Source organism: Pteronotus mesoamericanus, unplaced genomic scaffold (genome assembly GCF_021234165.1).
Source record: "Pteronotus mesoamericanus isolate MK-2021 breed Mesoamerican mustached bat unplaced genomic scaffold, CSHL_Meso_final contig_32, whole genome shotgun sequence".
Classification (NCBI taxonomy): domain Eukaryota; kingdom Metazoa; phylum Chordata; class Mammalia; order Chiroptera; family Mormoopidae; genus Pteronotus; species Pteronotus mesoamericanus.
In genome coordinates, this window is record NW_026555134.1 from 10999555 (window position 1) to 11071643 (window position 72089).

At 37.7% G+C, this 72089-nt stretch overlaps 1 protein-coding gene across 2 annotated transcripts; it reads right to left on the reverse strand.

Moving 5' to 3' along the window:
- Positions 1-2696: 2696 nt before the first annotated feature.
- Positions 2697-47929, reverse strand: GASK1B (golgi associated kinase 1B). Of its 2 annotated transcripts, none has more exons than XM_054576087.1 (5): positions 47797-47929; positions 45454-46597; positions 30378-30592; positions 8180-8406; positions 2697-5289 (listed from the first exon to the last, which is right to left on the reverse strand). In XM_054576087.1, exons 2-5 carry the CDS (start codon positions 46361-46363, stop codon positions 5082-5084), a joined length of 1560 nt encoding a protein of 519 aa, XP_054432062.1. In that variant the 5' UTR covers positions 46364-46597; positions 47797-47929; the 3' UTR covers positions 2697-5081. The 2 variants fall into 2 exon arrangements, with proteins under 2 accessions (XP_054432062.1, XP_054432063.1); XM_054576088.1 differs by lacking the exon at positions 47797-47929 and adding an exon at positions 47264-47369.
- Positions 47930-72089: the final 24160 nt, after the last annotated feature.

Below are 72089 nucleotides of genomic sequence, written 5' to 3' on the forward strand. Positions count from 1 at the left end.
TTAAGTTTAAATATTTTTTAAATTATTTAAGTAATTTTTCCAGAGCCCAAGATTTTACCTTTGTATGAAAACAAAAGTTTTGCTCTGGCTGGTGTGGCTCAGTGGATTGAGTGCCAGCCTGTGAATCAAGGGGTTGCTGGTTCGATTCCCAGTCCAGGCACATGGCTGGGTTGTAGGCCAGGTCCCCAGGGAGCAGGGTTGGGCACGTGAGTGGCAAACACACACTGATATTTCTCTCCCCTCTCTCTCCCTCCCTTCTCCTCTCTAAAAAAATAAATAAAATCTTTTTTTCTAAGTTATAAATTCATTAGATAAAGTCTCTGTAACGTGTACATTATTTCCCACATTCAGAATATACTGTAAATAAAGGTTCTTAACCTGGGAGATCATAGACTTGAAAGGAAAGAGTTCCATGAATGGCTGTCCAAGGGTCCAAAAGCCTGTTGAAATTATATGCAGAATTTTGTAGCCAGGCTGTACTTTTAATCAGCTCCTTGAAGTGATCCACAATTTACATGAGCTAGCACATTTTTGATTAATCGGGATATTCATTATGAGCATTTACTATCATACCATCATACTGGAACACAGTGATGTCCTGGGACATATTGAAATAAATAGGTCTATTTGTCCAGCCACAAAAATGACTCCAAATTGTCATTTTATGCAGTAAGAGTCAACAATAAATTAGAGCTATAGTAAAATCCTCTGTGAGTAAAAAATCTAAGTAAGAACTTATTTCTAGAAATTCCTCAAAGAATTTCTTCCCTCAACTTTTTCCACTAAAGCTATAAGTTAAAGTCTAGTTATAGGTCTCAACTTATGATTAACACATTAGAAGTTACTCATTAATTTGTACATCCACATTGCCCAGCACACAGCATGCATGACACATAATAAATTCTCAATCAACTGTGAAATGTGATAATCAAGAGTTTCATAGTATGAGAAGCCTCCTTGTTGATTTCACTCCTTGTCAGTTCACAAAAAATATGCCCTAAAATTATTAATACATGTATATATGCCTATGTAAGAATTGGTGTTTATTAAGCTAGTGTATCTTTGTAAGCTAGTGTATTTTATTTTGTAGATAATGAAATTTCTGAGAAAGTTTTAGTTCTCTAACTTTTTTAATTTGCTCCAACACTAAAGATTCTAAATCAATTATTTGGGTAAATTCAGGCAAGTAACTGCTTCTTTAAACCTCAGTTTCTTTATCTAGAAGATAAGAGTGATGGACAAGATAGAGATCACATGGTACCATTCAGATCTTAAATTATGTGACTATGTTTTGAAACTTTGTTAAAATAAAATTTTCAAAAATTTAAAATCATGACTCCCAAGCAAATAAAATTACATGAATCAGCAGTCAAATGTGTGTTTAAGAAAAATTGTTAAAATGGTAAATCTGTGACTCCTAGGCAATTGTAAAATGAATATATGTTAAAGATTTTATTCAAATAATTAATTAACAAGGGAACCAGTAAAGTGGTAAAATCATTTCAAAGAGTATTTCAAAAGCTAGTATTTACAGTCAATGTCAGGATAAGATTGCTTAACTAGATATAAAACTGGTTAATGTACAACAGGGTAATAAATTGTAAAACCTAGGGTTATTTTTTTTCACCAGACAGAAATTATTTGCATGTCTCTGGTATAAAAATCTATAAGTTAACCTCTGCCCTACACATTGTTAAGCAGCCTATTCAATACAAAATCAAATCCAGCACTGCACTGAAAAACACTCAAAAATCTCCTGTGGCTATTGACTTGGAGAGGTAACACACTATATAATATACAGATGATGTATTGTAGAAATGTATACATGAAACCTTTTTAATTTTATTAACCAACATCACTCCAAAAAATTCAATAAAAATAAATAAACTAAAGCTTTAAAAAACTTCTCTTCTTACTATTGCTAAGTGTCAGATAACTTTTCTGACAAATTGAATGATCTTTCATGAATGGAAGTTCTTAATTCTTGATGATAATGTTTAACTTTTAGAGAAAGGTCTTGATCACCTCTATTCAACCCATGCAGAATTTTCAAAACATATTTTCGGACTAGTGCCCTAAACATGCTTTACTTTGTTCTGTGCTGAAGTAAGCATTAGAATTTCATAAGACAGTGTTCAGGTTACTCTACATCTAAGATATTTTATTCATTAGGTATCATGTAATATATATTTAAAGGTACAATGGAAAAACAAGCTATTACACAAGTCCAGAGATTATAAATATTTTGAGCATCAGTCTAAGACATTTTATATTTCTAGAAGTTCCAGAGATGTTTAATAAACTTAATAAATATGTATGCTATGAAGGAAACTTGAAACATAATTGTAAGGCTCACCCAAAGCAAAGAAAGCCAAAAATTATTCTTATTGTTTATGATATCTGTTAAATAATTTGCATAGTACCTAAAACAATGCTTTATCTACACCAAGAGAAAGTATAATATCACTAATAATATCAAATATAGGTCTACACAAACACAATCTAATAAAATTCTGGGCTATTCAATTGTTTCTTTTATAATGGATAAAGGTAGCAAACATTCCTCTATATGTAACTTCTTAAAAGTAACCCACCTACAAAAGAAAATGAACACACCCACAAAAGAAAAAGCATGCATTTTTAATTTCTAATATTTTTATTACAGATTTTTAAGATAACATTTTTATATCAGCTTAAAGAAAATAAATCACACGAGAATAGCTTTTGTATGTCTGCCAAGGTAAATTATTCTATTTTAAGTTTATCAAGTTATAAATAAACCACATAATGTGCTTATGTGAACTAAACCACAGCACAATCTCAGTACATTTGAAAGGCACAGAGTTTTTCATTTTTTCAGGTACGAGAAATGAAGAGCATTATTTACTAGAATTAAAAGCCTGCTTTCAACTATCCATTATTCGAAAATAATACAGCATAAACTATTCACTGATTATAAAACAAAATACATTGTTTAAAAAAAAGCAATGGTGACTAAAACTAACATGTGTCCCTGGACTTTTATTTAATATTAAGCATTTTGGAATAACTGAAGGCAAATAAACAAAGCCAGACCCATATGAGAGGACCAAGCTGCCCAAAAGCTGGTAGCTTGAGGCACAAAATCAAAGCTCACTCCTAAGAAGCATGGAACTCTCACCACCAATATCACAAATTGGAATTAAGATGGTAGACTTCATCAAAAGCATATTAAAATGCAAATATGCCACCTTAAAAAGACAAGGTGTAAGGCAACTTGACAGAGTTATTTCAAGTTAGTGGCTCAAAGAAGTAAAACCTGGGTCCCCAAACTTCTATTAGGTCAATTTTTCATCAATCTAATAATTAATCAGAAGAGGGGGAAAAAAAGCAATCTTAAAAAGCCCAAATACAACAGGTAAAAGTGAAGACTCAAGAGAGCCAAAGAGTTCTCTGAACACGTGAAACCAGAGGGAGGCTATAGAGGGAAAATTGAACAGGGGGATGGTCTGCAGACCAACTCTCCGAAGCTTAGCCCAGCAAAGAAGGGTACTAATGGGTAGTACTTGACTCTGAGCTTAAAAAAGTTATAATTAGATAATGGAACAATTCCTTCCTCCTTGGTCTATTTTCTTTTGCACTTAACATGTTATTTTAACTTTTTGCCCCTATACTTTTATATAAATTAGAATCTAGAGATATATTTTCATTATTACTAAAAACATTCTTAAATTGTATTATTATTATTAAAAACATTCTTAAATTGTATTTTTAAACTTTCAGGGAAAGGAAACATCAGCATATCAGCTTTTAAATAAGGGGTGGGATGTATGGGGATGGGAGGTAATGATAATTTGTTCAAGATTTGAAATCTCTACATGAACACTGTTATACATGATGACATGAGTATCTTCCAAGGATATAAAGATCCAACACATGAACACTATATGTCCTCATCCTTCCACCTAATTAAAAAGTTGGAAGAGGGAGTTTGGAGAGAATTATTTAAAGCTTAATAACATCCGAATATGCTGTTTTGGTTCTAGTCATGTGCATTCCTTGAGGAAAAATGATCAGAGTCAAGTTTTAACTTATTTTGTTCATATTTCTCATATTGGAATAAGCTGAACAATATATTTCAACCCAGTCAATATCTGATCTTATTGTCAATATCTAGACAGTATCAGTTAAATCAGTTTAAATATAATAACACAGAACAAAGTTGAAGAAGCCCACTATTTTTAATGAAATATACAGAAATTATAGTATAACACTTGTGAAAGCGACGAAAAAATTTAAGAGCATTTTAAAAAATGCACTCTATAAGTACAGTTTCAAATAGGTAACTTTAAACCTTAATATTATTTCATTTCTAAGCAACTAGACATAAATTGATCTAAAATGAGAAGGCAAAACTACCTAATGTATAAATTGTCAGATTTAGACATTTCCTACACTGACAACAAAATAAATATCGAAAGAGAAATGGAAAATGTGATTCTCGCTGCTCAGAATCACAGAGATGGCTAATTATTTATAGATACACTAGAATATAAACTGGTAGTTTTGCAAACACCTCATAATTTCTGTGTAGAATTATTATAGGCAGTGACGTATTTCTAGATCACGTGCCTGTTTTCCAGTGCAGAGTCACATGAGTGAGGGCTGGGATGGCTCTGCTTTAAAAATTAGCAACAAAAAAAATTTAAGGCTCATTCCCACTAGTATTTGATCAGACCGGTGAAAATGGCATAAAACAATTTATTAAAGAAGTCAGTTTACACTATTCTACTAAACAACACGACCAATGTTTTACCAAAGCTAGCTGGAATAATAATTGCAATCATTCTGTAATCAGATGTTGAGATTCACATGACAATGGTAGCGAAATATATAAACAAATATTTTTTGAGGAGTATGTTTCTTAAAGCTTTATGAGCTGCTTATACTACTCAGGCCCATCATACACACTTGGTTAAATTCATTCTCTTTATGTATTCATCTACTCTGTCTCATTCCTGAAAGGAGTTGAGGTTTGTGTACTTGATTTGAAAACAAAAACACATAAATATATCTAGTACTCTAGCCAGAAAATCCGTTTGTTATTCATTCATAGGTAATACTTTGACCCCATGTGCATTGATGTATGTAAGAAAGATTTTGGCTCTTTGCTCTATTACATCGATAAGCTTTTCAATTCCTTGTCTACCTCCTTGACTCTCCCAGTAAACTTTATCAAGAAACAGAGATTGAAGGAGTTTCTGCCGTAAGTGCTGGCTCTTCAAAACAGAAACTGCAGATTCAGGAAACCTAAAAAGATAAAATATTTCATTCTTAATAATTACTTGGAAATACTATGCCTCACCCAACTTCTTTCCCTTTCATTAATCTGACATAAATCATACTATCAAACAGTATGTACCTTGAGAATCAAAACTTTGTCATTGTCAAGCAGACACATCTCTAATGTCTTAAAACAATATGTTGCAAGAGAACTGAATTTTCTATACCATTGAGTACTTGACATACTAACATTTAACTTAAGGTCATTATATGTAGGCAAAGGGAGGCACAGAATTAAGTTGTTAGTTGGGCAAAAATACTTTCCTCAATCTTAAACTTGATTTCACCTATGGAAACCACTTTAACCCATCAAGTAGAATAGTATTCTCCTAAGGGTCAATGTGTGGGGTTTGTGCAAGAAAATATGAGAAGCAATATGCTGACAATTACAGTTCAGTTCTCTTCCAGAATAGAAGTTGCATGGCTGACTTCAATGAGAAATAATCCAAAATATATGTATTAGGAAGAGAAAGGAATCATTCCAAAATGCCCAATTAAAGAAAGAATTGCCCTTGTTTCAGATTATACTTTAGGAACCCAGCATTTTATGGTACTGGAATACCAAACTGTTTTCAAGTAAATGCAGTGAAACAAGTGTTAGAGCCAGGGCACTCCACAATGGACCATCTCTCTGAAAAATCCGAGGCCCATTTAGAAGGGTCCTTGCTGAATTACCTTAAGAGAGTGCATTGTGTATTCTGCCCTTCATCCAGAACCTATAAAGCCAGGATATAACTCATACATTATCTAAAGGGCTTCAGAAAAGTTCTGGTTCAAAATCACTAAGTAATGTTTTGCTGAGTCACCAATTTGGCCTCTCCTGGTTTTCAGTAAAGTACAGTAAAAAATGTTAGGGTTAATGAGTAATTTTCAAGTACACTTAGTCATTCCCTAAAAATTAAAACAAGAACAAACATTTGTTTGAAGAGAACTGTTGGCCAGAAGTTTCAGGACTTCTAGACATCTTTTCCAAATGTCAGTGCAGCAAGTTGGGGATGATACTCGGGAGTAGAGAGGCATGAACGCAAGGGATACAGGTTCTCCTGCCCTTCAGATGCTGCAGAAAGATCAAAGGCCACAGAGCTGGATGTGCTTAATGAGTTTGAGCAAGTGTAGAATTAAATAATGCTGATAAGCTGCTCCCTGAAAACATGGACTATGTAATTTAGTGACCATAGTATAGTATTAAGCATTTTTGCTCTATGAAGTATTAACAATCCATGATTTTAGAAATTCCATGGCCCTTCAACTAATTCAGCTGTGGCAGAATATATAAGATAAAATTGTTAAAAACTATGGTTCTTTTCAGTGATGCATCTTTCTTATAAAGGAAAATCAAAAAATTACCTGTCTTCACATAACACTGATTAATAAGAATATTCTTTGCCTAAATCTGGGTTAGCAAAGACTTCATTTGTGATTTTCAGTGTGTGAATACACATTCAAAAAAGATTTAACTTTAAACTCATTGCTCTTCATAATGCATTTAAAGTTCAGTCTTTGAAAGCATAAATCAAACAGTATTCATACCTATATGAATGGATGGACTATATTCTCCATGCACTCTTAATTCTAAAAGAACATTTAGGAGTAAGGATTTAAGATGACCCATAATATCAACTCAGTAAATGATGCCTTAGGCTTGTAAATTCTCCCACATAAAATTTCCTTAGTTTAGACACTTAGAAGAATCTTTCATATATTCGTATTCTACCTTTAACCCACAAAGAAATGTGAAGAACAGGTATTAACACTTCACAAAACAGGGAAGAACAGGGAAACACTTCACAAAAACTCATAAAATTGGAGCTCATGAAACTCACAGGAAAAGTACTGTCTCTAGTGTTGAAAGTACACACACTTCACATTATCTAATTGTCAGTGCTAGGAAGAACTACTGAAATATGCTTCAGGGTATTATTTATAAGAAAAACAGTAAAAACATGCACATTGCAAGTTTTGCAGACAAATCATCGGACTTGAATTTGGAAGACCTAGGTTCTACCTCTCCAATTTTAGACTTGCTCATGTGTTTTCCAGCAGTCACTTAGCTTCACAGAGCTTTTTTTACTAATGCACCCCTTTATTTTCAAGTCTCAAGCATACCCCAATTGCTTAGTCACTCTAATTTCTAAAGATGGGAAGACAATGAAGAGTAGCTATAAGTGGAGCCTGAAATCTAGCCTCAATCTTCATAGTGGCTTGATTAGCTCAGACTCCATAGCAGGGTTTCTGCCACTGGTAAGTGCCTTAGTTTCCTTTATTTCCAATTAGAGGTAGGTTCAAAATACTCTTTTTCATAATCTATGTCTCCTAGAAGGATTTCCAAAGGATCAAAAATTTTCCAACCTCGTTAAATAGCTGCTGTCCTTTGATACTGTGTTCTAATTGGCAGATTGGCTCTAATTTTTCACCACATCCTTAAAGTCACTTGAGTTTATTGTGTCTTTGGACATCCTGCCATGTCAATATCTGCATGTTTCTCAGCTCCCCTGTTCCACGTCCTTATAATGGAGCCTCTGCCACCTGCTTATTCCTGTTCTGCCAGTTCCTATTCTAGAGATTCCTGCACACTTCCAACCTCATCTACGTGGATTTTCAGTGGGGCCAAACAACATGATGGGTGTAGGATATAACAGGAGCTTGTAGATTGCATTGGTTGGGAGAGTGACATCCTGGCTGCACTCTTGTCCTATTCCACTTGGGTTTGTTTCCGTTTTCTGGGCCTCCATTCCCCAGATTCCACAACCATATCTCATTTCAAGGGTTAAAATTGATCAGACATAGGAGGTAATTTTTCTCCACACCTGACTACTTATTTAACACAAATCTGATGTTACTACATTATAAAACTTACTCTTTGATGCCTTTTAACAATTTGAAGTTTAAGTTATCTTCACTTCTGTCAAAGAAACCCTTGTTGTCTATAAAGACCAAATGCCTTGGGTCATGCTTTCGCTGGATAATGTGGGCAAGGGCCACAGAATCTTGGTCGTCACATTTTGGCGTCAGTCCATTCTGTACACAGGCATCTTCCTTTCGAGGTCTGAATCCACAGCAATTTGTATCTAAGCGATTATAAATCTGAAAATGGAGAACAAAAACAAAATCCAAGATGCTGAGTAAAAACAAAACTTGGGAAAGTTAGATTGCCAAAGAACTGGTGCTTTCTAAATAGCTGACTGGCCAGAATCTAACAGGACCAGGCTCATTTAATTAAAGGCAACTGTCAGAATAAGAGCAAGGTTCATATCCTTCTGACTAAGCCATGGTTGTAAGCATTTCCAGCTTCTGCTAATAGCTCCACAGGCAGATCGTCCAAGTCAGGCCTCTCCACCCTTAATATTCAAAGTTCCCACTGACATCACATGTAGATGCACAGCCAGAAGAATCTCTGACTCTATTCACAACAGAAGACAGAAACTGCTGTATTTTACATATCTAGAAGACTATATCTTGTTTTCTTCCTCAAATGGGGTTATAGAAAACCTGAGTTATTTCAGTGGCTCTAAAAGTTTCTGTATACCTTAAATTCTCTGGGCTTCAGTATTACTGTAGCTACCCTGAAATAAGATAGAACAAATCTATTGAAAAGAAGTGACATCCAATACTGAGAACTAAGAATACTACCTGTATGGAGCACACAACTAGATGCTAAATAAGTGAGCAGAATGAACAAAACTATTGGGCCTACTGGGGTTTACTGTGGGGAATAGAGCTACTACCATACAGAAAAGGCTAAACAAAGATAGTAACTAGAAAAGGAAAAGTTGTCTAGTTTCCATTTCTTTAGAGCAGGGAAAGAACTAATATTTATTAATCAGAGTAAATTAAAGTCTGGGTTCATGTATTAGATACACTTAAAGTCCAATCTCTGCTCTCTTACTTGTTAGCTCTGCAGCCTTGCATAGATTCCTTTACATCACTGACTCTCAATTTAATTACCTGTATAGTGGGAATGATACTATTCATCATGCAAAGTTAGTGGGAAAATTCATGGAAATGTTTGTACACCCTCCAGCCCTGACCCAGGCATTTACAAGATGCTCAAGAAATAAAAACTGTTATTACTATTTTGAGATACATAGATATACACATATGAAGTAATTTACCTCAAAACAAGGCAAAGGGCTTCCAAGGCTAACGGTAATTTCTCCATTTTAATAAGGAAAACTGAGCCTCACAGGGGTTAAATCATCTGCTCTGGGTAAAGTATTAGTCAGTAGCAAAGTTAAGATTTAGACAGAGTTGCGTTTGTCTCCAAAATTCCATGATTTCTCTCTGATATGTCATGTTGAATAGTTTAAGGCTGGTTGAAGATTGTACATACACTCATGATTCAAAGGATGGCTAGACAGAGATCGTCATTCCTATTCTTTTGGCACTGAATCCCCATCCTTTCTCTTCCTCCTGTGTTTTTTGCGTATTGTGTAGGGCTGGCCATTTAGGACGCCAGTTGCTAAGAGATAAATGCAACAAGAGGAGTGCCAAAATGTAGCCTTCTTTGAAATGATCATTCAGTCATTCCTCCAACAAAAGACTATGAAAGCTCTTCAGTAGATATTTTAATCACTGGGCTAGGCACCAAGGCAAACGCTGGCCATGGCCAGCACCTTCTACCACCAAGACTTCCAGAGAACAATGGTCATTTAGTTTTGCCTCACTACCACAGCAAACTTTACCACAGCAAAGGACTGGGTAAATGGCCTTCCTCTCTCTTTTCTGCATGTACGTGGACTCGGTAGCAAATAGCATATTTTCAGTTATTATAAGAGAAGTTAGCCTAAGCAAATTTTCTATGAAGTTTACACAAAACCAGTCACGTGGGGCAGGGAGCCGCAAAGCATTCAGGCAGCTCCAAGGGCCCACTGCAGTTCGAGAAACAATATGTAGATAAGGTGGCCTCTGTCAGGGCTGGTTCCAGGCAGCTGATCCTCTGGAACCAGTCTAACCAAAGGTTTATGCAAAAGGCCGCAAGGCTGACTCCAGGAAACAGGAAGCTCCCACTGCTGATTTAAGTGCCTTTGTTGGACTGAAGATAGGAGAGTTTCCCAAAGGTGAGCAAGAGTGCCCCAAGGAAATCGCTATAGGTTAAAAGGAAAAACCATAACTTAGAAACTATTAGAAAAATGTATTGAGCCCTTTCTACTCCATTTTATTCATGTTATATAGTACCTTGACTGCCTTTGACTATAAGAAAAACCAAATGACATAAAAAGATTGAATCTGATGGCAAATTATTTTAAGATCAGGAGATCTAGGAGAACATGGAAAATAACTCTTCTAAAAGCTGCTTCTCATCCAATCTCCCTTTTAAAATATACATTCGTTACTAATTCTCAAAGAATTTCTATACCATTTCCCATAATTTTTATGTTTATATCCAGTTATAACGACATTACATGTCAGGGATGGGGTTAAATCTTATTTAATTTTGACTATAACATCAAGGTCTGTTATGTTGGATATAAATGTTTAGAACCTAACCTTTCAGGACAAATCTATAAACCCTTCTAGAGAAATAACTGCTCTAAACCCTAAAGTCTTCCTTCACTGTAGATTTCATAGTAGTGGAGAAAGGACTAACAGAGGTGTAGCTACATTTCTGCTGTTTCTACAACACAGTCATGTGAATCATATATATTAATGTTACGTAACAAGCACTTTAGAGTTTAAGGCCCTAACTTTCAGTACCTCTGTAAACATTATACATTTCTATTTTAAAACTACACAAAAAGCATTAAAAATTAGAGATGGAAAAGAATGATTTAGGTCATCTCTTCATTGCCTTCCCAACATTACATTGTTTCCTACAGGGTATTTTTAAAGTGCTTCATCTGATCTAATTTTGAATCACTCCACAGTCTGTGATGATTTCACCACTTCCTCAACCATTGTGCCTCTTAAGTCTAACAGACCTTATTATTGAAAGTGAATGTGTATGTTCGATTCAGCTCCTCTTCCAGAAAATGTTTACTACTTCTTTTATTCAGATCTGTGCATGTACTTGGTGGGTATGTTCACATGCATCTAGAGAAAGAGAGAGAGAGAGAGAGAGATAGTGTGTGTGTGTGTGTGTGTGTGTGTGTGTGTGTGTGTACCTAAAGACATAGAATTGAATTCAAATCTGGGATGTGCTTTGTTTTTCTTATCCCCCAACTATAGTGAATTATGTCTTTGTATTATTGCCTTTGTCAAGCAAAGGCTTAAATAGCTCTTAAATCTTGTTTGCTAGCTCTTCTCTGTATTTCATTTATAGCCTTCCTTTTGAATTCACATTCAATACACCAAAGATAATTTGACCACAAAACCGTAATCCACTCCCTTAAATTCAGTGCCATTTCCTTGGTATTTAATTTAGTTACACACTGAATATATTTCTTCTTACTTTTAAGAGAGTTTACCTACTTTTTAAAGCCTAATAAAGCATACTCTAGATAGCTATGAATCTATAATACGGGTTTAATGCACGTGTTTAGTGAACAAAAACAATCACTTCGTTTAACTATAGCATGATTAGCACTGTAGTTCACATCTATGTGTCTATATTCTTAGATAATTATCCTACAAAGATTATTTGAGGGTAAATTTTGTCAGTGAAGCGACTGTGGGTGTTGAGCATCATTATTGCAGTTCCTTCAAATTTACATCTGCTCACTCTTCGAAACAAAGAAAATCTTTTGCAACATTGACCTTCTGTATCTAAAGATTACTGCCAACTATCATTTTCCATAAAATTACTCTTAGCTCTTTTAGGAAAAAATATGTCTTTTCAATGTTTACCTAACTAAAATTATACTCAGAAAAATCCAGGTGTTCTAGCCAAATTTTTTGTTGGTGGGATATTTTTAGATACATTGCCTTCTCTAAAGTTTCTTTTTTTAATTCTATTTTTCTTTGGTAATGTTAGCTTTTCCCGAAGGAAAAAGCATCGTCTCAGTGACTTATGCAGTGCTCACAGTGCCTACACAGGAAGCCTCTGCTGTACTGACTATAGCTCTCCAAAGCCCCTGAGGAGCCTACAAATCCCTACATATTTGATGACTTTCCAGCCTTCTGCACACCACCCATTCGAACTGTGTCTTCAAGAAGCGGGTCTATCAAAGCACTTGTGGTAGTTGTTATTCATGTTTTTTTCTCAAAACAATGTGATTCAATGATTAGTTTCAGGCAATGCCTGTGCAAAGGCAATACAAAATTCCAGAAGAGCTGCTGATATTAATAATGAAAAACATACTAGGAGTTATTTATTGAGTGTTCAGTATATGCCAGGAACTGTACACTTAATGTTTTACATGTACTATTTCATGGAATCCTCATAGAAACCTTAAGGTGCTACCTTATGGGTACTGCCAATAGTCCCATTTGACAAATGAGGAAACTGAGGCACAAAAAAGGCTAATTGACTGACCCCAGCTTGAAAATGACAGAACTCAGGGTTCTAACCCTAATATATATGGCTTCAAAATCCATGCTCTTTTCAATCCTGATTATCTCTCTCAGGTGTGGCCTCCAAGATAGTACTGCAAAAAAGCAAGCATATTTACATAGAATGTTAAATGATGCTGCATTCAGTAAATACTGTTTATAAGGTTTCAGCAGATATAGAGAGAACTTCAGTGTAAGTGAAAAACTCATGAAGGAGAGGATATTATAGTTGGGTTTTAAGAGACAGGCAGTATTAGCTAAACAAAATAGGCAAAGGCATGAAGGTAGGTAGTCAAAAGACATATATAAAGAAACTGAGAATACATTAGATCCGTGCTTCTCAAACTGTCGTGAAAGATCAGGCGTTAGTTTGTTTTCTTCTTCTGGCCCCACAATCTGTGTTGATTGTTGCTTTGTTAAAATAAATAAACAAACAATACTTTACTGCTGGAGAAATAAAATATAAAATACCAATATTTTGTTAGGTTCAATAAACAAAATTGCCAAATTGCTATCAAAGTTTTTAACATGTTTACTTGCAAGTTTTGTGCTAATCGTGGACTGGTGAAGTGCCACGGGTCCTTGAATCACACTTGAAATTAGCACAGTGCAAGACGCCACCTGTGAGGGTAAGGGGAACGTTCAGGCAGGTAGTCAGAGCTGAAGTATTTCGTCTATAAGAGAAAACTTTAAAAAAAAAAAAAAAGAAGCTTACGTGTTCACAAATTTCCCTCTCATTTCCTCATGTAGAGTTGGAAGAAAGGTAATAAGCAAGGAAACAGGGTACCAGATGAAAATGTTAAAAGAGTAAAGACTGAAGGGAACTAGGGCCAAATGTAGTTGGAAGCTGAAGAGAGAATTAAATGATCTTTTTCTTAATGTAGGTTATAAACTGGCCTAAACCAAACATTTTCCTCATTCAATCATTTCAGTTAAACTACATCACCCTCTGTATTTTTCTACCTCTGTTTTTGTCATTTAAAAACTTCATATTCACCAAAAAAAAAATTCATTTGTACAGAGAGAGTTCAAATTATACAATAAAATACGTAATGAGTAGAACTTGACAATTCACCACAGTAACTCATCCAATGCCTGGCACACAGTAGGCATTTGATAAATGTTTATTATTGGAAAAACTCTACTCAAAGTTGATATTCACTTTGTATTTGGCTCTTTACAGAGCTCTTCCAAAACACTGTCTTTTACTGGGAATAGTCAAATAAACTGAATAATGGTGGTATATTAAGACATGGTTCTTTTTAAAGTAATGTCTAGTGAATGGAGTTGGAAAAATAAAAAAATAGGAAGGGAAAAAATAATGGAACAGCCTGTGCTTGTCATTTGCTCCTGGTTGACTTCTATTTGTGGGTTTAATTTCAGTAACCATTAATCATAAACTCATATCCCACAGAGACACCATAACACCTTGAAAATAACTGGCATTTGATAAATACCCAACAGATGTGATAGAAATAACAATAAGACATTTTTTTCTATAATTAGAATTTCTTCTGGAAGTTTCCTTTGGAACTTATCTCATAGGACATCTCATTTGTTTCAGAAAGTGCATGGAGAAAAAAAGTCATATTTTCAGCAATTACCTTATTTCAAAAAGGCAAAAAAAAAAAAATACAGAATCACTACCGTTATCGGCCTCATCCTAGGTACAGAGGAACACAAAAACATATGCATTTATTTATTTATCAGCTAACAATTCACATAGAAAAATTCTTCTACATGAATTTGTCTTGATTTAAACCACTGTATGGTTGCCATGTTATCAGGAGGACTGAACCTGGATCCCTGTAATCTAGTCAATGTGTGAAGGTAGACCAGATCACCGAGAAGGGCAACTTTCAGACAAGTCCCACAGCCTCCATGGAACTCATTAATACAGACCTAGCCTCTTACTTTGGGAGCTATACAAAACAAAGTGTATTCACCAGCCTGTACCTGTATCATCTGGGAACTCTCACCTCATAAAATAATAGATTTCATTTTTGTTCTGTGCTGCCATGGTAACAGGTCCCTGTTAAATTGGTATGCATGCAAATGTGACTAGCAGAGCAGTTGATGAAGGATGATAAAAGTAAAAATAGTTTGCAATACACACATCTAACAGTGAGTATAGGCTCCCTTGGGCTTCTGCCTCGGTATATAATAGCACTGATACTCTAGAATTCCACCTCTAAAAATAACTATTGATGTATGCCAATTCAATGAAGAATCTCTAGTTTCTTCCACATTACTGAATTATAAGTAAAAACATACCAGTATTTCTTATGTATAAGTACAAACATTTTAATGTTACAATATATTTAAATCTATTTCTATAGATGCAATGTTTAGAATCCATATACTGCACTTCTGAGTATCAGAAGTCAAACATCATTCAGCCATAGAAAGATTCTTTAGTCACCAGGCAAGTGACAATTACTTTTAGAGAAAGAAATTCACATTCTATAATTTGCACCAGCAGAGTTGCATGAAAATAGCCTTTGCCAAAGGCACACCCACCTTCCTATAAAGATTTATAAAAAGGACTCAGACTAAGAAAAACAATAATTTTTATATTTTATGAAACTCTGATTTATAGATAGATTTATATTAAGCAAATAAAAATGCAAAACAACAATAAAAGAACCTTCATATAAGTAAAAATGTTTAAATGCTTTCTTTCAATGAAATGAAACACTGTTTGTAACGATTTAACATTAAATGAGGTTGTAAATAAGCTTACATTTGAGGGAATGTTGTCATTGAAATCATTTCCCTTGTTTGATTTCATGTACATTAAGTCTTAAAATTCTTACAGAGTTTCTATCAAATTTATCATCCTCTGGAATACAGCGTTTTATTATAAGGAAATTGACAAAAATAAGTAAAGATAAACTAAATGATTATACTAAAACTCAACTTGCATTTTGGTGACAAGGACTCTTTGCCTGACCAAGCTCTAGTCAGGTCCCTGAAACTTCTCCTAGGCCTATGTGTGCACTTCCTTATCAAATCTAAAAATCCACTTTTAGCAAGAACCCCGCTAAGTCATTTTAACCAGAACCAAATCCCCAACCCCCTCCTTGATATCTGATCACTCTCAATATCTAATCAGGTTTCTCATCTTCCACCAGCCCCCAGATGACCCTGACCTGTCTTCAGCAAGAATCTGGTTCGGCCAGTTTACCCAGACCTCCCCTTCCCCCTGATGTTTCCCCTTAGTGATTTTCCATCCGCTGACCCTGTACTCAGCTCTTTGCCTATAAATTCTGGCTTGCACACGCTGCATTCAGGGTTCAGTCCAATCTCTCTCACCCACTGTAAAATCCCAGCGCAGTGGTCCCTAAACCTGTCACGATGGTCCTGAATAAAGCCTGCCTTACTGGCCTTATCAAGTCCCATCCAATTGCTTTTCTTTACCAATAATTAACACAATCTAATGTAACAGATTCAAAAGCTATTTAAACTCCTATTGTTTCATGAAAGTCAATTTTCTTTATAAAAGTTTAATTAATTCTGACAGACTATTTTCTGGTTATTTAAAAATACATACTGCTTGAGAGTAGAATGGTGGTTGCCAGGGGCTGGGGAGTGGGGGAAATGGGGAGATGCCAGTGGAAGGGTAGAAGCTCCCAGTCAGAGCAGGAATAAGTTCTGAGGATCAGGCTGTAGTTAATACAGCCTAGAGATTCTGCACTATATAGTTGAAATTTGCTAACAGAGAGGATCTTAGGCATTCTCACATGCGTGCACACACTCATACACACACAAAAGTGACTGAGGTGACAGATGTGCTCATTAGCTTGATTGTGGTAAAACATTTTACAAAGTATTATGTATATTAAATCATCATGGTATACACTTTAAATATAGACAACTGTATTTGTTAACTATACCTCAATGAAGCTGGAAAAAAGAGAAAATAAATTCTGCTTTACTAAATTAAGCTTTTTCAAAGGTTATTTTTACACGTACATATAAAATTTCTCATTTGCAATAGATGTTGCTATGCTCCTTTGCTTAGCAAATAGCTACAAAATAAAGCCCCATCCCAAAATTATTGCAGAAATAGTTTTGACATCAATAACTCCTGAAAGGGCCATAGAAAAGCCATTGCCCCAAACCCTCATTCAATTTGACCATAAATAGTAATAACTTTTTTGAAATTCTATTTATGTCTTAGTCATTCATCTGTATAAATAAACAACTTGAATGTAGTTGGGGAGAGCATGTAATTACTGAATCCTTATGAACCAGCTCTCACTTAACCCTTTCTGGATCTACTTCATTGGGCAAAATGAACCATTAATCTTCTTAAAATAATTACATACAAAAAAATATATTGAGCCAGGTGACTATCTGCCTGCCCTCTCTCGGGTGTTCCTATGGAAATACTACTGGGCTAACTTTCCCATGGTTTTCTTATCTGTCTCCCGGAAGACTTATCTAGAGGGCCACATTTTAGGCCTCCTATTTGAACGTAAGTCAAACCTCAGTCAAGCTCAGTCAAGGTTAGTTTCAAACTGCCTATGGTTCAATGACATAGAATTAGTGAGAAAGCCAATCCCAAAAGCTGGCTCAAACAATGAATTAAACAATTTTTGAATGTCTGAAGGTTACTGATAGAATCATACAGTCTTCTTCAAATCCCTGATGTCTCCAGCCTAGCTATGTATACAAAAGTTTAGGATTGATGCATACTAAAGTATGATCGATTTCAGCACAAGTTAAAAATTTAATGGCAAGGATGGAAATAAGCAAAAAATGACATAGAATCAAATAACATATGGTGCACTTTTGATCAATAATTAAATTAAAATTGACCTAGAAATGTTCAGTTGGTTGTCACTTGGCATTGAGGTTTATGAAAACGTTATTTGACCAGACATTTTCCCCTTTGATTCAGACTGATACAAGAGCAAAGACCTATTATTGTCAACCAATTTCTTAGCCCATGTTTTATGCAAATGAGTCTTTAACACAATCAATACCAATATAAATGGGAATAAATGCTAGACAATACGTGTAAAGAATATTCAGAGTGGGGCAAAAGTAGGTTTACAGTTGTGACTATGCAAAACAGATTTTACTCTTGTATTATTATTTATTATATCATTTTTCATACAAAAGACTGTAAATTTACTTTTGCTCCCCCTTCCATAAAATTCTAAAGGCTTTTAATTTTGAAGCAGACATTTGAGGAATCTATATGCTTCTTGACAGGAGAGATATGCTTTGAGACACAGAGAACTTTTGAATTGGGCCAGGATCCAGAGAAATATGGTGCTTTTGTAGAGGCCAGGTAGCTAAAAAGCTATGCCTTTGCAACAAACCAGGGTCAGTGTGGCTAGACAACTTTTTCTCTTCAAAGTTGCCTCTATGAAAAATCAAATAAATAGCAAGTTCTGTGAAGTGAGAGAAAGTGGTTTCTAATAATCAGGTCTCCACTAGAGAAATAATGTCAAAGCTCAAAATGCTTTTGTGTTTACTTTCTCCATACTGTCATATTCTTGTAGAGAATTTTTAGCAGCAGAAATACATTCCATTTAAGGGCCATAAAAAGTGAAACTACTTGCCTTTTGAAGTTTAGGCCAATATAATTCTACTGTTGTTTTCCTAATCACCCCCACGATTTTGAGAAGGTCTAACTTCTCAGGAAAGAAGGTATCATTTAGCAGCTCAATTTCTGCAGGGGGAGATTTCACAGACCTCCTGGGTCAGACTCTCTTTGAAAGGGAGGACTCTGAAGGAGCCAGAGTGTGTAAATGGGATGTACTTACAGACAATTACAGTGGAATTGATTGTGTGGGTCAACCAAGAAGACCCTGGGAAGGAATGGCTGAGAAATAAGGAGACAATAGTTCCAAGGAATGCAAATGACTCATTGTATCAGAGTCAACAGCCAAGTCACAAAATAGCAAACAATGACTGAGGTCCACAGATTGATTGTGAATTGTCTCGCTAGAACACAGCAATCCCTTAATATAAGTTTGTTGAATTTAATTAAATTCCATAAGCAATATCTTGTATGTTTATAATTCCTAATTTTTTTCATGAAGTAAAATAAAAAGTACTAAGCTTTGCTAACAGGAAAAATAGAACAAATAGTTTTAAAGCAAACTATTTAAATAAAACCCATGAAACTAAGCAAAGCCTTCCATACAATGCTAAAGTGGCCAAAAGCAATGAATAAATGCTCTGTGGTATTAGTCACATTAAGATTCTGGTTGCCATCTAAGGGAAATTTCTTGGCTGCTGCCTTGCAGATCTTTGTTCTCAGGAATAGACCTTCAGTAATATCCACTTCCCACTACACCCCTATTATTGGCATCATAAGCCCACAGCCTGCCTAGACCTTGCCCTGTCTGATTGTTAAAAAAGGAGTAATTGTTAAAAACAGGAGCAACAAGTTATATAAAAATGTATGTGATCAACTGCATTTACAATATGTAAATTTTAAAAAACACAGACATCCACTTACTATGAATGTAAAATGATTTTTAAAGTGGGTGAAAAAATGCATACAAATCTCATGAGAGTGTTAGCCTCTGGGGAGAAATTGCAGGAAGAAGACATGAAGAAATGGTCAAAAAAGGACTTTAACTTATTTTTAATATCTTTATATCTCTAAAGCAAATACTGCAAGTGAATATGCACAGGATAATCCTAGAAGGTGGAAACATGATACTTGTTAAGTTAGTCATTGTTCTTTGGTATTTTATTTTTAATGACACAGCGAAAGGTAGGAAAACCTTGAGGAACAAAATCTGAGAATAAAATCCCAACTAGCTTCCCAAATTCTGTAGGCTGAGAACCCTGCACTTACGACAGCCCCTCACCTCAGCCTGACCTGAGGGGCACTACCATGGGAACTGCCACACGTGATCTCAAGTGTCCCCGCAGCACCAAATGTTATAATGAGTAGCTGTACAATAGAGAAAATTCAAAAATAGACCTACACGATCCCTACCCCTAAAGGCCTGCAGTATTTGGAGATGCATACATATAAATACAACAAATTCAAATTCTTACAAATGGGGTGGTTCTAGGTGATAACTGGGTTGATGTATCGGCCACTTGTTTTCTGTCAGTGTCTTAGTCCCTTTGGCTGCTGTAGCACAGTACCACACACTGGGTACCTTATAAAAACAAACACATACTCCTCACAGTTACAGAGGCTGGCAGCCTGAGATCAGAGTACCCGCATCGCTTCCAAAACAGATGTCCGTCTTCTAGGTTGTAGGCTTCCGGCTGTGTCCACACATGGGAGAAGAGATTAGGGGGCTTTGTTGGGCTTCTTTCATAAAGACATTAATCCCACTCATAAGGGTTCTATCCTCATGACCTAATCACATCCCAAATGCCTGCCTCCTAATATAATCACCTTTACATATTAGGAGTCATCATACAAATTTTTTTTGGGGGGGGGGGGCGGGTGGGAACAGACATTTAGACCGCAGCAGCCAGGGAACAAGTACTTCATGTTCATTATTTCATGTCATTCTCAGGACAAATTTCCAAGGGAAGTAAAAGCATTTCTAGTTAAATAATAAAAAATACTGTTATTAGAGAAACTATGAGCTTGCCAAAAATTACACAGCTGACTACTGAAGAAGCTGGGATTTAAAACCAAGTCCATTTTATATAAATACTGTCCTATGATATTTCTCTATAAAATAATGTACTAAAAACCTGTAGAATTTTTTTGAAATGATATTAGATGTTCAAAGGAGAAAGGGGGCTAAATCTGTTTGTTACTCCCAGAAGTCTTTGCAGAGAGGGGATTACAGCTGAATTTTGAGGGAAGGACAGGCTCTACATTAGACAGGAAGGAGTAGGAGCAGTGTTCCAGTGGTAAGTAGGGCATGTTCAATTGGCAGTGAATAGACCGAACTACAAAACACACAGACGCATGCACACACATGTACGCACCCTGCAGTGAAACACACATACCTTCTTACGTGTTTGTTAACTGCAGGGTTCTCAGCCTATGGTACACAATATAGTATAAGTGAATCATGACAGATGAGAATGAAAAGGAAGTTAGAAGATCAGGTCATGGTGTTTCTTAAAAGTAATGTTTATTTTTTTTCTATATAAACTGTACCACTGGATAACTAGATAAGAGAAGAAGGGAAATTACTCTTTAAAAATGTATTTCAATTAATAAATGAGGAAGTAATGACAAAATTAGAATATCACTATTTTTCAATGCCTAGTGAATTGACAAATCAACATAGAACATCAAAAGCTGTTACTATCATAAAAAAAAGACTAACCAGGCATTATCTATTTCCCAGTAGAAGAATACAGCAGTATCTAGAGCTGACACCAATGCATATGGCATACAGATGGCAGAAGGACACATAAAGTCACCATAGAAATGCAACCAACCAAATCCAGAGTCTAGAATCCTACAAAACAAGTAATCCAGTTATTTAAGAAATAAAATGATAGGTGAAAAAGGAAGAGATGATGGTGGAGTCTATAGATTAAAAGGTCTACCAGCTGATCACGAAGTAGATAGATTGATAGAGGTACATACATAAATGGATGAATAGATAGCTAAACAAACATGAATGAGACAATTAAAAATTTGGCCACTAACTAGGTATTCGCCTGGAATTATTGCTAATTTTTCTTTTTGGATGTGATAACAGTAATGTGCTTGTGTGTTTTATCTTCTAGTGATTAAATAATATTTACAGATGAAAAAATATGCTGTGAGATTTGTTTCAAATTAATGTGGGCATGGTAAGCAGACAGAAATAGAGATGAAACAGAAATGGTCATGAGTTCATTATTGTATTTGGATGACAGGCATATGAGGGTTTATTATGTCTTCTATCTACTTTCATATATGCTTAAATTTTTCCATAATAAATTTAATGCACTAAGGCATTTAAAATTTATCTTTTAACCAAATGGAAGTCTACAGAAAATTTTTGCAGAAGCAATATGATTAAAAGGAAAGTAGGAAAGGTAAATTCAGCAATAATTTGTACAATATTGAAGTTGAGAAAGACCAGAGGCAAGGAGATCCATTAGGAGTCACTCACAACATCTTGACCTATATCTGTAAGAGTCTGATTAGGGTAGTGCTATAGGAATAAAAAGAAAAATTTGACTGGAGTGATTTTGAGGAACTGTCAAAGTTTAGTGCTACTCAAAGATGAGGCACTAAGCAAAAATAGATTCAAAAGATGACTCAAAAATTTCAAACCTGGCTGATTTTTAAAATAGAATTATCATGAATAGAAATAGGTAAGTCAAGAGGGCACATTGTTAGGGAGTAAGGTGACAAATTTACTTCTGGATATCAAATTTGAGGGGCTGAAATGACAACTTGCTATTTAAAGTATAAATTATTATTTAGCTATATGTGCATAGGTATGTCATTTGTTCTCTCTCCCCAACTATGATGACATTTTAAAATAAAGTCATAAATTAAAATTCTATAATAAAATAATTAAATAAATAATATAAGTCAAATCTTTTTGGAACTATTATGATAGCCCAAATTCTTCTTTAATAAAAGTATTTTCTTGGCATACTTTAACCGTTTCATTTACATTCATTTTCCTGCAAAAATGTCTGCTTTTCGAACTCAGAGGCAAATCTGTATGCTTCTTTTATATCATTTCCCCTGCCTCTATACAACTAAACATATAAAGCAAGACATTGTAGGTATTCATTAAGCATCAAGTTTTCTGGCCAATTTGCTCATGTATTGCAAGCAATATTCAGAAGAATAAAACTGCAGTGTCACAAGATAATTGGAAAGTCTTCTGAGGCCTCTTTAAATAAGATAACACCTATATTGTAACATTAATAATACTGAAAATAACTTCTCCTAGTTCCGCATATACATAGAAGAAACTATGTCAAAGCCACACTTTTGAATTTCATTTATTATAAAGGGCAAACTTAGTTTATACAATTAAAAATCTCTAGTAACCATAATAAATTTCAGTGCTTAGCATGTCTATACCTGCTAAGATTTGAGTGTCATTTTTAATACCTAGAATGATATACTTACCATGTATTCTACCTTAGTAAGTCTCTATAATCAAGTGAATGCTGTGATTCTCATCATAAAAAAGTAAAGGCTTTTTTTGATAAACAATAAAAGCAGGAATATATTGTTCTCTAAACCCTCTGATCCTTGACAGTCTTAACTCCCTAAATCCCAGCCGGTTCTGCATGCCAACCAATATTGCCAAAGCAAATACCAGACTTACTTTCTTTGCTACTTGAAGCCAAGACCATATCAAACTGCATCATCCTTCATTGTTTGTTAGCAAATGAACAAGAGACTATATCATTTGCTTGCTTGGACTTACCAATAAATAATGGTTAGAGGCTATGTAGATTGGCAATGTACTAATTTTGCAAAACAATAAAACTGACCCAAACTGTCTGAAATCCCAGTGTCTCGCAGCCTGGATTGCGATGCCTCTCCCTGTCAGTGCATCTGCCTGTAAGTGTTTTTCCTCGTTGACCTCTGAAAGTTGGGAGGGAGACCGTTGATGACAAAGTGGTAGGTATAAGAGGAGGAAATAATTGGAAGACCCTCATAATTTCTCATGATGGCCATATTTGGAATCTTTCTTTGCTTAGCATATAGAACATTCCTGCAGAAACAAATATTCTTTTATTGAAAAGCAGTATTTCATCTTGTTTAGATTACAGTGAGTTGGGATTTTTACTTGAACTATTATACATTATGAGGAAAAATATGACGGAATTTAAATGGGAGAGAATAGGTCAAAGGTTGGCACCTATTAATCTAATTCATTATATCCAGTAATCAAGTCATTAGAAGCCAGGTGAGAGAAGAGTTAACTGAAGAGAGACAACTGTAGGGAAAAGCCATACCAATTCATATGTGCTTGCAGAATTTAGGAACATAAGTTTATTACTCAGAGTCATCTGAGAAAATACTACCTTCATGGAACAGGAAGTTTCCATAAGCATCATTTTCCTACTCTGAACAATATCATACTTGCAACACTTTGTTAGAATCCCTCTCTCTGAAACTCTCTTCCTGTCTCTTGTATGCACCTGATTTCTACACTAAATGCCACATTCTCTGTCCACATTCTCTTACCTCCAATTCCACAAAAACAAATACCATCCTATTTGTTTCTATAGGATGTTAAACTTAACTCAATTTTGACACTCTATATATTCTGCTATGATTATGTCTTTTCAGTTTGATTGCATAACTTTTGAGGGCATAGATATGGTTCCATCCACCTTTTTATCACCAGCACTAAACCCACTAAGTGAAAGTAACAGAGAAGAGGTCAAAAAACATCTGTCAAATCTAAGTGAAAAGAAATATGTGTAAATTATTTTGTTGATAGTGGAAGCAAACATCTTCCAAGACACATCTCTGTTGGTTCCCCTCTCTATAAAAACCTTTTAATTTCTCATCAGATAGTTACTCTTAGAAAATATAAATGCAGTAAGGACTTCATTAAATAGCAAAAATATTAATTTTTTTTATTCATTTGATTTTTTATTTTCTAAATTTCTACTTCTCTTCCCTTAACAAGCTGTATTTCTAATTGAAAGTACACTTTTATCTATTTACTTCACTTTTAACATTTTTTAAAAGATTTTATGTATTTGCTTTCAGAGAGAGGGGAAGGGATGGAGAATAACATCGATGTCAATATGTGTGAGAGATACATCAACCAGGCGCCTCTTATATGTCCAACTGGGGATCTGGCTGGCACCCCAGGCCTGTGCCCTGACTGGGAATCAAACCAGCAACCTTTCGGTGTGCATCCCAGGTGTTCAATCCATTGAGCCACACCAGCGAGGGCCATATTTAACATTTTTAATTTGATATTTTGTATTTAGTATTTTAATATAACTAGATAGATTTGATTGATCAAAGAAGCTATGCTATGAGTAACTGATATTTTCAGACATTCTGCTGCTAATTGAAAGTTGTAAACTTGAATAAGACAGGTACTGCCATTGAGAGGTTCACGGCTTATTAAGGAAGAGATTAGTCAAAAATAATTAAAACTTAACATCCTAAGTCTACATAAGTATGAAAGTGCACACGGGTAATAAAAAATAAAATGATTTGGGAATTATACAACTTAATGAATAAAAATAATGATAAATACTCCCTTTAATTCTCACATTGATATTTACCTCTATTATTATTTCTCAATGATCAATTTCCTAATTAATATGTAATATTCACTGAGTACCCACCATGTACCAGGCATTTTCTAAATCTTTTATGTATATAAAATTATTGATTCCTGTAATAGCCCACAAATATTATTGTATCTAATTTTACAGATGAAGAAACTGAGACGGGGGGGAAGTTAAGTAACTTCTCAATGTTAAAAAAAAATTAGTATTGGCAGCTGGGATTCAAATTTATCCGGCTGACTCCAGAACCTCAGTTCCTAACCATTATACAGACTATCTCTGAGGTCAAGGAGCAAGATTTCTACATCTTAAAACATTTTCTGTTATTTTATACAATCTTTTGAAAGAAATTTGGCCAAATCTTGGAAACTCAAATGCTCTCTAGAATACTACTTTAGCCTTCCTGATGGAGGTGAATTTTTGTCTGCAAAGTTCATCCCCCGCCTCATGAATAAAAGGTTACTTGTGTTTGTGTCACATTTTACAGACCCAGTAAAATGGCATAGTCTTTATGAATGTCGATTTGTTAATTGGGTGAAACAAAAAGAATGTTGTGTACAGAAAACAAACAACTAGGTTCTGTATCCTCTTGCCCTTGCTGTAGCATCATAGAACAAGTCATTTTAGTTTGCTTCGGGCATAACTTTTCTAAGATGGTTCACAAAATCCATTCAATACACTCCAACACATCCCCGAACACTTTAAAATAAAAAATTCGGTAAAATTAATGAAAAGCATTACTACATACAAGATAACTACTTATTATGGTGCTTATGAAAAAGAGCCCAAGTTTATTTATTTATTCATGTATTTGCTCAGTAAATATCTTCCTAAGCAGTGTATTATGCTAAATATAAGAATTAAAAAGATCAGTTAAGATATGATTTATTTAAAAAGTGTAAAATTTCTCTGGAGTAAAATCTGCTATCAGCAAAGTCAAAAGAAAAACAACAAAGTAAGAAAAATAATTCAAGACATATATTATTGATAAAGGTAAATTTTCATGATATATTATACAAAATGGTTTCATAAATCAAAAAGAATGTTATGGAATGCAGTATAAAAGGGCAATGATTTGAATATACAAGTTATAAAAAACAAAATATAAATAATCAATATTTGAAAATACGTATATCCTAAATCTACTCAGAATGAAAGTACTGAAAATATTACGATATAAACAAGACTACATTACCCTCCATAGAATCAGCAAAAACATTAGTTTTCCACTTCCCAAAGTTGGCAAGAAAGAGGGAAATGGGCACTCTTATATCGTACCAGTGAAACTGTAAAGTGTTGCAGCTTCTAAAGGAAATTAGCCCTTCGTCCATCGCACAGTGGCAAGTAAATAAACATTGGATAAATGAATAAATGTAAGTCCCTTCCCACAGATGCCATCTTCATATAATTCAATATACTTTTGTAAATAGTAAGCAAATTAACTCTTAATGATTGAATTAATTTCTGATATCTAGATTCAAGGCTGTTTAACCACAGCCAAAATTAGGAACTCCAGTCTTAGTATCATAACTTGAACAGGTTTGGGAAAGTCTTGCAGAGATCTCATCCTCATGAATTATCAAAACCAAGATAGATCCACCCCCCCGCAACCTTCCTCAGGCAGAAGGAACAAGAGGATAGACTACAAAAAGAACTGACCTACCCCTAGACTCTGTCCCTGCAGAGGTAGCAGCAGCCTGATGCCTAGTATCTCAAGCCAAAGGTCATCTTGGCTCATACAGTGTGAGGGGATTGGAAGTGGTCACCCAGGTAATAAATGACAAAGCCTGAACTAAGACAGAAACAGAAGTTACACCTAAAAGGGAGATCTGCGTGGTATCAAGGGTATCTCTTTTTGGATGTGTGCATATACAAAGTATCCAGGTGACCCCCAAATTTTTGACTTGGAAAATGGGATGAGGATGGTACCATTTCCCCATAAAATAAGTGAAAGCACTGTTCAGAAGTGTGTCTCTTGAGCCAGAACTCTTGAGTTTGACTCTAAGTTCTGTTGTATACCAGCTATGCGACCCTGCCCAAGTTATTTCATTTCTCTTTGCCTAGATTTCCTCCAATCTAAAATAGGAATAGTAATAGTGTCTATTCATAAGGTTGACATGTGGATTAAATAAAATAATAATTTAGTGCTTAGTATCAAGTTCCTGGGACAGTGCCAGGAACATAGCAATTGCTGTATGATTGTTAGATTATTAATACTATGGTATTAGTTTAAGGACTTGAAATATTTGTCTTTGTTGAAAATTTATAATTCACGTGCCCACGTTTGTCCTCAAGACCACAGACAACGGACACGATGATGAAGGCTGCCGATGCACTCAGAAGGAGACCGTTGCTCAGCTGGAATCTGCTCTTGCTCAGTCAGGGTAATGAATGGAGAGTTACAAAGTGAACGCCCCTCTTAGGAAAACAGCTCTCTTCCCCCATGTGCTATCATATCTCTTACAGGCAGAATGTATCACTGTTCCCTGAAATAACTCTGCTCCAGACAAATGGTATATTTAGGATGCCCTAAATATCATATGAATACTGCCAACCCCATGTTTTTCCTCATTTCGTGCCTTATGCTCTTTATCATTTGATGCTTACAATCCTACTCAAACTCTTCCTCCTTCACTAGCTATTTTATGGCAAAGTGCTCTTCCTCTTTTGACATCATAGCAGTGAGAACTTATTTCACTCAGTCATTCCTATATGAATTTATCTTTTTGTTTTATACAACGTATTTTTCAAATTAAAATATATTTTTTTTTAAGAAAACACAACTTAGGGTGGGGCAAATGGTATGCAATCGTATACTACTTTGTTATCCCTGTGGTTGTTCTCTATAGCAAAATGCAGAGTTGGTGTTGTGCAAACACACACACTCAGTGGTTGAACAAAGGTTGTGGCTTCCCCCAATGATGAAGACAGAGGCTAGGAAGAGATTTAGTTGAAGATTCCATAATTAAAACAATTATCATTAGTGACAACTTCTAAAAGGGTTTGCCGTCTCATTCAATATAAGTTAGCTCTTGTGTTCATCAGCTACAATCCTCAAGGACGTTCCTTTCTCATAGACTTCACTACCAGGGGTCATAGACTTCCTCTCCATCCTTCCACTATTCATCATCCTTGGAACTTCAACATCTATGCTGACCACTCCCCAAGCATCTGGCCACATAGTGAGTACATTTACAGTCTTAACCCTAGAAATCTTCACTCTTTCTCTATTTTATTGCTAATACATTTTTACCACACCAACTTTTTTTTTATTAACCTAAAAATAACTTGGCAGTTTTTACACAATAATGGTTAAAAATAAGAAAATATGAAGTCAAATTTGCTGAAATCTCTATTTAGGAACTTACCAGCTATATAACACTGAACAAGGTAGGTGACTGTTGAGTCAATTCTTCATGGCATTTTTGTACATCTTCTATCAGGTTTTATGCTGCACTATCTCTACAAATATGTTAGCATAGCAATCAGCCTTGGAAGATGCAAAAAGTATCTCGCTCTGGAATAGAGGACAGATTTGTTTCCTGATCTGGTAATAATAAAGACACTGTGTCCTTCTGGGACAAATTTTAAGCAGATTTGCTGGCAGCCTCTTATAAGGTTGGGAGTTTCCTAAGCTTAGAGTTCTCAGCAGGGACACATCCCCACTATACGCAGCATTCACCAGGGCCACTCTGTATCACCCCAATGGAACCTGAGGGGCGAAGGACCATGACGCATTTGCTACCTGCTATGCCATGAGTAATGAGGTCGTTTGTGTCTGACTGGGGAGTCTTTTGTTTCTGCTGGCATGCATGAACATGTGGCTGGCTAACTTGTTAGCTTGCAAGAAGGGTAAGAGCTCAGACCTGTCACCATTCTTAGTAATAACCTCCTTATGCCTTAGCTTTCCTACCTATAAAATGGAGAGGGTGTGTGAGACCAGTCTGGGTCTCACAGATGGACTCTTCAGCAGCATTTGGTGACTCTTGACTGCCTCCCTGCCAAACTGAATTCCATGCCTTCCAGCTTGGTTCTCATGGTGGCTCTGTGGCACTGACAGCATAAATCATACTCCCCTTGAAATTTTCCAGTCCCTAGGCTATGCCTCTGCACTACACTCGTTTTCTTCCTACATGTTTGTGCCTCTTTAGTTCCTCCCTGAAATGTCGCACATACACAAAAAAGAGAAGATTTTGCCAATGTCCTAAGACAGTCCTAAATTCCCACAAAAATACTAATTAACTATACAACAGAGAACCACTTTGCATGTATGTTTGTTTGTTTGTTTGTTTAATGGAGGAAAGAAAAAGCAGTAATTGGAATGAGGGATAGACAGAGTCATGAGGTCTTTATCAAAAGGAGGTAAGCATTATAAGAAACCTGTAAAATGTTGAGTTACTCAATTATGTAGATGGTTAGTATTTATTATTCTCTAAAGTCTAATCTTATTTAAAAATTTGAAAAAAAAATACTGAAAGAAAACAAGGGATATGGTGGCTGTGACCTATGTGGCCAAGTGACCACTGAAACATAGTGAAAAATGATGGAAAGAAGACAAACTTTTAACACATCAACAAATCCCAGGGAATCCCTGCTCCAGCTTTTAGTAGTTTCAAGAATTTGAGTTAGTTACTTAAGCTCACCAAGCTTCAATTTACTCTCTTTCCAAATGGGGTAAGACTACCTACTCTGTGGAACTGTTGACAGGTGACCCTGACCGGCAAGGCTTAGCTGGTTGGAGTGTCATCCCATGACCCGAAAGGTCGCAGGTATGATTTTCGGTCAGGACACACGCCTGCGTTGCAGGTTCTCCCCCATTGGCGGCGCGTGTGTGAGTGGTGGCTAATAAATGTTTCTCTCTCACATCGATGTTTTTCTCCCTCTCTCTCACCCTCTCTTCCCTTCTGTCTAAAATCAATGAGCATGTCCTCGAGTGAGGATTAAAACAAAAAGAATTGTTGATGAGTTATCGCAATAAATTGTATTTATGGTGAGTATGACTATTGCAAAATTGAAATACTGAAGAATTGCTTCTTAAGAAATTATTAATGGGGCTGAGAAATATTTCTAAATATTTCCCTAAAGCAGTGGTCCCCAAACTTTTTGGCACCAGGTTTCATGGTAGATAATTTTTCCAGAGACTGGGACAGGGTAGAGTGTAATCATTTCTGGATGATTCAAGCCTATTCCATTCAAGCTCACCTCCTGCTGTGCAGCCCAGTTCCTAACACGCCCAGACCAGTACCAGTCTGCAGCCCGGAGGTTGGGGACCCTTGCCCTAAACGACATAAAATTGTGTCATGTGGTACTGTACTTACCAAATATAGCCTTACAGAACTTAAACTCTGGCTTCATTAAAATTCAAGGCGCAGAGAATTCCTTAGTGTCAGACTGACATAACTCAGTGCTAGTCTTAGAAAACCACTTACGAGACTCGATGAACTTACCTGCAACAAGAAATCAAAGAGGGCCATCTTGGACCACTCGTGGTGATGCACATCAGTACAACCCCACTCAGGTTTGGGCACTCGGCCATTCTGCCAGCATTTCTGCTGTAGCAACTTCTGGTAGGTTCCCCACGTGAGCTCAACAGAAGAGTGGGTCTCATTACTTGTTGGAGATAAAGATGAATCCCAGAGAATGACAGGACATGGGCGACCATCTAGAGAAATAGAAACACAAACTCGCTTTTAGCATACTATTGCTCCGTGTGTGCTCTTGGCAGTCATACTTTTCCACAGCTTCACTCTCTCACCTGTCAAATGCGAGAGTTTGATTAGATGATACTTTATGATCCCTTTGTCTTCTGAGGCTTTAATATTTTATACCTCAATGGTGCTTCCTGATAGAAGTCTTATAAAACGGAAAGGTATTGTTAGACAATGAAAAAAAGTTTTAAGCAAGATATTTTATAGATGTGGCAACAATTGGCCACTAACCACCAATAACAACGTCCTCTGGTTAATGTGGTTTTATTCCACATCTAAAACTAGCCACCACAAAAAAGGAAAGAATCCAGACATTTATAATCATCTATTCAGTGTCTAAGTGGAGCTGCTCTCTATTTGTAATAACAACTGTCTGATTTTCTGAGGCCGCATTATGAAGAATTTTTAGAAGTCGCAAATTTAACAGTGAAATTGTATGGTTCACACCAGTCACTGTAATGTCCAAAGAAAAAGAGGCAAGAGTGTTTTTTTTTCTTTTTTGATAGAAACAGCAGTGCTCTTGGCAATAGATCATGTACTCACATATAACCTCACAACGTGTATTTAAGCAACTGTCATTTCTTCAACTGCATGTTGAAAAATCATCTACACAATGATTTTTCAAAATATGTGTCATCTGAATTGCTTTTGTCTCACCCTTGATCATTTAGAAATTTCATTGCTAAACTGCATAAAAAGACAAGCCTGACCGAAGTCACCGTAAATAGGGGTGGCCATGATGTGTCCTCTGAATGACACTTCAAGCTTAAAACAAGTAACATCACTCCCAAGCTCCCATTTCTACCAAATAAAGTCACCAAGCGATGATGCTGAACAGGTTTGCTTATAACTAAAACATCAGAATGACGCTCTTAGGGAAAAAAAAAACAACAAAAACCCAACAACTAAGTCACTAAGATCTGAAAAAACCCACTCAATTCATTCTTAACAGGCCTGGACAACAGAAGCCTCTGAAATTATGACTGGAATGTCTAGACACATCACAGGAATTTTTAAAAGCCCTTTTAAATAACCCAAGAGGCTGTCAAAATATAGCTGTTTTCCATTTTGTTCAAGGCTTTCATTTTACCACCTCCCTTGCCTGCCTTCTTGCAGAATTCTCATCTTATCTAACCACCCTTGGATTTGGTGTTAGAGTGACCTCAGTAATTTTACCAGCCTTTGCATAATCATTCTAACCACCTGTATTCCATTTTTGTTGGAAAAAAAATCTTTCTCTTCTTAATCTTGAAATTTAGGCCAGCACACAGGAAAAGCCCTTTAGATTGTGGAGAATATGCCACAGTCATTACTATACAATTAAGAGAAAAAAACGAAAACATGAACCATAAATAAATAACTTCATTTTTAACATTGCCACTCGCTTTTTTATTTTATTTTATTGAACAAGTTGGGGCTACTATGACGTAATTACCTTCTTAGATATAAATATAATTTTAAATGAGGGTATTTCAAATGTATGCCAGTTTTAAAAATAATAATAATAATATATTCAAGGCAAAAGCAGTCCATTAGGCAGTGGGAGATACACATAGACCAGTGTAACCAAGTATAAGCAGAAGACACAGCACAGCTTTCAAAGACAAGGGTACTTCTGACTTCTAAAGGTAAACACCAAGACTGCACTATCAGTTAGTGCTTTTGGACCAAAGTTGCAGATAGCACTTTGTACTCCCAGTGCTAGGAAGTGTTCAAAGGGAGTTGAAACCTGACACTGAAGTTTAAGGACACAAATCAACCCCTGAGACAGGCCAGCAGTTTCCTCAACAATTCACTTACCACTCTCATAGAAACAAGGAAATGATCTACATAAACAATTGATATGGTTAATTAACAACCTTCTGAGCTGCCTTTCCTTTCCCTTAGAAACATTTGTTTCTTATTTTAAAAGTAATTAAAAGTAAATCTACTTATTTTAAGAATCATGGAGAAACATTAAAATGTATAGCTAAGAAAACAAAAACCTTATAATCTCCTATCTCAGTAATTTATTCTGTTATTTGGATGTTTTCCTCTGGTATTTCCCCATCGCTTTCCTTCCCACCTGAAAGACCAGTGAGAAAGTTAAAACTTTTGTTTTGAGAAATGTAAGGAGTATAGCTTATGATTAGAGCTCAGACCCTGGAATCCAACAGACCTTTCAATTCTGATTACATTACTTCTTAGCTTTGTAACATTAGACAAGTTTATAACCTCTCCTTGCTCTTTTCTTCTGCAAAATGAGGGTGATAATATACCTTCCAAAAGGACTTTGTTAGGATAAAAATTCACACACTTAAAATTCTTGACCTACTACCTAACATATATGCATTTCCCAGAAAGGTTTTGCTATAATTATTATTACATGTATACATTGTACAATTACATAATTTATAGTCTTCAACTGACCTTTATTTGTTTATTGAGCATCTACTATGTACCAAGCACTGTTCTAGACTTCAATTAATTAATACCTTTTTTTTTTTTCCTTTCATAAAGTTCACATTTCCACCAGGGGAAAGAGGCAAAAATTATGCCAAGAAAATAAACTATTTGGGATCATCTTTTATATACAGTTTCTTATCATTATTTCACTAAATATTGTATCATGAGCATTTCTCTTACAGTGAAATATTTTTAAATAGAGTCACTTTAACTATGATACAGTAATCTAGTCCAGTGGTCAAACTTGGTTAAAGGCAGGCAGTAATTATCTGAGTCGTTGAAGGCGCCACTTGGAAGAGTCTCCGTTGCAGCCATTCAACTATGCAAGTGCTCAACTGTTGTAGCGTGGGAGCAAAGACACTATATCAATAAATGCCCTCGACTGTGCTCCAATAAACTTTATTTCAAGTGTCATAATAATAGTATTATTCTTTTTTTATTTTCCAGCTATTTAAAATTTTTGAAACCACTGAGAGCTTACAGGCTGTACCAAAGCAGGCCGTGGGCCCTCTTTGTCCTGCAGACCATAGCATGTCAACCCCGATCAAGTCTATGAGGACACTGTATTTCACTGACCACGTCTCTACTTTAGACCATTCGTTTTTTGAATGGTACATATTCTATACTATTGTTTAATAAGTTCTCCAACTGCCAAAGGGAGCTTTCAGCTGACAAGAATAATTGACTTTCAATTAACATTCTGTTTTTCTCTACACCCATTCATGTTCCCTTAGCAAAATATTTTGAATGCTATCACATCAAGACATTCCATCCTGCCCGCTGGAAATCAGCGTGCCTCCGCAGAAGGGGATTTACAGAAAGCGAGGAAAAGGCAGGATGGGCCCCGATTATCACGCTGAGCCCTGGGGGGCTCCGGGCCTTTCCACACGCTGGGTCAGCTTGCTCTGCATCCGCACACACGGCCCTTGAGATCCTAATAGTAGTCAGGATGGCTCCAGACCTCAGAGCTGGGAGCACGGATGTAAAGCATTCCACTTTTCATAAAAGATGGCTGTTAAAAGAATTAACTGAACTGTGATAGATCTGAAGGGATGACAGAAAAATAGCCTCTGAAAACAGGAAGCTGGTTAAGGGAACTTACCCTGAAATCTTTCAGAGATGAGGAGCATTCATCTCTTCACATCCAGGTTTGTCAAAATGATGTAGTAATGTACTCTCTAGAGAAATCTTAACAGTGAAGAGATAAAATTCTGTCAGAGTGGTGAGAAAGCAGGTTTTAAAAGCTGTGTGGGTGTTCAAGTGAATTAAAGGTGATCCAGCTGTCTTTTAAAATGAGACTTGCCAGTCAGGTCCCTCCCCCCCAAAAAAAACCCTTAATATTTCCCTTGAATTCCAATGCTCTACCAAATTGCTTTTTATTCAAAATCACAAAAAAAGGCATCCTGTTGAGAAGAGACATGTGAACATTCGCGGAGAATGAACGCTACAGACAACCCCCTTTGCCTGGATTTATGAAACGCCCTTCCCTGGGAACGCCGGCTGGCTGGTTTTGTTGAACTGTAGGTGGATGCTAAGCATGTTGGGATGACTCATGGATGTTGGTCTGTATTTGTCACTAAGCAAAAATAAGTTAAAAATGGCCGCAGCACTGAAATCAAAACTCTTTTCTATCCCACGGGCCAAGTTCCAGGACTCCTTGTGAACAAGGCACAAAAGGAAAGAGACAGTCCAGCTCAGGCCCCTTCAGTAAAAGCATCTCTACAAAAGCCAGGAAACAAAGCAAGAGCCACTCAAACGTGAGGCTCCTCTTTGTTCTAGGGAACAAATTCTGTCAGGTGCCATTGCCACTGCCCAGCATATTGCAGGAAAACCTTAATGTGGCAGGTGTCTAACGGATAAAGGCAATTGCTGATGTTGATGCACCTTCAATGACAGCATAGCAGGCACTTAGTTGTTAGTGATCCATTAAATGCTATCTGCTCTATTTTTTTGGCAGTAGGGTTTTGGCAATTAAAAATATTAGACTGAAGTGAATACGAAGGTCAGATCTCTTCACGTAGAGCTGTTGAATGTGAACAGGTTCATCAGTGTGAGCCCTGACAAAAATAGGAACGCAAGCTTCTGTAACAGCCTGGAGGGCAGAGAAAATTTGAAGGATTAGGTGAAATCTTGCTCCTAGCCAGGTTTTAAATACTGTTAACACACTTATTTAAAAAAAAATAACATATATATGACTGTCCCTTAATTGTCCTCAAATGGGCCTGTTGGTTCCTGTGTTTCAGATAAAAAGAGCTCAGAGCAAGGCATGCTGAAAATTGGAGCCCCGCTCTTCAGAGTTTACAGTGCAGTAGAAACGGATAAGGGCGCAGGCATAACGATGACCAAATGGCCTGTTTGCCTGTCTAATGAGTGTTCTGAGGGGAACAAGTGAGGGACTAAAATAAAAACTGATCTCTCAGTGTAAAACCAAGAAATGAAGAAATGCAGTGCCCCAGGAGGCAGAGATGCAGAGCGGTCAAATGCAGTTAATAAGGAGATCCTTTGCTAAAAAGGAGCTGAGAGTATGGGGTACGAAAAAAAGGTCATAATGTTGATTCTACTCTTGACTCCATCACTGGTCTCCAACGGACTTGAGCAAGTCCTCAGCCACCCAGACCCAGGCACTGAGTTCCCTCATGTGCAAAGAATACCTTCGAAATCTGTCTGGCAGGGCTGTGTGACAATCCAATGAAATACTGAAGACGCAGCACTGTCAAATATGAAAAAGAGCCAAACCTATGTTCAGATTTTATGACTTAAAAAACGGGTAGGTGGTACAGAGGCAGAATTCCACAGATTTTACATGTATAGATTCTATATAGCCAGCCAAGTTCAGGATATAGGGACTTGTCTTAGAAACACATTTCTGGGTGATTTAGACAACCTTGTTCAAACAACAACCACCAAAATAACCATATTTACTTATCTAATGGTTTTTCGCTTCAAAACTTGTTTTCTCTAGGTTGAGCTGAGTTAAAATAGTCTCCCTATTTCCTCAGGAGTTTGCCAAGTGTGGCACTGAGGAAGCCGGCAAGGAGAATGTCTTATGACTTCCTTCATCATAAACTACTTAAACAATCTAAATCATCAATTCTAATTCAAAAAGCGTCCTTGTTTGTTCTGAACTTTTGACTAATGACAGGAACTTCTGCTTTCTAGTTCTGCCCTGGACTTCAACTATGTAAATGGAAACTCCCAGACACTTCCTATCTCAATATTCCATTAAAAAAAACACACACACACACAACAAAGCAGGAATCAAACTTGACTTCAAAGGGTGGTGATGATGCAGTCATTGTGCCAGGCTCCACAAACAATCACATTTTGCAAAGTCTTGGTCACATCAGGTTGGCCCAGTCCGGGCCAATTCATTGTTTGTTAATGTAGATAGAAGAATTATGAATTCCTGACCAGAGTGACCTTCATACGGTACAAAGCTCATTTCAACTCTACTCTTCTTTAAAACCCATCAACAATTCCCCATTATCAGCAAGGTAATATCTAGGTCCTTACATGACATAGAACCCACCCATTCTCCACAACTTTATCTTACCTCATCCTCACCCACAAACCCCCACAACTCTCATCGCCTTTTTATGGAACTATTTGCAGTTTCCTAAAGGCACTCTGCCTTCACATGTTTTTTACACACCTCCTTTTTTTACCCTTTCTACTCCTACTCCATGTCACTCCGCCCACAGTGACTTTTAAGAACCAGCTCTGACATTACATCTCCTAGAAGCTGTTACAGTCCCCCCACCAACCCTCTTACACACACACACACACACACACACACACACACACACTGGGTGAAATTCTCTTTAAAATATCTCCACAGAGGTCACACCCTTCTTGCATGATGGGTTTTCTTAGCTGTCTCCTGCCTTCCAAGCTGGGAGCTCGGAGAAAACAGGGACCATTTTTAAATCCTTTGCAGATCCCCAACTCCTGACATACTGTCTAATCCAAGGCAAGCATGCCAAGTTGTAATTAATGAATGAATGAATTTTTCTGAATCCCCTGATTTTCATCTCCAGCCCTTCAGCTCTAAGGAAGTTGATGGGCCCTGACTAAAAGTTTGGTTGGTGTGACATCCTAGGAAGCAGTGATTTCACCGTCCTTACTCTGAATGAACTGAGGAGGACTGGAGAGCAACTTGAGAAACAGAGATGGATTGTACAGATGTTTCCACACCTCGCTCTACCCAGCTTGCTCAACAGTCCTTGTCCTGGCGTCCATGATTCTATGAGACCCTGGAACGGCAAAAACAGGGGTGGCGGAAACACCACTGCCTCACTCCTCCTGACCCCAAATCACTGTAATGAGAAGGGAAACAGGTAAGACATCATGGCTACATTCAAAAATAAGACCAAAAGGCAGTGGGCAAAGCATGTTACAATCTGGATATAGGATGAACTGGGAAAGCCCCAGGCCACAGCCATTGGAGGCAAACATGCCACAAGAAGGTCTGATGGAAGACAGTCACACAAGGCTACAGAGTCCTTCCAAAGCATATCCACATCCCAGCCCCACTACACACAGCCTTTAGAGGGCGTATGTTGTCCTCTGAGCCTCATTTTCTCCCACAGAAAATCTGTCCAAGAATATCTGATGTATGGGGCTGTTGTTAACATTCAGTGAGATCATGGACGCCAAGTGCCTTGCACTCCACAAATGGGTTACTGGCATCATCTGCTATCAACTCCAAGCACTTTCTCTCATTGACAATTTTAGGTGCTTTTTACTTAGTTCAAGTAAACATCAATCTAGATAAACAAACTAAGGAAATCCAAGGAAACACATCACAAAGAGCTGAATCAGCTTAGAAACTAGATAAAAATAAAAGGAAATATTTATTGTTATTATGTGTTAGATACTGTTATAAATATTTTATATCTATCAGCTCAATTTTCACAACACCTCTATGAGATAAGCACTGTTATCATCATTATTTTTATTTTCATCATCCCTATATACTAATGAAGAAATAAGGACAAAGAAATTAGTTGTCCTAGGTCACACAGCTATCAAGTGGTAGGACCAGGAGTCAAACTCAAGGAGTCTAGATTGCCAGTTATGGGCTGAATTGTGCCCCTCAAAATTCACATGTTGAAGCCTTTAACCCACAGTACCTCAGTATGTGATCTTATTTGGAAATAGACTCTTTAAAAAGGTAATTTTAAAGTGAAGCCATTGCGGTGGGCCCTAATCCAATCTGACTGCTCTCCTTATAAGAAGAAGAGACTAGAACATACAGACACAGAGGAAAAACCGTGGGAGGGCACAGAGACAAGGCGGCCATCTGTACGCCAAGGAGAGAGGTCTCCGAAGAAATCAAACAAACCGACACCTTGATCTTGAACTTCTGGCCTCCAGAACTGTGAGAAAATAAATGCCTGTTGGTTGAGCTACGCAGTCGGTGGTATTTGTGATGGCAGCCCTAGCAAACTAACACACCTGTCCACACTCTTAACTACAAAGCTATTTGAATTAAAGGCCACGCAGCTTCTTCTCCATGCCTAGAGCAGTGCCTCACATATGGAAAGTAAATGCTCTCGATTACTACTGAATTAGACTGAAGGGCCAATATTTGCCCAGTAACTGAGGTGTGAAGGGACCTAGAGGCCTGTCTAGTCCTGCCACAATTGTGTTGTCCTTAGGGACAGGGACAGCAACAGATTCAGTTCTAACGGAAAGGTCATGACCGTGAGATCAGTCTGGTGTTGAGTGAATCCTAAAATTAATGACAATAAGAAGATTCCCGCCAGGCCACTGAGCTCTCACATGACCCACTAGTGTCAAATCCACAGGGGCAGGGATACTTTTTTGTTTTGTTTTGTTTCATTAGAAGAGTGGCTGGCATATAGCTATTGGTGCTCAGTAAATATTTCTTCAAAGAAACAAAAGATAAGGTGATACTATAGTTCAAATAAACATCAAGGGAACAGTTCGCATGTAGCTGAGGCCCATGAACCTTTTATGTTGTGAGCCGTGTTCCAACAATTCCTTGTCCCTCTACGCCAGCCATGTGTGAGGTCAGGGCACAGGTTGCAGAGACACAACAGAGAAAGTCACCAGGTTGCCCTACTCCATCTATGAAGACAACTAATGAGCTAACAAGTAGACACTGGAGCAGATCTGCTTGGAGCAGATGCTCAGAACACTGTTGTTTGCTAATGAGTCAAAGCATTGAGTTGACCAGTTCAGTGTGATTGCTAAAGAAATACCCTTAAGGCTTTTTTTAATCAAAGAACACAATGTGCTTTCAATCCAGATTTTAAAAAATAAAACATGATTCCTGTGCTTCCAAATACATATTGTAAGAAAATATGCACACATGTCCAAGATTTCTAGGATTTTGAAGTCTGTGTGTGTTTCCAAGGGGTGAGGGCCTCTGGGTTATTCTCACAGCTCCCTGCACAACACCCCTGTCCTTACCCGAGAGTCGGAAACAACAGGAAACACACAGGTGCCATCCATCCCTCTGCTCTGGAAACTGCACCAGGAGCAGCAGCTCACAGTGATGCTCCAGAGTGGAAAAGACGCAATATTTTTCTCCTGCTTGATGATAAGAGGAGGCAGTACAAGTTAGAAAACAGTGAGCAACTTGGGATCTACAATGAATTTCAATGGAAGTTAGTGGGACGCCTGCAGTTTGTCATCTAAGCAGCCTTGACACACAGAATTCCTGGAACTAGGCTGCCTTAATTCAGTACGACAGCTCTGTGGCAATAAAGCAGCATCCTAAAAATAAAGCATACATAATGCATCTTCCATGCCGCGCATGAAAAATAGTACAATGCTTAAATGCTACCAAAGTGGTATCCCTTGGGGTTCATTCACGTTACTGTTCGGGCTGCTAGGGACAGCTTTGGCAAAGCTGCTAAATCGAAGATCACAGAGCAGTGCTGGATTTTCCTATGCTCTTGACTTTTACACAGACATAGTCTATTTTGTCTTGTTTTAGGCAAATGTCTTCAAATATTTTGTTAAAATAGTTATCTAAATATATCAGCACCACACAGTATCTAGTGATCTTTGTAATGATTTCTGACTTTTGCAACAATAGTTTGACAGAAAACATGCTAATATGTTCAGTTACATTAGTATGCATGTGATTGTTTTTGTTAAAACAAGAAAATCTGGTAATCACTGGCCTGCATTAAAAAAAAAAAAAAACCAAAAATAAAAACCTCGTAGCAATATTATCAATGTAAAATTGTTAGACTGAAAAAGGAGATTAATTAGAAATGTTGGCATAGTGGTAAATCAGAAATCATGTTTAAATTTGCATATTTTGTCACTGCCCCATAATTATATCAAGTTATATTTGAGAGGCAGAGTGGGTGAAGTTAAGCAACATGGGGAGGATTTAGCATCATACAGAACTCGGTACAAAATCCAGTTCCATTCCTCACTAGCTATGTGTCCTCAGGCAAATTTCATAACCATGCTGAGCCTCAGGAGTCCCATATTTATAGCATCAATACTATCTGTTGCGTAGGAATGTTAAGTGATTTAATAGACAAACACACAAATGTAGTATAGGCACTGGAGTCCTTATAAAGTGTAATTGAAGATTTCAGTATTGCAAGTATGGGTTTTTTTAAGCCCTTTGATGCTGTATCTCAAAATACTTTTGCATTTCCTGCAAAGACATGCGTAGGATGATCCTCTTGCTCCAGTGATACTTGCTGGATTTTATAGTGCAGTGCTCTGCAGGCCTCCTCCGTGATTACAGCCTTGCCCGCCCCCAAGTCCACCCTTCTCATTCCTGGGTCATCTTTGAGGTAACGAACACCTGTCAGAAAATGGTCTGGTATACAATGCAAAGCCAGTAACTCCACTAAATTCATATATATTTAAGAAGAATCAACTAGACTTCATTAAGTTGTACAATCAAGAACCTATCCCCGACTAACCTGAGCTTATGGCTCTGTGCTGATTGGGTAGCCCATGTCAATTTTACTAATTAAAAAACCCACCTGAAGATAATCTTCGTAACTGGGACTATTTGTCTTTGGATTGAATCAACAGAAAGCTTCATCTGAGAGGTTGGAGACAGGCAGATCATTCAAATCACAGTATTTGATTCTCTTACATCTCCTTTTGTGTGGTACAATGCATACCCTTTTTATATCCAGGCAATTCATATGACTTTGAGCAAGGCACATACTTAATTACTCTGGGCCTCTATTTCCACATCCACAAAACATCTCTCATAGTGTATCCGCCTCATACAATTTTCATGAGATAAGCACGCACAGTACTTAAAACAGTGCCTGATATATATAGTAGCATCAATATTACTCTTGCTATGGTCAAGATTGTTGTCGTCTTGAGGGAAAAAAAAGTTCCCATAACAACCTGCATCTGTTTACCAGTCAGTAAATCATCTGTTTCTAGTTATATTAAATAACTAGATATACTAATAGGTTGCGGTGATGGAGAAAGAAGACATACCGTAAGGCCCCTTAAATGATTTGTCGAGGGAAGAAGACTGATCAAAAGAAGACTTTGAAGTGACAAAACAAGGGTTTGAATATTTTTCTAGACAACTAATTCATCGTATGACCTTCAGTTGTTCTCTTACCACTTTTCCTTCATCTCAAAAGTGAGGTAACAAAAAAAAAAATGTCTACTGCATAGGTATCTTGGAAAGGTTAACTGAAGTAAGCCAAATATCTCTATTCAAATAACAATACAGACTAGTGCTGTTCTTGGTACTAAGTATGAATTTATTTCCACAAACATTAATCAAAAGCCAGAGAATACAAACAACATTTAAAGAAGATAACTTACAGGACTTGCTAGCTACCCACTCTCCCACATATTAAAAAATTAAAAGATCATCAGAGAAATATACACCTAAACTAAATCTTACTGTTCCTCCTATGGAAAATTTATCATCAAATTACATTATAGGGTGAGGCCAGCAGACTATATTGATGGCCTTTATAAGAAACACCTCTATAAACTTCATTATTCAAATTATACAGAGGCTGCCAAAGACCTTTTTCATTATCTCTACAATGACCTCTTAATAAGAACCACCAGGAAAATTCCTGGTCTGGATTTAGGACTAAAATCAGTAGCGCTTGTTCTGGGTATTGGAAGCTGAAGGTAAATATAAATTTACTGTTTAGAGTCAGTGAAATAGGCCAAGAATGCATTCCTCAATTATTCAAAAATATTTATTGAGCACCTACTATGTGTCAGGCTCTCCACTAGGATCTATAAATGCAATACTAAACAAAATAGGAAATATTTCTGCCTTCACAGACTTAGAGGCTAGTGGGATGGCCTCCACTAGATTACTAGATAAGAATTATAACAAATTGATGATATAGAATGAGCTGGGTACTACATAGGAATTATCACCTCCTTAGGTGGACAGGGAGGTTAAAATAAAGCAAAGCCTGGACCAAGAGAAAAATAGGAAGACCCTAAAAGAAAAACACTGTATGTTGCCATGTATAATGCACTCCCGTGTATAATGCTCACCCACATTTTGGCCCATACTTTTAGGGGAAAAAACCTTTTGTTTTAATTTTTTAATTCAATGTTTTATTTATTTCTATTTAGATACTTGTTTTTTTGTATTATAAATAAATTTTAGCATTTATTTTTGAACATGTTATGGTACAAGAAATTTTATGTAACAAATAATTACAAAACACAAGACCAGATACAAGGTATTTCAGGGACTACCCAAGTATAATGTGCGTCCTTATTTTTCCCTCAAAAATTTGGGCAAAAAAGCGCACATTATACATGGCAAAATACAGTAACCACTTCTGTGGAAATCAAGAGAAAAAAGACACAAGTCAGGAAAAGACTAGAAATAGGTGGATAAAGATAACAAGAACTTAATACTATCTATGTATTTCCTACTATGAGTAAAACTGATCTAATTATATACCTTACATCAGTATATAATAGTCTACATGAGTAGAATTATATTGTGCAGTGTTCATAACTATATTTAAATCATGTCATAGGCTCTTGAGAAAATTGGCCTGATTTTATAACTCTAAATAGCTAAATCAGAGAAGCTGTGAAAGAAACAAAACAAAAAAACAACATCTGGTACTGTTTGAGATATAAACTTAGATATTTAATTCATCATATTGAGAGTCAGATCAATATAAACTTGATTTCTTTCCATCATCACTCTCAAAAGGAGGACTAGGCTATATTGGGATTACAAACCCTTCCTTCAAACTAAATGCAATGGATTCTTTATTCCTAAAGATGCTGGATATTCTGACCAGAGAACTGAACATGTAAGTGGAATCCTGGTATCAAAAAGTTTAACTAAACTGTCAGGAGACCTGTGGTTTAGTCCTAGTCTGTCCCATAAAGAAGTGACATGTGAGGCTTGGAGACAATGTGAGTAACTGAATGAACTTGAAACATCATGTGCTTAGTGTAACAATAGAAGAAGCCAATATTTACTGAAAGTTTACTGTGTAACAAGCACTGGAGCCACATGTTTTCCATGTATTAATTAACAATTAACTCATGAGGTAGGAACTTAGTGTCATTTACAGAGGAAACTGAGGCATACAGAGATACTATACATTTCCAGGTCACGTGCCTGGCGAATTCAAAAGCAAGCAGTCCAGCTCCAGAGCCCCAGCTCCCACCCCTACTTTATTCTCCCAACTCCCATCAGGGAAGCTCAAGGACTATCAGGGTGCAGTGTTTCAGGATACATTCAAATCCACCTTCTCACGACCCTATGATGACATGAACGTGAAGGGCAGTATAACATAGCAAGGACGCCCCATGCCTTGCTTTGCCCAGGACAGCCTCATTGTACGCCCATTGTCTCGGTGCCCACCCAAATCTCCTGTTACTCCGGGGTGTTCCAGTTTGAATAATAAGTAACAGTCACCTAAGCCCAGTGGTTAAAAGCCTGTGTTTTAAAGTTTATTGGGCCTAGGCTCGAAACCTAGCTTAGCCATTAACATTAGCTGTGGGAGTCAATTACTTTGCCTAAATAAGGCTCCATTTTCTCATTTACCAAATGGAAATAATAACAGTGCCCACCTCATAGTGTTGCTGTGAGAACCATAGGCGTCAATGCCTCCATGAACTATGAGTCACTTAGCATAGTGCTTAGCAAACAGTGAACACCCAGTAAAAATTAGCTTTTACCAACATTCGATTAAAAGTTTGAGAGGCTATCTCACATTCGCATAATCATGGCAGACTACTTTCTGAACTTGAGACATTAAAACACACCTTTGAATCCAAAGCACTCAGAAAATAACAAGGGTAAATAAGAACTGCCAAATCTTTCTAAGTAAATCACTAGTATTTCAAGATGTACCAACTCTAAAATTAAATTATAATCCTAAAGCCATTGAAGTTCAGTTTGGTTCTCAGCCACTCCCAAGAGTTTAATCCAATCCAGTCTAGACTCCAAGGGAATCTCACTAAAATACTAAATTTCATGGTTACAGGGAATAAGGAAATGTCCTTTGAGTTCATAATCTCTTTGGAGTCCTTTTTAGTCTCTTGGCCCAACCTGGATTCACAGTGGCAACTTCTGGGATTCTTCCACTTTTAAACACAAGCCACTGACTCGCTCTGCTTTGTATTCAGACCTTGAAAGAGCCCCAAAACTCAGAAAATATCCAGTATATGGCAAGCGCATGGCCACAGACCAGCCCTTTGCCTGCAAAGGAAGTGACCGGCCACATACTAAGAACCTGCCAAAATCTTTGTTGCCTGAGAGATTCTTGGCCATCAGGTTCAACAAACTATTGTCATGGACTTGAAAACACTATATGGCTAGTTAACATATAAATTGAACAAATGACCTATTTTTGTCTCATTTTCTTTGTTAAATAAAGGGGTTAAATCCAGTGAAAAATCAAGCGTTTAATCTAACAGGGTCTGGTTCTGGGCTTCTTAAAAAAATTCCATCTGCTGAAGAGAGATAACCCACTTCTCCCTAATTTGGAACACAAACAAAATTTTGCTTACATCCATAGTAACCTGTCTGATAATATGCCTGTCAACAAGATCTTTGCCTCCACCCTGGCTTCCTCTCCTTATCATGCAAATTGCCATTGGCTTTAATTAGACTTAATAAGTCACTGGGAAGTCCAGGAAGGGAAATGGGGAGCAAAGTTTATACAGTGTAGGCATGTTGAGTACAGTATTTCCCTGGAACTCTCAAACCTCCCAAAAGCTGGGAAAATAAAGAATGCCAAGCATATGGAAAGAGATGCTGCTGCTGCTGTCCAAATGTGAAACGTGGGTGGAGAAAATCATTTAGAAAAAGAGAGTGAGAGAAAAGAGAAAATCAACCCCAAACCCCAACAGCTGCAAATCCCAAAGCATGTGAAGCTGTTACCTTGGATGAACTCTGATTTCCTGCCCACAGAAGGCAGAGTCCTGTTGAGCCCCAGGATCCTGTCCAGGTGGAAGGCAAACACTTCACTCATGTCCAAAGGCTGCTTGACCAGCCCGCAGGGGCTAGTGCCGCAGCCAGGCACAGAGCCAGCAGCACTCCCCTCCAGCACCAGCAAGTGCACTTGGCTGTTTGAGGATACTGGCTGGAAGCCCGCCACAGCACCATCGGCCAACAGGCGCATTCTGCGGATGTCTTCTTTGCTCAGCCATGAGGGGGCGCTCTCGCTGTAGATCCTGATGTTGCTCTCCCTGGCCTTGGGCAGCTCTAAATCTGAACCCCCAACTCGTATGCCTGGACCCCGTATCAATCTCCAGTGTTTTTCCCCAACCTTGGCCATATTTCCTCTCTGGACATACCCGGGCACTTTAGCATCGGCTGCCCTTGCAGCTTCCTGCGGCTGAAGGGATGGTCCCACCAAAGCTTCCTTTCCCGGGGCAGGAGATGCCACTGCATACTTCTTCCTACGCTTTGGTTTCACTGTGCCACGGATATTGGCGGGCTTGCTTCGCTTGGAGCGTAGGGTAATGTACACCACATTGGGCTGCAGGGTGGATCCATTGTCCTGGGACTCGGGAGGGGCCAGGGTACCATCCAAGGGTATCTCAGGGAAGAGTGCCTCGGCAGTGTCTTGGCTCTGGTGGGGCCCCTTTTCCGCTGCCGGTCTGTGCTGGAGCGAAGCGCGCCCCACCTGGCTCACTAGGAAGCCCAGGTAGATGGCGCAGGCAGTGCCCAGCAGAAGGTTCCTCCGGGTCCTTGGACGCCGGCTGCTCCAGAGTTTACACACCCGTGGGACGCAAAGAGAGCAGATGAACCAGTTTATGAGCTGCCCTGGCCTGTCTGGACAGGTCATTTCTCTGCCGCATCCACATGTTGAACAGAGTTTAAAGTCTGCAGTTGTCTCCTGGTGACATGATGCATGGCTTCCTGAATTCAGTTGTCGCCTCTGCGTAGGTGTCTAAGTGGTTTCCAGCGGGTAGAGATGGAAGTAAAAGGTTGGCAATGGAGCTGGGAATGTTAGTGACACTCACCACAACAAACCTTTTAAGCTCCTATCAGCCTCCCCGAGGAGCCGTGCGGCTTGTTTCTGGGAATGAATGGGAACAGAGTTAACTGAGTCACACTCTCATGGTAGTTAGGTTCCTCTATGAGAGTAAAGGGAAAAAGTAACTCTTTCCTTTCATAAATATCACCACTGAATGTTTTTATTTTTTAATGAAGGGTAAAAACCAGAAACAAGATAGATATATAAATTGATATTCAGTACAAACTCGTGAGAACAAGCCACAAAAATCCAAGAATATTTTATAACTTGTAACTAGAGTCATTTAAGTCTGAAGGAAAAGCATTAAAATTGGACAAATCCAGTCTTTTCCATTTTGAAATTCAGAAATAATTAAAAATAAGTTAGATGGTTTTTAAAAACCTATAGCTATTCCATATTTATTTTTTAAATCCACTAATTAGTCAACTAAATAACATTCAAATTGAGAAATATAATCTCTTACTCTAACACTACAATATTTCTTCATAATGTTCCATTACCCCTCATTAATAGTTATTTTAATATAAAGCCATAAATGCCCATATATCTTGAAAACAATTACATTATTGTCACACACCCACACAGAAACACAACACACAAATCCGACTGCTTTTTACTCCTTTTCTTTCCATGAAAGAAAATAAAAGGATCCCTTGCTCTATTTTTTCATATTGTTAAAAAGAAGAAACTGTAAGCAACCTTACTTACACAGCTGGCCCCATGCTTGGATCCAGAAACAATGTAATCCCCGGCGCTAATGCAAAGAACTTTTAAAGGCTGAGGCATGTAAGTAGAACATATTTCATGGTCAAGAGTGTTCCACATTTCAAAATATTTCAGCTCGGGTTTAAAGGCTCCCTTGAAAACTACTGATTACAAAGCAAAAGAAAAACAAACACAAAACCAACCCTGGTTGCTTACAAACTGGCTGCTTATATCCCAATTTTCAGACAGGTAATTTTTTTAATTGTTTAGAAAATAAACTTTAATTTTAAATTCTGCAAAAGCAAATGCCGTATAGAGCAGTTTTCATTCAAATAATTTTCCACTTATTTTTAACCCCTGGGAGCCCTCTAGTGTCCTGTTTGGAAACAGAAGTGTCAGTCTCAGGGTTGGATTGAGAGTGTTTGCTTAGCCACAGAATAAATACCTTATAAAATGAGGAATGCTGTCACCTCACCCGCTGTCCATCCCACTTAGCTGGGGATCAAAGCCCCAGGGCTCCCAGGACTACAACTCACCTTACTGACTTGACCGTTCGCAGAGAAACGTTTGTCTCCCACCCCTTCTGAGAAGGCCTGGAGGTTCAAAAACGGTGAGAAAGGGTTAACGCAAATAAGGAAAAAAATAGAAGTGAGATAAGGGTGCACACAGATAGGGAGAGGCTTTTGGAGTGTGCAGTTGCAGGGAGCAACAGTTCACAAAAAAAAAAAAAAAAAAAAAAAAAAGTGGTGGATTCTTTCTGATTGGAGGTTTTTTTAAAAACCGGTTAGTAATTGGCTTAGGTAGTTTGCTTGTCCTGGCACAAAGGCGAGGGTGGATGACCTCCGGGCCTCACTTAGGCTTATTCTTTTCGCTTCCATGGCAAATAGAAGCAGGAGAAAGGGGACAGGATTGTTCCCCCCCCAGAAAAGAAGTTTGTGATACCAGAGGGTGTGTAAGAGATCAGAGTATGGTATACAATCCTAAAAATATGTCTTACAAAGCAAAAGAGGTTAACGAGTTGTAATCTATAGAGAAGAAAGGAATGCACTTCCAAGTGATAAAGTGACAGCAATTGTAATAGAGCTGTTTCGCACTCTGAAACTCAGGCCCCTCGTCCCCTGTAAGTGTTCTGCCACCTGGAGGAAAGAGAAGGTGCAATTCCAATATTGACTGAGCCTAGAAGTATCTGTTCATTTGGGATAAACTTCCTAAGAATTCAAGCACCAAAGCAATTTTCTTTGTGATCCAAAACCCTTAAAGCACACTTTCATAAGCACAGACTTATTTTCTAGATAGTAACTGTTAACTTCTTGAAAGGAAACCATAACAGAACTATTTTATTATAACTCTTATTGTTTTCACATATTGAGAATATGAAATGACCTGACTCTTTAAAAATTAAAAACAAATCTTTGGCAGAAGCCAGGCTATAAAAAGCAGAGGCCTCTGCTAACTGTTTATAAAGCAACATTTTTAGTGGAAAATGCTTAGGAAGTAGATAAGAATTATATGACTTGGTAAATTTGGTTGAATGCTTTTTGCCCCTCCCTCCGTCCCCACCCAGATGTCTCTTAATTAGAAGGGCAATACATTGCTTCCCCTTCAAGCCAGGACAGGGATTAGTTGGAACTGAAGGCTGTGTTTGCAGAAGGGACTCCAGAGGAAGAAAGCCTTGGCTTGCCTCCTCCACTAACTAGCTCAAGTCCCTTGTAGCAAGTAATTTGATCTCTCTAATCCTCAATTTCCATCTCTAAGAGAAGACAACTAACACCACTTACCTCATCAGCTTCTCTGATGATTAAATGAGATAGCGGTGACAGAATGAGAATCAGGCAATCGGTTTTTATCCTTCTAAAAGCCCCTGAACAGTCTAGACAACTACACTTCTCTATTTCAACTGTGGATGCTAAAGGGCTCAATACTCTGCCTCCCACCCCCGCTCCCTGACCACACACACAGAACGAGGACAGACATCTGGCCCAAGTCATTCCTGGCTTAGGATGGAATACCCCAAGCAGCAGGGGTTTTCAACCTGCAGAGAGGAATAAAGATTGGATAAAGCTGTCTTGATTCTTTGGCTTCTTGCAGGAAACTAGTGCAGAACTACAAATTATCTCTTCTCTCTTCACCTAAGGCTTAGTTTGTGTAAAATAAATAGGCTGCAGAGTATATTTAAAGGAAGGAAGGCTCTTGGTTGTACTAGATTAAACCTGGCACATTAGAAATGCATTGGGGTTATAAATAAACACCTTCAGAGTGCAGGAGAAGAGGTAGAGAAACTCAGGGTCCTTATTTCATTCATATCTAGTAGTCCTGAGACTCAGTTATGTCCCGCACTATGAGTTAGACATGTGTGGCATATGCGGTAAGTTGTTGGGATGTGGAAACCACACATGCATGTTTTATGAATTGATAGTGAACCAGGATTAGAAAAAACAGACTGTGTTAATATCACATACCCAGCCCATCCACCCGTTCCTACTTCCCCAGCTTGTAAATTCAAGCTCCAGGAAAGAAATATAAGCGAACACTGGTGGAGAAATTTGCCTATATTGGGTTGGCCAAAGTCCATATGGTTTTTTCCATAAAATAAAAGATATGTTTTTCATTTTCACCAATAATTTTACTGATTTGGATATTTTGAGTATGTTGGCTATCTCTCACATGGTGTAATGTCGATAGTTCTTAATTAACATCTCAATTTGATCGCTGTCAACTTTAACTGGTCTGCCTGACCATGGAGTATCATCCAGCAAGAAATCTCCAGCACAAAACTTCACAGACCACTTTTGACACATTCAATCAGACACAGCACCTTCTCCATACACCACACAAATCTTTTTTTTTTTTTGCATTTCAGTTGCATTTTTACCTTTCTTGAAATAATGAAGCATAATATGCCAAAAATGTATATTTTCTTCTATCTTTAATATTAAAATGGCTACACAAAAAAATTCACTAATTTTGATGGGTTTTTTAAATGCATGCTGATATGACAGCTGTCACAATAAAATCTAACAAAATTGTTTTGAATAAAGTTAAAGACAACTAAGTGCTACTAGAGCCATTTGCAGGGGAAAAAAATAAAAACCAAACTTTTTGGCCAATCCAATATTATTCCATGAGATACGGAGACACCAGCAGCCCGCTTTGGTTTCCAGACGAGAAAACGCGATGCAGGGTCAGGGAGCGTCCCAGCCTCCCCACCACTTTCAGGTGTTGGCTAATTTGGAAGCCAGCAGAGAGTTACCTCTAGGTAACTGCACAGACAGAAAACATCCACAGAGAGGCTAGTGTGTGGTAACCAGAAATGCTGGTTACGGCATGTAAGTGGCAAGCCCTGGCATCCTTGTGATACGGTTGAGTCCTTTTGAGAGGTGATGGAGGTCTTGCTTTATGCAGGAGAGAGTACTGTTCAACGCAGTTTGAGTCACTCCCACTAAAAAGTGCTTGGTACCCATAGGCTGGTGGTGCTCGGGAAAAATGTAGGGTTGCACAGCCACTTAGCATTTATTATAGTCCCACTAAATGCCAGTCTAAAGCTGGGTTCTGTGGGCAGTATACAGAGTCTGAAGCACTGCTTGGCTCAATAATGTCTCAATAAATACTGAATGAATGAACAAATGAATGAAAAGTAGTCCTGATATATAAAGATGATAAAGCACAATCCCTAGATCAATGGTCCTTGAAATGTGGCCCTGAACCTGCAGCATCAGCTTCACCTGGGAATTTGTTAGAAATGCAAATCCTTGAAACCTACCCCAGACCTACGGGATTAGAAACCCTTGGAGGAGAGGCTCTGTAATCTGCATTGTAATAAACCCTCCAGGTAATCTGATGCATGCTAAAATTGCAGAATCCAAAAGATTTGCCCTAGAGAAGGAATTCCAAAAAGAGTGAGGCAGGCCAGGAAGAAAATAGGAATATGCCAAAGGAGGAAGGATATTAAGAAACTAAAAAGTTGTAGAAAAACTCAAAACATTATTTTCAGTTTACATAAGACTTCTCTGCACCTTTTCCTTCTTTATGAATGTTCATCTTCCCTCTCAACATTTCATCCATTGGTTGGAGAAGACAGAATATGTTAGTATCACATACTCTGAGGAGCCAGCCACCCTTACCTACCCAGCCCTATAGATTCTATTCCCTTTCTTAAAGCAAGGTCATAGCGTGCAAATATTCAGCAAAGGAGAAATTTGAGAGATTACAATGAACAACCCATGGAATAAAAGCCAGGAACACTCGTAGTTGGGTGTGGAAGGGCTGTCTAAGGAAAATTCCATAAGAAATAAAATCCTCTACAGGCCATTCCCAGTTCTGCATTCATAAAGATGCCTTTTATAGGAAAATCACACTTTTTCTAAAAGGCAGTGAGAGAGTTCTTACAGTCACATAATATCTATCATAGACAAAAATTATAAGCCAAAATGCTTTGTTAAGAAACCTGGTATGGGTTTTGAAATTAAAAAGATGAGCAGATATAAAGCATTTTAATACGTAGAAGAAAGTTAAATGTTTTGATAAGAAAGAACATGTACATTTCTCTAAATATAACACACCTCACTTGTTTTTCCACAGGAAATAACCAAGGCTTTGGTTAAGAATGCACATTGTTTTGCGGTTCTTTAGAGAATGAAGACAACCTTGAGCTAGTCACTAGCTCAAAGGCAACACTTGTTTTATCTTTGCAGTAATTTCTTACAATATAGAAATAGCTAAGCAGTATAAGAGTTTATTACAATAAATCTGCATTTAATTCAGTTAAGGAATTTGTAAACAAAATATTCTTACTTTAGTGAGTGCTTTTGGCAAGTGCTATAAACTGAATGCTGTGTCCTTCCAAATTCATATGTTGAAACTCTAATGGCCAGTGTATCTGGAGATGAGGCCGTTGGGAAGTAATTAGGTCATGGAGTTGGAGCCCTCGTGATGGAATCAGTGGCCTTGTAAAAAGAAACAAAAGAGAGCTTGCTTCCTCTCTCTCTGCTCTCTGCCCTGTTAGGACACAGCAAGAGAGCCATCTGCAAACTAGGGAGAGGGCTGTCACCAGAACCTCACCACGTGGGCACTCTGATTGCAGACTTTTTAGTCTTCAGACTATGAGAAATAAATTTTTGTTGTTTAAGACATCAAGATATTTAGTTTTGTTGCACTTTCTCATCAGAAAAACCAGATTATATTTAGTGCCCAGGTTGTTCTAAAAACTAACTATGTATTATATGAAAAGCACTTAGCACAGTGCTTGCTTGATACACAGTAAGAAGGAATGTCTCATTCACTTGCTCTCCTTTTCCGCAAGGATGATGCTAATGACTTAGCACTCCCTAAAGAGACCATAAGAAAACACTGATGGATAAACTATGATCAAAATATAATTCCAAGCTCAAGAAAGAGTTGTCAGTTGTACTGTTACTAAATGCAGCAAATTACTCAGCATTTGTTCACTCTAGCCTTCTATACTTAACAAAGGACTTAAAAGATAATCAAGACTACATTCTGCTTGCTACTTTGGATTCAACTCTTTGATAATTTTGCCTTTGATATTTAGAATTAGTCTACAGTAACCACTGTGAGGCTGTATATGTGGTAAACTGGGTTCTTGACAATCTACAGTAGATCCTTGAATGGCATAAGTTCATTCAATGTTATTTTGCTATAATGTTGATGAGACACAGTAGAAACTTAACTCTCCTTGTGATCAGTTAGCCTATGGTAAACTGGTTTCCCTGTTCCTTGTTTCACATAAAATTCCAGAACCAATCTATGACCTTATGTGAGGACTTACTGTAATTAAAATCAGGGAGCATTTGTCCAAGTTATTAAGCTTAGATCACACATTGAATAATTTCCCTTTAGGTGATTTGATGTCTTCAGACTCCTTAAACAAACTCTCCCCAAGCTTTGGCAATATTACCAGGATAATAATGATTAAAGACAATAGTATAGTATTTTAATATTTGTTTTACTATTCTTGAAAATAGGACCTCATAGGAATGGTGAGGATTAAATGAATTAATAAAAGGACTTACCATACTTCCCCTCACCCCCCACTCCCCAACCTCCCCCTCCCCACCCCCACAAAAAGTAAACTTTGTCATTACCAGGACACTGGGGTAGGGAAAAATAGATCTTATAAATTTTCACTTCCTATGGACAAAGAGATATTCAGAGTTGATCATGCCTATTTACATATTGATCAGAGGAAATATCACCCAGTTACTGGATCAATTCATCTAGCCAATTCTCTTGGCATGAATCTCCCTATTGTAGAGAAGCTTGTAATTTGTTATCAGAGATTGCAGTGTGTATTGCCATGTCTTTAGATGTCTATATTATTCTTTTTTAAAAATATTTTTGAAGCAACTGCTATGTAACAGGCACTATAAAGTTACTTTGGATGTAGCAGTGAAAAAGATATTCAATGATCTAACAGTCAAAAAACATATAGCATCTTACCTTCCAGACTGGACTGCCTTTGAAAACTTTTAGCTCTATCAATCTATACCTTCCTCCCCATCTACCACCCTTAGAACCTGTCCAAACCTAACAGATGTGCCTAGTTTCAGATTTCAAGTCTTCCCATTCTATCTTGTCTCAATACACTTAAGTAGATACAGCCTCAAATATGACAATTCTAATCAGGCCAAATTTTGTCAACTGCCAAGTGATGGTACTAGAATGGTTTGTTGAGCTTTATGGTTATGCACTTCAGTTTGAAGAATAATTCACCTACCAATCTCTCATATGTTTCACACTGACACAAAGCTTACTTTTACTTATTCTCTTACTGAATCTTGAAGGGGGGAAAAGATATTTTTCTTTTAATGAAAAAATCTAAAGGATTAAAAAAATTAATTTCAGCTAATAGATAACTTTCCTTCTAATATATATAAGTATTTTAAATAAATGAAAAAAAAGCTTAATGAGGTGGGTTTGGAATTTCAGCAGCTAAAGCTTTTAAATGTCTAAGAAGCTTAGCGAATTTAAGTTTATCACTAAACATTCTTATTACTTTTCTAAGTTTTCCACAGAGAACATAATTGAACATTAAAATGTATAACTTCTGCTTCAGCAGTATGTCAGGCTAGATACTCTCAAAGCTCTTCTTACTTTAAACCTAGACGCAGGAAGAATTAGGAAAAACATGATCCACTGTTTACAAGTTTTCTAAAAAGAAAGGATTTTGCCCTGGCTAGTGTGGCTCAGTGGACTGAGTGCTGGCCTCTGAACCAAAAGGTTGCTGGTTCAGTTCCCAGTCAGGGCATATGCCTGGGTTCCAGGCCAGGTCCCTGGTTGGAGGTGTTCAAGAGGCAGCCACACACTGATGTTTCTCTCCTTCTCTTTTTCCCTCCCTCCTTCTCTCTCTGAAAATAAATAAAATCTTTTTTTAAAAAAAGGATTTCCAAATTTAAAACATCCACAAATTAACATCAGTTTATATGAGATGAATATAAGAAATCACCAAGCATACAAAGAAGAAAACAAATGTCAAGAGAGAAATTTTAGAATTATCAAAACTCAAATATGAATTTGATCCCCAGTGAGGTCACATCCAAGAAGCAACCAATGAATGCATAAATAAGTGGAACAACAAATCAATGTCTCTCTCTCTTTTTTCCTCTTCTTCTCCCTAAAATCAATAAATTAAAAAAAATTGTAAAAAAAAAATGATTGAGCACATATTTAAAAGAAATAAAAACAACATTCAGAAATGAATTTTAAAAATTTGTTGAAATTAAAATTCAAGGATAAAATTTGGGGGCCTGGACCCAACAGTGTATCTTATGTTGAACTAAGTCTACCAAAAATAACTTTAAAAGTTGGGAAAGCATATAAATGATCCTTTGAAGGCACTGCACAGAGGTATGCTCCATATTCACCTCAGAATGTTCCTGCGGGCATTTTCCAAATTGTGAGGAGAATGAAAAATGCCCAGAAAGCAAGCAGCAGCCTCAAAGCTCTGAGGATAAAGAGTTCAGGGATGCCAAAGGAAATGGAATTTGAGGAGCAAAATATTGGAGACAAAGGACCCACAGAGAAAGTACCCAAAAATCTTCATTCAAATTCTTCTCAAATTTCTGGTCAAGTTCTAAGCTGTGAATGTGCAAAGCAAGCCTGAGTAAGTGGCCTTCTTGCTCTATATGACTTTTTCTCTTCTTTAATTCCATAGGTCAGAAGAATTATCATATGATATGGATCATTCTATCATCTTAAAGATAGCTTTCTTAATTAAACTTTTTAAATCTCTCTTGCTTTAACAGGTTGACGGTGTGAAAAGGTAACGGCAGGTCAATCAAATGATCAAGACTGCTTCATGTTAGTGGTAGGAAAGAGACTAAAATTTAGGTTACTGAATTTGCAGAGTGTTTTTCACTTTGTTTTGTTGTTGTTTAGGTTGGGTTTTGTTTTTTTTAATGGCACTTGATTACTGCAACTAAGACCACAAAACCCCCAGTCTTTCACCTTCACCTTTACACTTAGCAATTACTAATTTGTGATTCAATTTCTTCTTTTAGTGTCTATTTTCACCTGTATTAAAGTACAATGAAATTGTATATATTTAAAATGCGCAATGTGATGGTTTTGTATGAGTCTACACTGGGGAACGATTAGCATGCGCACAGGTTCTACAGCAGCTAATGTAGCCCAGGCAAATTTCACCTGTTTTCTTCACCCTTTCAGTCTGAGGACATGAGCTACAAGATAACTGAAGCCTAATTCTTAGTGTTCAAGGCAGAGCTGAGAGCAGGAAGAAGTTCACATCCTTAACATCAGGGTCAAAGATAAGGTCCAGGGACTCCATGGGGCCCACTGGGGGCTTGTTAACTGAAGGTCAGGAAAATACAGAAATCATGGAGATAGCCCACCCTCACTCTGCCCTCAGCCCAGAAGCACCACCAGCTTTAGAAACTGGGGCAGCCCAATTGCTAATGTATTGGGGTTGCTACTTTAATTCCCAGCCCAAAAGGTCAGTGTAAATGAAGGGCACTTGAGCTTAAGCTTCTTTAGGTTCGTGATACATCCATCTATGCATGGAGCCTGGGTTAAGAGCTGCCCATCTTGCTGGTAGCCTGCAGTCCTAGAGAGTTGGGCAATCAGGAGCTACGCTGACAGCAAAGCTGAATTCTCTGCCTCACAATATAGAAAACTTCTTGATATTTCTGAACTCCTTTCTCCAAGATAGAGTTACTTATTACTTCCTTTCTCTCCCTCTGATTTGTTTCCTGTGCACTCATAATTCCCTTATTTCCAATATTTCACTTATTCTTGGGTAATATTTTTCATAATTAGTTGGATGCTTTTTTGTTTGTTTATTTTTCAGGCAACAAAAACCCTGGACACTCAATTCAAGCTTCCACAAAAATAAATTTTATTGGCTAGAGCCAGAGGTAGAGTAGGTGCCAGCGCAGTTTAGTCTCATCAGGCCATATTTCTTTGTTGTTCTCTTGACTGCGCCCTTGTCTGGCAGCTGACTTCAACTTCAGGCTGACTTTCCTCCTGGTCACAGGTGGCTCCCTGAAGCATCAGACTCTACATGATCCCTCTTTTGTGTCCACATAAAAAAAAATTTGTAAGCATCTCACAATCACTATATGAGTTTTCCAAGCTTCATGCAGAAGCCAATCACCATAGATAAAAAGCATGTCACATAGGTTTGCATCTTGGTTACATGCTCACCGCTGAAGCAATTACTATAGTGAATGATTCTGAATTGTCTCTGGAGCTGGATGCGATATCAATCCCATGCAAATCCTTAATCTCCCAGCTGCTGCACAGGGGAAATTTGTTAGAATGTTGTCGGTTAGACAAACTAAACATCCATTATAACTATGATAGATTTTTTTTTTTCCTATTACTCCCATAAAATCTGGAAAGCCTGCAAGACAGACAGCACTGACTTATCTCTGTATCTTAGGTCCTACCTCATAGCTGACATATAATCAGTATTCAACAGTCACCAGAGTAAATGAACAAATAAAATAATTGATTGCCCTTAAAAATACATTTGTCACCACCTATTCCTGTAATTCTTAAATCAATTATAGTTGCAATAATATTTGCACAACATCTTATTGTTTAATGCCACTCTGTCCAGTTATAATTTTTGCCCATTGTTTCCTGTGTCTTTCACTTGATTTCAACACATTACCGATTATTTTTAGAACTGCTATTAACACAGACTTCAATTGCTATCCTGTTTTCCCCTTGAGCAGTGAAGAAGTTGCCATGGAAACAGAATTCAATACCTCTCTCTAGAGCCTCACATCAATGCAATTTGATGAGAGGGACTAACATACTACCTCCTGCCTCTATTTTAGAAGTCCGAAGATCTATTACCCAAAAGATGCAAGTCATTACTGGGGGAAGGCATGCTTGATGAAATATGGGTGTGATAACTTGTCCAAGAAAATGTATCAGAGCTCTCACCTAGAAATAATTCTCTAATCAGAGTTGGAGAAAGTTTTGAATGATTTAATTGACTAGAAATTCCAAGTCACAACGTAGATTTTATTTAAAGGTAGGAAGAAAGATCGTTTTAAATGCTACCACTCATTCAGCACAAAGTCACAGGCTTAGAGCCTTTTTCTGAGAACTATGCATGTCACAGGCTTAGAGACTTTTTCTGAGAACTATGCATGGTGATTAGGTGGGAGGATGGAACCTTCCCCCCAATTCCACCTACACAAGAGTGAGGTTTGAAATCTACTCCAGGTATACTGGTAGGGGGAGGGAGGAGTAGGTTCCCAGGCATCTCCAGGTGAGGCAGTTCCCATTAACCAAGGGTGATTCCGTGGACAAAACAGCTGCTATCCTCTCAGTGACTAGGGGAGGTATATACTGGCTATGTGGGGAACTGTGTGAGAAACCAACAGCATCAACTATATATAAGTAGAAATGATTCATCACCATGTCCTAAACTCTCAGCTGGAACAAATTTTCGTAATATAAAAAACAACCTTTGGCCTCATGAGCATGGCCTAAAGATATGGTCTTGAAGAAGCTGGGATGGGATAGATGCAAGTGAAAAGCGGGCAATAGGGGACAGATTACAATACTAGAGCTGTTTCAACAGGTGCCTAGCATAGGAAGCTATGCAAATCCAGTAATGAGTAGAAAAAATCATAGCCAAGTAATCATAAAGGTGTTGAATCTAAGAAACATAACAATGAGCTTGTGGATGAGAAACAAAGCCAAAAGATACTTGTCCAGACTGGAACAAGGACAATAGACTAAAATCAGTACAAAAAAAATAAAGAAGAAGAAGAAGAAGAGGTAGAAGATAAGGCTGGACTACAAGACAACACCCTGATTTTGTTGTGGGATGTTTTTCTTGGTGCAATGGTTTTAAACTGGACAAGCAAAAGGTTTGCTTTGCATTTGTTTTGTTTTCAATTATCTGCTTGTTTGGTTTACAATCCTAGCTCTACCAAGATGCTAATTTAAAGATGACCCTCATTGTATTTGTTCTTGATCTATGCCTTCTCTGTCTCTGAAAAAAAGGGAGATTATCCATGAGCTAGGTCAAGACTGATTCTCCCAAGCGCCCTAGTCGCCACAGTTTTGTTCTCTGCTGTGTTAATGCTTGCCCTCATCCTAGCCCCATTCCAGCTGTTTCCAAGGAACATTAAGTTCTCATTAGTATTTTTCTAGGATAGGAGCAGGTCAATATTATTAATGGAGTTTGTTCTACACACCAGCAGGTTTGGAAATACTTTTTGTCAAGACATGAACAGGCTTCCTAACACTAAATAGCTCTGCAAAAAAGCCAGGCCACATTTGGCCCATTTCTACCCAGGACTCAGGCGCATTCGGGCTGCCAGATTCGCCGCAGGGTACTAGCTGGGGCTGTTTTCTTGGCTTCTTCTTAGTAGGCACATTTCCAGGTGGCTGAGAATAGACCGTTTTTACTTGACTTTCTCTGGACAGAACGGGTGACCTGCTTCTACTCTACCTGCCTCTTATGTTTTGCTCTGTATTACTTAAACCCTACCCTTCAAGCCTGCACCCATTCATTCACCGTGTTCCTTCTTATTTCCTCACCCATTCTTGTTTTCACAAGCCTACAGCACCCCTCTGTCTCACTTTGTTATGGAATGGTTAGAAATCCGCGACTGGATTGAGAAAGTGTCATAAAAAATGTCAGAGGAGAGCCCATAGCAGGACCAAGACCTTGTAGGCCACTGTAAAGACTGGTTCTTTCTTCATCTGACTCCTCTAGGAAAATGGGGAGTCAGCTGAAGAAAGAACATGGTCTAAAAATGATAGAAAAGGATTGCTCCAGTTATTTTAGAAACAGACTGCACAGAGGGTAAAGAGTGAAAGGAGGAAAACCCTCTGTGGGAAATCAAAATCATTCAGGCTGAGATAACGGAGGCGTCATCCAGGACGGTTGCAGGAGGTGTAGTAAGATGAGGTCGGATTCAGATATATGCTGTTTTTTTAACTGAAGGAAGGATTTCCTGATAGATTGAACATGGGATATGACAGAAAGAATAAAGACAAGGCTTATTCTAAGAGTTTTGGTCTGAGCAATTATTTAAACACTTACATACTGTTTCAGGAAACCATTATTGTGCCAGGCATTATTCTAAGTACTTTACCAGTCGTGACTCAGTTCTTTATAACAATGCTATGAGATAGATGGTATTAGAGTCCCCATTTTATAGATGAGTCACTTGCACAGATTGCTTAAATGACATGTGCAAGGTTCCAGTGAATGCTGTTGCCATTAACTGAGATGGATCAGTGTAGGAGTGGAGCAGATTTGGAGCAGGGTTGGGAGCTTACATTTTTACCTTTTAAGGACTAGAAACTACAAACTTCCCACGTGTCCAGACTCAGTCAACCTTCTCTTTCAGCTGGTATTATTCTATGGTATACACTTTGTGAGGAAGAAAGAAACTTTCCTTTACCATCAAGGTTCTTTCTGATGGTCTAATAATTAAATCTGCATGAGATGGGTTCACAAGACAACATGACCAAGTTTAATTACATACGTATGTATGGGAACCCCACATACATGGGAGAGTCAGAGACCTCATTTATATGAGAAGTTCTGGGACAGAAAGTTAAAATAAGAGATACATGGCATTCTGAGCTAAGGCTGAAGTAAGATGCCTTGGGACTTTAGAGGGGAGGAAGGTCCTTTGCAGGACAATGCAAGAAAATGTTTAGTAATTAGAAGTTTGCCCCGCCCTATTGATAGGTCATAAAGAGTTGTTTCTGGCAATAACTCTTTTTATGGGCAAGGCCCCAACTTTAAAGAAGAGGTAAAAAGTGTCTCATGAGCTTACAACATCCCAATTGCATTTAACTCAAAATAATTTGCATACCTCAGAGGCACATCTCATGGTGACTTGTCCTGAACCCCTACAACTTCTTACCTGCAGTGGTTATATCAAGTACTCTAGGATGCCACCAGAGCTTCCACAGCTTGGTATTCCACTAGAAATAGCAGTAGAATGCTAAACATTTACCAGTCCCTCTGGGAAAAAATAAAAAGTAGTACTTGATGAGTATTTTGGTATTTCTATTGTGCAAATATTCCTACCACAGTCAATTTTGAACAACATGATTTTGTTGACTATGGAGTTTGAGGAGATACATACAGTCTGCCCTCAGCTGTAGTAGACTGCTAACTGGAACCTTTGTAATAATTCTAAAGTGCTAGTGAACATCTAGCAGCAGTACTTCGGGGCTCCCAAGTGAGGAGGAAAATTTACAGTTGGAGATGTAGCCCAAGCAGCTGGGAAAAATAATTTACACTGGAACTAGAGATTGAAATATAGGTGATAAAGCAAAAACAGACACTAAGTCCAAAGATGTGGATTAACAAAGGGGCTATATAACTACAGGAGTGTGAAATGTTTGAAATAGTGATTCTTGGTTGATGGCACAAGGGTCCAGTGCAGAGAAGACTAGGATACAAACTTGAAAAGACTTCAAAGTCAGGTCAGCTAATCGAAAGTCTTAGGAGTAGGTACAGGAAGAAATCTAGTCCATAGAGGAAAGAGGCATCAGCCAACTCCTGTAGCTGACAATAGAAGAGACAATCAAGCCTAGTATTTTACTAAATGATTGCTTCTCCAAACCTTATGCTTCTGAATCTCCAGGAGTGATTTTAAAAAATATTTCTGATGAAATGTGTCTGGGTTGGGTCAAGGAAATATGTGCTTCTTAAAAGCTCCATAAGTGATTTACATTCAATGCCAGGTTTGGGTGTCTGGTAAATATCAAAGTCAGGAGGAGTCCCAAGAGCAAATAAAAGCCACCTAATTATGAGATTAAAGTTTAGGACCAGAGCAATAATGCCCAAAATGAATAGGACAAAGTAAACACAGCAGCCAAATAAATACATAGGTGAGAACCGGTGCTGGGACCTAAACACCAAGGACACACTAGGCATCCTTAGCAAAAGTTCACAAAGCGCCCAATACATGTTACCAAGAATTTGGCAATGGGAGTCAAGAGAAAATTTTACTCAGGGGAGTAGCATAATTATTTCACAGTAGGGTAGACGATGAGTGCAAAGAAACATGACTGGAAGAATACCAAGAAGGCAAATCTAGCAAAGGGTGACGAAGGCATGAACAATGACTGTGACAGTAGGGATGGAATAATGAGGTTGGTTTGGGAGCTATGTTAGAGGTAGAGCTGACATAGCATGTATGATTGGATATATGGAGAAGGCGGGATGGGCAGAAATTGAGGATAATTCCCACATTGCTACATATGGAGAAGAAGGAATGGGGAAAAATTAAAGGGGATTCCCTCATACCCAACTAGAGTGATTCAGTAAACGATGTCACGATGTCCTTCAATGAAATAGGCATCTAAGGGGGGGGATAAAAGAGAGATGACAATATTGAGAATATATACATTCACCAGGATTCTTGATTGCAAATTTGAGAAAATAACTGGCTTGAAGAAAAAAGGCTTTTCTTGCTGCATGAAATCTAAAAGATTAAACGAACAATGGTATAGTGGACTATGGTAGCTATAGTGTTGTCTTCTCAGAATATATTTTTAATATCCCTTTGGGTAGCAGTTTTCATGTTTTGAGTACAGTTATGTCTGATCTACCCACAGACATAAAACTAGCACATGAGCTGAGTCTGGCCAATCAGAGAACCTATGCATTTGACCAGAGTGATTAGATCAGAGGTAGAGAGCAGACCTGAGCTATGCCAATCAGAAGCTTTTATGAGACTTTTCCATTAAAGCTAGCAGAGACTTTTCCCATAGAGCTTTGTCTTTGTTGTCACTGTTGAAGAAAAATGAAAGGCTGAAATAGCTTGCAGTTCTCTTCCTTAGTCCCCTAGAAAAACTCTTAACTGCATGAAGCTCAATTGAGACCAAGTTAAAATTGAGACAAGCAGAGATGAGAGATGGATAAAAAGAGTGACTCAGCAGTGCTGAAGTGTCAGTATTGGACATTAATAGAAGACTAGTTATTACAGCTATTTCTTTGATCATATTAGCTTCTTCAATATTCTTCCTAACCATTTAAGAAAATAAATTTAATTTCCCCCTTTAGGCTAGTTAGCAATAGGTCCCTGTAATATAAAGGATAAGATTCTTCATTAATACCTGCTCAAAGGTTAGAGATAAACTGGGCCTCAGGAAAATCTCAATCCAAGGACTGGAATATTACCAGAATCCAGTCCTCCACTCTTTATCTGTGCCTCTCCCTGGAGGCAAGTTTTACTCTCTCACCACAGACTGCTTTCTTTTACTCAGCTGGAAATGTGACTACCGATGACTACCTTGTTTTATATCTCTGTAGGTTCTATTTTTGAACTTGGTTCTATGTTTTTATACTTGGAAGCACAGAGATGAACTCCATGCTTTTTACTCTGTGTGCTTCCAAGTTCAAACTCCTAAGGAAGGTTTCTAATCAACCCACCTTGTGTCATATAATAATAGGTCAATCGATTGTGAGCCGGGTTTCAAAATTCTGTGATTGGTTTAGCTAGGGCCAAGTTGACATCCCAGAACTAATCAAACAAGGCCAGCACTGTGGACTCATGTGAGAAAATGAAGTTAGAGGAGGGAAAGAAGTAGTTCCAAGAAGAATGGAAGGTTTGTTCCCAGAAGAAGGGCGAACACAACTATAGGTATCCCTTACTGGAAAGATAATGTTTAAACATGTTGAATTTGAGACCTTGTGACAGGCCAGAAAGAGGTTAAGGAAATGCGGCCAGTTAAAATTATTACTGGTCTATATGAGACAATTTATGCATATAATTGATTCTGATGAAACCCTACATCTCAGACTATAAACCTGAAATTTAAACTGTAAATTGTGTATCAAGATTACCTATAACTCTAGTTTTTAAAACAGTTTTGCCCACTTTAAAATGTTTGTCCTATAGTAGAGTGGACATTGTAAAGTAAAACAAGAGAAAGGGCTGTGACTCACAGAGGCAAGACCTTAGGAACACAAAATCCTAATCTATGTTTCTCCCCCATCAGGCAGGAGATGAGGCCATGGCCTAGCAGAGTCTAACGACCCCAAGATTTCTGGTCTGAGCAACTGAAATAATTGCTCAGACCAAAAATGCCATAGTCAGGAGATAGAGTGTCCACTGACTAAGAAGGGGAAAGTAATGAGTTGGTCATGTTTGGGGTAAATTGGAGTTTTCTCTCAGACATTTAAGTGAAGATGTCAATGTCAAGTAATCTGCTAGAAATGGACTGAATTTCAAAAACGCAACCTGGCATTCCCATATTCAGAGGTCCAGAGTCACAGTAGGTAGGCCCTGAAAGTTGGTGTTTCTTTTTGTAATGCAAGTGCCTGACTCAAGCTTTGATCGCCTAGCATCCACCTCAAAGAGGCCACCACTTCTATCCCGACTATCTCAAATAAACGTGACTAGATAAAGAGCCAAGCCACCTCCCCACCCTAAGGCTCTTTGTTTTAGAGATCTCGGTTGATTTCCATAACTGACCATTTGGACCACTTTTTCTCCTCTTCCAGCACTTTAAATTTCCCACTCTTACATTTTAAATTCAGCAATACGGAGTGAGGCCTCAATACCCTTTGCCCCCTCCTTGACCCCAATAAAAGCAGAACCCTGGCCTGACCCTTTCTCTCCTGTGACCTCGCTGGGTGGCCCCAGCTGTGCCATATAATTTCCAGAACCTGTAAGTAATACACATTTTTTCCCCAAAGTTTCCTTATGGTTGTTGTTGACGGTAGCCTGCAGTTGTAGTAGGAAACACAGGACCGGTCCAGCCACAGCAGTGGATAGCAATAGGCTGAGACCAACGCAAAACACTATCCCAGGCTGACAAAGGAGGCTTCAGCATGTAGGAGGACAATGAGGAGAATGTGGTATTCTGAAAAGCATGTGAATGGAAAACATCAAAGAGAAGGGAAAATCAACTGTAGCAGACTCTACTCAAGGGTCACATAAATAGTGACAGAGGATTAACCATTGTATTTAGCGATGTGGCTCTAACTGGTAATCTTGACAGTTTCCGTGGAGTAATAGGAGCAAAAGGCAAGAGTTATACCTTAGCCATAAATCCCTATAGGAAAGACAGAAATTAAGTGGGACACTATTTTGGAAATGAGAAGATGCTAAAGACATAGCATCTCAGGACTCTGCATCATTCATCTCCATAATGTCCCGTAAGCCACACCCCGTTCCCCATACGCAGTAACACTGCCTGAGTGAGGTAATTAACAGATCGGGCATTGAGGCATGGAGGCACTGAGTATTAAATAAAGCTAGTGTTTAAATGGACAGATTGGGCTAAACTACACCAAAGTCAATGCTTTTTCTTCTTACCAGCAGGTGGGGAGAAAGACCAAATCCACTAAAGATAAAACTAAAGGAACTATATTTGTTCTCACCTTGGATTTGTTGCCTTTGTTAAGTTTTTGACCTTCATTGAGTCAAATATTCACTACAATTTTGTTCAGCTTTATTGAGGTATAAAGGATTTCATACACATACACACATTGTGAAATGATTACCACAATCAAGCTAATTAACACATTCATCACCTCACATAGTTGCTTTGTATATGTGTGTGATGAGATCTACTCTTTTAGCAAATTTCAAATATGCAACACCATATTATTAACTATAGTCACTATGCTGAGCATTAGATCCCTAGAATTTATTTACCTTATAACTGAAAGTTTGTTCCCTTTGACCAACATCTTCCCATGTCCCCGATCCTACCTCACTCTTGGCAAGCACTATTCTACACTCTGATTCCATGGGTTTGACTTTTTAAAATTCCAGATGTAAGTGAGATCATGCAGTTTTTTAATTTTATTTTAGCATAAAGTCATTCAGGTTTATCCATGTTGTCTCAAATGGCAAGACTTTTTTCTTTTTTTATGGATGAATAATATTCTATTGAAATAAATAAATACACACACACACACACACACACACACACACCCCTGGCTGGTGTGGCTCAGTGGACTGAGCACCAGCCTGTGAACCAAAGAGTCACTGGTGCAATTCCCAGTCAGGGCACATGCCTGGGTTGTGGGCCAAGTCCCTGGTGGGGGGCGCATGAGAGGCAAACACATATTGATGTTTCTTTCCCTCTCTTCCTTCCTCCCTACCCTCCTCTCTGTCTAAAAATAAATAAATAAAATCTTTAAAAATATATATATATATAATAGTGTTCCATTGTATATCGCATTTTCATTACTCATTCATCTGTCAGGAGACCTTAGATTGTTCCCCTATCTTGGCCGCACTCCAACGGACATGGGAATGCAGATCTCTTTTGAGACACTGATTTCATTTCCTTTGGCTGTATACCCAGAAATGGGGTTGCTGGATCCATGATAAATTTTCATTAATAAACTTCTCATATCAGATCAATAGCCTATGGTTAACAATTTTTTCAGATATATACGATCTTTTTCTTATGATTATTTGGCAACTGTAAAGCTGTCTCCTACTAGTGATTTTGGTCCACAAAATTGAGTAACATCCAGATGAGATCCTTAAGGGAGAAATCAATATGTTAAATTTGAAGAAGAGACATCCACTCAAAAAGTATAAGGATCATGGGAATAGAGTCAAAAATAGGAGGACTCAAGGGTCAGAAACAAGAAAGTCAAGATGTAGTTGAATGGCGGTGGATGAAGCTGAATTAAGAATTTAGTTACATAGATACAGTTTTTTTACCTTCTTCGAATCCTTACTTTCCTGTCCAGTTAAGATCTATTTAGAGAGTTCAGAATGGGGTTCATATCTCACAATACTTCAGAAAGTATATTAAATATTAATAACTCAAGCACTGAAAGGAGAGATTTTGGCTTGAGAACTAGCACTACCACTTATCAGCTGTGTGAATCTGTGCAAGTTACTCTTTGAACCTTGCTTTGTATCCTCACTCATAAAGTGAAGAGAAGATTAGCATTAACTCACCAAATTATTCTAGGAATTGAACCAGACAATGCAGATAAGGGTCTTTGTGCAGTAAATACGGAAGTAAATGCTCAATAATTATTAGTGGCTATTATACACCATCTGGAAGGCTTCCTTTTAGAGCCCCATCAGCACCTTTCTTTCCTCAGTTATTTCTCTACTCCACTTATTGCCCTCAATAGATCTCAGCAATGATACTCTCATCAGCAACTTAGTGGCCTTTCTCCTCCGTCCTTCCACCAGAGGTAGAATGTTGACTCTCATTCCATGAATTCATTGACTGCTGAAGAAAAAGTCACATGGTCATGTCAACGGGTATGAGAGGCCATGTGTATTCATTGGAAGGCATTTAAAGGGTTACTTATGCAATAGGCTATCTGGCTAAGATTGGACTCAAGAGATTTAAATTTTTTGATGAGTAAAATCTAGTAAAAACTTTAAACTAAACATGGCACCCTGAGAAGTTTTTGGTTTCTAATCATGGAGACTTTAAAATACCTGGACAGACCATTCCTTTGTGTTTAGAAAATCAACAGATGTCCCCTTTAATTGTACACAAGTTCTTTGTTCTTGACAAAATTGTGGTGACCCCCAGGCTAATGGCAAGTATTGTGGTTTCATCAATCGTCATTGCAAGGTAGACTCAGAGCTAAATCGCTGAGACTATTGACTTCACTTACTTATTGGCTGATTTATTTGCTTCTTTGTTTTTGTTTAAGTTTTGAAGATTGCTGACAGAAGATGAGGCACGAAGACAGGCAGCTTCACTGACGGACTGGGCATGAACAGGATTGCTTCAAGGACCATGAGACATCAGAGTGAAAAAAGACTTCCTCTGAGGTTCTTACAGAACTCAATGATGCTCTGCCTGTTACTTTGTGAGCTGCAGCTCTGGGAACACGGCTATGATGCCCCATTCCCTTAAGTCACAGCAACAGGAAGTCTACCTCAGACAACTTTGATAGTAGTAGTTGTTAGCCAGTGAAGCTAGAACAATAAAGGAAGAGTATGAAGATGTCACACTGGGAGCGTGAGGCCTCCCTTTGGCAACTAGTAGACATAAAGGCACATGTGGATGCTGAAGTCTTGTAAACACAGGCAGGGGGCACTGAAATTCAGGCTCTAATGAAAGAGCTCTAATTACATGTAAACAGACTGGAGAGGACTTCTTCCAACCTTCTTATATTATAAATTAAAAATAGGCGATACAAACTCTTTAGGTGCCTTGACCAAGAATACTCAGGGCAAGTGACTTACGCATCGATATTTTGAATTATATTGTAAGTTATAATAATATAGACTAGAAAAATAAAAATTTGCTTGCAGCAAGAAAGTAAATACCTTCCTTACCATTCATCAATCCAAAATCAGAGCCTCAGATAAAGCCAGGTAGAAATTTATCAGAAAACAATATGTCTCACAAATACAAGTTGCTGCTGTAAAATGCTATGATGGCCCAACTCTTGGAGTGACTGCTTATTTCTTACTAAAACATCTTCCCTAAAATTATAGACTATCAAAATAGCAATTTCAAATTTCTTCAGTAATAATAAAACATCCCATTCGTGTCTGAAGAAGTTAGGTCGTGTGACAGAGAGAAGCCTTTTTTTATACTCCATGTGCAGAGCTTCAGGCAGCGGGTTTCTGGATATAACATTTGATGTCTTAATTTTGTTTCCAAGAAAACGGAACCACAGGTCCATTTCACAGTGTAGAACCAATGTTTACCCCTTTACCCACAACCTTGTTTTGCTGAGCCCATAAAATACTGCTTCATTTACACTATACCCAAACTCTGCTCTTTTGCAATGGCTTACAACAACTCTCTTTCCTTTCTTTGCTGAAACATCATACAGTTCCTTTGATATTCTAATATTTTAATGAGTCAGTAAACCTGACTTAGTTGGTCTACAGGTTCATCCCTCGTGGTCTTAGGCTGACTGGGCTAGGAAAAGATCATGTCTTATATTTTAAGTGTCCCTTTAAGCACACTTAATTATGTGTATTATATTTTGTCCCATGAGCAGAAGTAACAAACTAATCTAATTACAAACCAGAGGACGTTTATAGCATAAAAGTTTCCATGCTACAAACATAGAAGTTCTTGAGATCAAAGAGGAAAAAGCCACTCTTTAAAATGAAAAAAAATCACATGGAGTTCATTTTCTTTCACTTTACTAAGACTCCGGCTGTACGTCTTGTAATACAACAGTGATCAAAAGAAGGGCTTTTTTTTCCTCTTTAGTAATAGGACCAAGAAATAATATGACAATGAGACCCTGTCTTGAAATATTTATGAACATCCAAGTCCTCCTACCAGATCCTCATTCTTGACCTATGGCCTTGTTTTCTGTTTCACAGAGAAGCAGGAAAGAAATCAGAAGAGACTGTGCACAAACTCCCACCACACACTTTCACCTTCCTGCATCTGCACTGATAGACTGTCACTATGGATGACCTCTCTGCCTCTAGCAAGGGCTCCTCTCTCTGCTCTTGCCCTACATCCCCCCTGTTTGCACCCACACAAGGACATCTCTCCAGTAATTCTCTTTCTTCTCCCTGGTAGTCAGCATCCAAGACAGCCCACAATGACCCTCTGCTCTGGTAGCCATGCAGGCATATTATCCCTTCTCACTGAATCAGGGATGAACTGTGGGACCAACAGAATATTGCAGAAGTGATGGTATGTGACCTCAGATGCTAAGTCATAAAAGATAATGACACTTCCACTTTCTTGAATTTCTCACTCTGGGGAAATTCCGCACTATGCCATGAGAACACTCAAGCCCCCTGGGGAGGCCTGTACGAAGAGGAACTGAGGTCTCCCATCACCAGCTGACCTGCGAGCCATGTGAGTAAGCCACTGTGGATGTGGAGCCTCTAGGCCCAGCCGCATCCTTCCTTCCCATGACCAGAGCCTCAGCCAACTTTCTGGGAGACTCTGGGAATCCCTATCCCAGTGGCTCCCAAATTCTCGACCTACAAAAACTGAAAGAATAAATGTTTAGTGTTCATTTGGGGATCATTTGTTGCATAGCAATAGATAACTAATACATCTCCTGTGATCAAAATACTTCAGTTGCTCCCCATTTTCCTCAGAGGAAAAGGCAAAGTCCTCTTATAGCCTCACACCCTCTTTATTATCTATGATTTCTCCAGCTTTATCTTCTGCCACCCTCCTTTTCACCACCCCAGCCCTGGCTGTAGTGACCCCGTTACCATCCCTCGGATATGCTTCAGGGCCTCTGTGCTCGCCACCCCTTCTCTCCTCCCCCACCTCTCTCAAACCTTTACTCAAATATCTCCCGCTCAAGGAGGCCTTCCTCATGACCCTTCCAAAACTGCAGCTTCCCTACGTACAACCCTCCCCCAACACATACACATTCTCCGTTCTTCCTCCCTCCTTATTTTTTCCTTAGCACATATTACTGTTTTATATATCACACATATTATTATCTGGCTTGTTTTACTAGTTGCGAGAAGAGTTGGTGTAGAAATTTTTGTCTATTTTTAATATTCTACAACAGTGTCTAGTTCATAGTTCATACTCCATAAAGATTCATCAAATCTTAAGGATAATAATACTTTTATTCGTATCAGTTAATAATACTTTTAAAAATGCCTCAAATGTAGACCTTTTGTGGCTCATCCCCACTTTATAAAGCTGCTTCTAAAATTTAGTGTTAGTATTTATAGCATCTATGTGGTCCTTAGAATCTGCATCTTTACTTTTATTTTGTCTTTATTATTTTTTTATTTATACTTTCTCTATTATCCTTTATTCCTATTATTTCATTATATGTTCTTATTCTACACTGTTTCGAAGACTTTATAAAGTTAATATAAATAAATGCTGTTTTCTTAAACTCAGAATAGATGATTAAAACTATCTGGTGATTAATCAATTATTTCTTTCATTAATTGGGTATTTTAGTATTGTTTATAAAAGCCTATCACCAAACTCAAAGTCAGATAGATTTCCTTCTATTCTCTCTTCTACAAATTTTAGTTTTGTGTTTTACCTTTAGGTGTATGATATGTATTGAGTTAATTTATGTGAAAATTGGTAGGTCTGCAACTAGCTTCATTTGTTTGGCATATGAATGTCTAGTTGTACAAGAACCATTGAAAAGATTATATTTTTCTCCACTAAATTGCCTTTGCTCCTTTATCAAAGAACCATTGGCTATGTATGTGTGGGTCTATTTTATGGGCTTTCTTTTTTGTTTCATTCATCTATGTGTCTATTCTTTCAACAATATCATATTGTCTTGATTATTATACTTTCTAATCAGCCTTGAAGTTGGGTGGTGTCTTTTCTCTGACTTCCTTCTTTGGTTTTTTTGTTTGTCTGTTTGTTTGTTTTGCCTTTTGCTATAAACGTTAGAATCAACTTGCCAATATTCAAAAAGTAACTTGCTAGGATATTCATTGTTATTGCATTGAATCTACAGATCAAATTAGAAAGAAGTGACATCCTAATACTGCTTTCTATCCATGAACATAGAATATCCATTTATTTAGTTCTTTAATTTTGTTTATCACAGTTTATAGTTTTCCTCATATGCTTCTTGTATATACAAATTTCCCAATTCAAAAGTAGAGCATTAATATGAAACTTTTAATAAGCCTAAAGTGGCATAAAGTGAAGAGAATACCCCACTCTTTTGAAAGTTCACTTTATACCATTTTGTTTTTTGAAAGGCCTGTATTATCAGTACCTGTTGCAGTAACCAATCCTCCAAAGAGGATTTTTGCTTTTTACAAAAAAAAAAAAAAAAAAAAAAAAAGCCATAATAATGTAGATCTTTTGCAATAGCATAGTGGCATAACAAGAACTTTCAGAAAATGCTGAATACCTCTATTTTGGTAAATTTATACCTAAATATTTCATTTTTAATGGTAACATAAATGTTTCTGTGTTTCAAATTTTGTTTATTGCTGGTATATAGGAAAACAATTGCCTTTTCTGTATTAACCTTGTACCTGCAGCCTTGACAATTGCTTATTAGTTCCAGGTGTTATTTTGGGCACTACTTTGTAATTTACTATATGGGCAATCATATCATTTGTGAACTAAGACAGCTTTATTACTTTCTCATCAATCTGTATACCTTTTAGTTCTTTTTCCTGTCTTACTATGTTAGCTGGTACTTCTCATATGTTGCTAAAAAGCAGCGGTGAGAGAGGCCATCTTTGTCATGCTCCCGATCTTAATTTCTTACCATTAGATAAGATGTTAGATGTAGCTTTTTTTGTAGATGTTCTTTATCAAGTTGCTCTATTCTACTTTGTTGAGCATTTTTTAAAAATTATTATTAATGGGTATTGGATTTTATCAAATGCTTTTTCTGTATCTATTGATATGCTTGTGTAATTTTTCTCTTTTAGCCCGTTAATGTGATGGATTGCATTAACTG

Coding starts and splice junctions, on each gene's coding strand:
- GASK1B (XM_054576087.1), bottom strand. CDS start 46,363: ATGACCTGTCCAGACAGGCCAGGGCAGCTCATAAACTGGTTCATCTGC. Junction 8,407..30,377: donor TCTTTGATTTCTTGTTGCAG/GTAAGTTCATCG, acceptor CTCCATTTTCAG/ATTTATAATCGCTTAGATAC. Junction 5,290..8,179: donor TTGTTAAAAGGCATCAAAGA/GTAAGTTTTATA, acceptor TTATCTTTTTAG/GTTTCCTGAATCTGCAGTTT.